The sequence below is a fragment of the Lampris incognitus genome, unplaced genomic scaffold (genome assembly GCF_029633865.1).
Source record: "Lampris incognitus isolate fLamInc1 unplaced genomic scaffold, fLamInc1.hap2 scaffold_215, whole genome shotgun sequence".
NCBI classification, from domain to species: Eukaryota; Metazoa; Chordata; class Actinopteri; order Lampriformes; family Lampridae; genus Lampris; species Lampris incognitus.
The window spans coordinates 31,232-102,173 of NW_026611173.1; positions in this window are offsets into that span (position 1 = coordinate 31,232).

Genomic DNA, 70,942 nt, shown 5'->3' on the forward strand with positions numbered 1-70,942 from the left:
TTGTAAGGGTGGGATACCTACAGTCAGTTTGTAAGGGTGGGATACCTGCAGTCCGTTTATAAGGGTGGGGTACCTACAAGTCAGTTTGTAAGGGTGGGGATACCTACAGTCAGTTTGTAAGGGTGGGAAACCTAAAGTCAGTTTGTAAGGGTGGGATACCTGTACTCAGTTTATAAGGGTGGGATACCTACAGTCAGTTTGTAAGGGTGGGATACCTGCAGTCAGTTTGTAAGGGTGGGGGTACCTACAGTCAGTTTGTAAGGGTGGGATACCTGCAGTCAGTTTGTAAGGGTGGGATAACTAAAGTAAGTTTGTAAGGGTGGGATACCTGTACTCAGTTTATAAGGGTGGGATACCTACAGTCAGTTTATAAGGGTGGGATACCTGCAGTGAGTTTATAAGGGTGGGATACCTGCAGTTAGTTTGTAAGGGTGGGGGTACCTACAGTCAGTTTGTAAGGGTGGGATACCTACAGTCAGTTTGTAAGGGTGGGGGTACCTGCAGTCAGTTTATAAGGGTGGGGTACCTGCAGTCAGTCTGTAAGGGTGGGGGTACCTGCAGTCAGTTTGTAAGGGTGGGATACCTACAGTCAGTTTGTAAGGGTGGGATACCTGCAGTCAGTTTATAAGGGTGGGGTACCTGCAGTCAGTTTGTAAGGGTGGGAGTACCTGCAGTCAGTTTGCAAGGGTGGGATACCTACAGTCAGTTTGTAAGGGTGGGATACCTGCAGTCAGTTTATAAGGGTGGGGTACCTACAGTCAGTTTGTAAGGGTGGGATACCTACAGTCAGTTTGTAAGGGTGGGATACCTAAAGTCAGTTTGTAAGGGTGGGATACCTGTACTCAGTTTATAAGGGTGGGATATCTACAGTCAGTTTATAAGGGTGGGGTACCTGCAGTCAGTTTATAAGGGTGGGATACCTGCAGTCAGTTTGTAAGGGTGGGGGTACCTACAGTCAGTTTGTAAGGGTGGGATACCTGCAGTCAGTTCGTAAGGGTGGGGATACCTACAGTCAGTTTGTAAGGGTGGGGGTACCTGCAGTCAGTTTATAAGGGTGGGGTACCTGCACTCAGTTTGTAAGGGTGGGGATACCTGAAGTCAGTTTATAAGGGTGGGGGTACCTGCAGTCAGTTTATAAGGGTGGGGATACCTGCAGTCAGTTTATAAGGGTGGGATACCTGCAGTCAGTTTGTAAGGGTGGGGCACCTACAGTCAGTTTGTAAGGGTGGGATACCTACAGTCAGTTTGTAAGGGTGGGATACCTGCAGTCAGTTTATAAGGGTGGGATACCTAAAGTCAGTTTGTAAGGGTGGGATACCTACAGTCAGTTTGTAAGGGTGGGATACCTAAAGTCAGTTTGTAAGGGTGGGATACCTGTACTCAGTTTATAAGGGTGGGATACCTACAGTCAGTTTGTAAGGGTGGGATACCCAAAGTCAGTTTGTAAGGGTGGGATACCTGTACTCAGTTTATAAGGGTGGGATACCTACAGTCAGTTTATAAGGGTGGGGATACCTGCAGTCAGTTTATAAGGGTGGGGGTACCTGCAGTCAGTTTATAAGGTTGGGGTACTTGCAGTCAGTTTGTAAGGGTGGGGATACCTGCAGTCAGTTTATAAGAGTGGGATACCTACAGTCAGTATGTAAGGGTGGGATACCTACAGTCAGTTTGTAAGGGTGGGATACCTAAAGTCAGTTTGTAAGGGTGGGATACCTACAGTCAGTTTATAAGGGTGGGATACCTGCAGTGAGTTTATAAGGGTGGGATACCTGCAGTTAGTTTGTAAGGGTGGGGGTACCTACAGTCAGTTTGTAAGGGTGGGATACCTACAGTCAGTTTGTAAGGGTGGGGGTACCTGCAGTCAGTTTATAAGGGTGGGATACCTACAGTCAGTTTGTAAGGGTGGGATACCTGCAGTCAGTTTATAAGGGTGGGGTACCTACAGTCAGTTTGTAAGGGTGGGATACCTACAGTCAGTTTATAAGGGTGGGATACCTGCAGTCAGTTTATAAGGGTGGGGGGACCTGCAGTCAGTTTATAAGGGTGGGGATACCTGCAGTCAGTTTGTAAGGGTGGGGGTACCTGCAGTCAGTTTATAAGGGTGGGGATACCTGCAGTCAGTTTATAAGGGTGGGATACCTGCAGTCAGTTTGTAAGGGTGGGGCACCTACAGTCAGTTTGTAAGGGTGGGATACCTACAGTCAGTTTGTAAGGGTGGGATACCTGCAGTCCGTTTATAAGGGTGGGGTACCTACAAGTCAGTTTGTAAGGGTGGGGATACCTACAGTCAGTTTGTAAGGGTGGGATACCTAAAGTCAGTTTGTAAGGGTGGGATACCTGTACTCAGTTTATAAGGGTGGGATACCTACAGTCAGTTTGTAAGGGTGGGATACCTGCAGTCAGTTTGTAAGGGTGGGGGTACCTACAGTCAGTTTGTAAGGGTGGGATACCTGCAGTCAGTTTGTAAGGGTGGGATAACTAAAGTAAGTTTGTAAGGGTGGGATACCTGTACTCAGTTTATAAGGGTGGGATACCTACAGTCAGTTTATAAGGGTGGGATACCTGCAGTGAGTTTATAAGGGTGGGATACCTGCAGTTAGTTTGTAAGGGTGGGGGTACCTACAGTCAGTTTGTAAGGGTGGGATACCTACAGTCAGTTTGTAAGGGTGGGGGTACCTGCAGTCAGTTTATAAGGGTGGGGTACCTGCAGTCAGTCTGTAAGGGTGGGGGTACCTGCAGTCAGTTTGTAAGGGTGGGATACCTACAGTCAGTTTGTAAGGGTGGGATACCTGCAGTCAGTTTATAAGGGTGGGGTACCTGCAGTCAGTTTGCAAGGGTGGGATACCTACAGTCAGTTTGTAAGGGTGGGATACCTGCAGTCAGTTTATAAGGGTGGGGTACCTACAGTCAGTTTGTAAGGGTGGGATACCTAAAGTCAGTTTGTAAGGGTGGGATACCTGTACTCAGTTTATAAGGGTGGGATATCTACAGTCAGTTTATAAGGGTGGGGTACCTGCAGTCAGTTTATAAGGGTGGGATACCTGCAGTCAGTTTGTAAGGGTGGGGGTACCTACAGTCAGTTTGTAAGGGTGGGATACCTGCAGTCAGTTCGTAAGGGTGGGGATACCTACAGTCAGTTTGTAAGGGTGGGGGTACCTGCAGTCAGTTTATAAGGGTGGGGTACCTGCACTCAGTTTGTAAGGGTGGGGATACCTGAAGTCAGTTTATAAGGGTGGGGGTACCTGCAGTCAGTTTATAAGGGTGGGGATACCTGCAGTCAGTTTATAAGGGTGGGATACCTGCAGTCAGTTTGTAAGGGTGGGGCACCTACAGTCAGTTTGTAAGGGTGGGATACCTACAGTCAGTTTGTAAGGGTGGGATACCTGCAGTCAGTTTATAAGGGTGGGATACCTAAAGTCAGTTTGTAAGGGTGGGATACCTACAGTCAGTTTGTAAGGGTGGGATACCTAAAGTCAGTTTGTAAGGGTGGGATACCTGTACTCAGTTTATAAGGGTGGGATACCTACAGTCAGTTTGTAAGGGTGGGATACCCAAAGTCAGTTTGTAAGGGTGGGATACCTGTACTCAGTTTATAAGGGTGGGATACCTACAGTCAGTTTATAAGGGTGGGGATACCTGCAGTCAGTTTATAAGGGTGGGGGTACCTGCAGTCAGTTTATAAGGTTGGGGTACTTGCAGTCAGTTTGTAAGGGTGGGGATACCTGCAGTCAGTTTATAAGAGTGGGATACCTACAGTCAGTATGTAAGGGTGGGATACCTACAGTCAGTTTGTAAGGGTGGGATACCTAAAGTCAGTTTGTAAGGGTGGGATACCTACAGTCAGTTTATAAGGGTGGGATACCTGCAGTGAGTTTATAAGGGTGGGATACCTGCAGTTAGTTTGTAAGGGTGGGGGTACCTACAGTCAGTTTGTAAGGGTGGGATACCTACAGTCAGTTTGTAAGGGTGGGGGTACCTGCAGTCAGTTTATAAGGGTGGGGTACCTGCAGTCAGTCTGTAAGGGTGGGGGTACCTGCAGTCAGTTTGTAAGGGTGGGATACCTACAGTCAGTTTGTAAGGGTGGGATACCTGCAGTCAGTTTATAAGGGTGGGGTACCTGCAGTCAGTTTGTAAGGGTGGGAGTACCTGCAGTCAGTTTGCAAGGGTGGGATACCTACAGTCAGTTTGTAAGGGTGGGATACCTGCAGTCAGTTTATAAGGGTGGGGTACCTACAGTCAGTTTGTAAGGGTGGGATACCTACAGTCAGTTTGTAAGGGTGGGATACCTAAAGTCAGTTTGTAAGGGTGGGATACCTGTACTCAGTTTATAAGGGTGGGATATCTACAGTCAGTTTATAAGGGTGGGGTACCTGCAGTCAGTTTATAAGGGTGGGATACCTGCAGTCAGTTTGTAAGGGTGGGGGTACCTACAGTCAGTTTGTAAGGGTGGGATACCTGCAGTCAGTTCGTAAGGGTGGGGATACCTACAGTCAGTTTGTAAGGGTGGGGGTACCTGCAGTCAGTTTATAAGGGTGGGGTACCTGCACTCAGTTTGTAAGGGTGGGGATACCTGAAGTCAGTTTATAAGGGTGGGGGTACCTGCAGTCAGTTTATAAGGGTGGGGATACCTGCAGTCAGTTTATAAGGGTGGGATACCTGCAGTCAGTTTGTAAGGGTGGGGCACCTACAGTCAGTTTGTAAGGGTGGGATACCTACAGTCAGTTTGTAAGGGTGGGATACCTGCAGTCAGTTTATAAGGGTGGGATACCTACAGTCAGTTTGTAAGGGTGGGATACCTACAGTCAGTTTGTAAGGGTGGGATACCTAAAGTCAGTTTGTAAGGGTGGGATACCTGTACTCAGTTTATAAGGGTGGGATACCTACAGTCAGTTTGTAAGGGTGGGATACCTAAAGTCAGTTTGTAAGGGTGGGATACCTGTACTCAGTTTATAAGGGTGGGATACCTACAGTCAGTTTATAAGGGTGGGGATACCTGCAGTCAGTTTATAAGGGTGGGGGTACCTGCAGTCAGTTTATAAGGTTGGGGTACTTGCAGTCAGTTTGTAAGGGTGGGGATACCTGCAGTCAGTTTATAAGAGTGGGATACCTACAGTCAGTATGTAAGGGTGGGATACCTACAGTCAGTTTGTAAGGGTGGGATACCTAAAGTCAGTTTGTAAGGGTGGGGCACCTACAGTCAGTTTGTAAGGGTGGGATACCTACAGTCAGTTTGTAAGGGTGGGGGTACCTGCAGTCAGTTTATAAGGGTGGGGTACCTGCAGTCAGTTTGTAAGGGTGGGGATACCTGCAGTCAGTTTATAAGGGTGGGGGTACCTGCAGTCAGTTTATAAGGGTGGGGTACCTGCAGTCAGTTTGTAAGGGCGGGGATACCTGCAGTCAGTTTATAAGGGTGGGGGTACCTGCAGTCAGTTTATAAGGGTGGGGATACCTGCAGTCAGTTTATAAGGGTGGGATACCTGCAGTCAGTTTGTAAGGGTGGGGTACCTACAGTCAGTTTGTAAGGGTGGGATACCTACAGTCAGTTTGTAAGGGTGGGATACCTGCAGTCAGTTTATAAGGGTGGGGTACCTACAGTCAGTTTGTAAGGGTGGGATACCTACAGTCAGTTTGTAAGGGTGGGATAACTAAAGTAAGTTTGTAAGGGTGGGATACCTGTACTCAGTTTATAAGGGTGGGATACCTACAGTCAGTTTATAAGGGTGGGATACCTGCAGTGAGTTTATAAGGGTGGGATACCTGCAGTTAGTTTGTAAGGGTGGGGGTACCTACAGTCAGTTTGTAAGGGTGGGATACCTACAGTCAGTTTGTAAGGGTGGGGGTACCTGCAGTCAGTTTATAAGGGTGGGGTACCTGCAGTCAGTTTGTAAGGGTGGGGGTACCTGCAGTCAGTTTGTAAGGGTGGGATACCTACAGTCAATTTGTAAGGGTGGGATACCTGCAGTCAGTTTATAAGGGTGGGGTACCTGCAGTCAGTTTGTAAGGGTGGGAGTACCTGCAGTCAGTTTGCAAGGGTGGGATACCTACAGTCAGTTTGTAAGGGTGGGATACCTGCAGTCAGTTTATAAGGGTGGGGTACCTACAGTCAGTTTATAAGGGTGGGGATACCTGCAGTCAGTTTATAAGGGTGGGATACCTGCAGTCAGTTTGTAAGGGTGGGGCACCTACAGTCAGTTTGTAAGGGTGGGATACCTACAGTCAGTTTGTAAGGGTGGGATACCTGCAGTCAGTTTATAAGGGTGGGGTACCTACAGTCAGTTTGTAAGGGTGGGATACCTACAGTCAGTTTATAAGGGTGGGATACCTGCAGTCAGTTTATAAGGGTGGGGGTACCTGCAGTCAGTTTATAAGGGTGGGGATACCTGCAGTCAGTTTGTAAGGGTGGGGGTACCTGCAGTCAGTTTATAAGGGTGGGGATACCTGCAGTCAGTTTATAAGGGTGGGATACCTGCAGTCAGTTTGTAAGGGTGGGGCACCTACAGTCAGTTTGTAAGGGTGGGATACCTACAGTCAGTTTGTAAGGGTGGGATACCTGCAGTCAGTTTATAAGGGTGGGGTACCTACAAGTCAGTTTGTAAGGGTGGGGATACCTACAGTCAGTTTGTAAGGGTGGGATACCTAAAGTCAGTTTGTAAGGGTGGGATACCTGTACTCAGTTTATAAGGGTGGGATACCTACAGTCAGTTTGTAAGGGTGGGATAACTAAAGTAAGTTTGTAAGGGTGGGATACCTGTACTCAGTTTATAAGGGTGGGATACCTACAGTCAGTTTATAAGGGTGGGATACCTGCAGTGAGTTTATAAGGGTGGGATACCTGCAGTTAGTTTGTAAGGGTGGGGGTACCTACAGTCAGTTTGTAAGGGTGGGATACCTACAGTCAGTTTGTAAGGGTGGGGGTACCTGCAGTCAGTTTATAAGGGTGGGGTACCTGCAGTCAGTTTGTAAGGGTGGGGGTACCTGCAGTCAGTTTGTAAGGGTGGGATACCTACAGTCAGTTTGTAAGGGTGGGATACCTGCAGTCAGTTTATAAGGGTGGGGTACCTGCAGGCAGTTTGTAAGGGTGGGAGTACCTGCAGTCAGTTTGCAAGGGTGGGATACCTACAGTCAGTTTGTAAGGGTGGGATACCTGCAGTCAGTTTATAAGGGTGGGGTACCTACAGTCAGTTTGTAAGGGTGGGATACCTACAGTCAGTTTGTAAGGGTGGGATACCTAAAGTCAGTTTGTAAGGGTGGGATACCTGTACTCAGTTTATAAGGGTGGGATATCTACAGTCAGTTTATAAGGGTGGGGTACCTGCAGTCATTTTATAAGGGTGGGATACCTGCAGTCAGTTTGTAAGGGTGGGGGTGCCTACAGTCAGTTTGTAAGGGTGGGATACCTGCAGTCAGTTCGTAAGGGTGGGGATACCTACAGTCAGTTTGTAAGGGTGGGGGTACCTGCAGTCAGTTTATAAGGGTGGGGTACCTGCACTCAGTTTGTAAGGGTGGGGATACCTGCAGTCAGTTTATAAGGGTGGGGGTACATGCAGTCAGTTTATAAGGGTGGGGATACCTGCAGTCAGTTTATAAGGGTGGGATACCTGCAGTCAGTTTGTAAGGGTGGGGCACCTACAGTCAGTTTGTAAGGGTGGGATACCTACAGTCAGTTTGTAAGGGTGGGATACCTGCAGTCAGTTTATAAGGGTGGGATACCTAAAATCAGTTTGTAAGGGTGGGATACCTAAAGTCAGTTTGTAAGGGTGGGATACCTGTACTCAGTTTATAAGGGTGGGATACCTACAGTCAGTTTGTAAGGGTGGGATACCTAAAGTCAGTTTGTAAGGGTGGGATACCTGTACTCAGTTTATAAGGGTGGGATACCTACAGTCAGTTTATAAGGGTGGGGATACCTGCAGTCAGTTTATAAGGGTGGGGGTACCTGCAGTCAGTTTATAAGGTTGGGGTACCTGCAGTCAGTTTGTAAGGGTGGGGATACCTGCAGTCAGTTTATAAGAGTGGGATACCTACAGTCAGTATGTAAGGGTGGGATACCTACAGTCAGTTTGTAAGGGTGGGATACCTAAAGTCAGTTTGTAAGGGTGGGGCACCTACAGTCAGTTTGTAAGGGTGGGATACCTACAGTCAGTTTGTAAGGGTGGGGGTACCTGCAGTCAGTTTATAAGGGTGGGGTACCTGCAGTCAGTTTGTAAGGGTGGGGATACCTGCAGTCAGTTTATAAGGGTGGGGGTACCTGCAGTCAGTTTATAAGGGTGGGGTACCTGCAGTCAGTTTGTAAGGGCGGGGATACCTGCAGTCAGTTTATAAGGGTGGGGGTACCTGCAGTCAGTTTATAAGGGTGGGGATACCTGCAGTCAGTTTATAAGGGTGGGATACCTGCAGTCAGTTTGTAAGGGTGGGGCACCTACAGTCAGTTTGTAAGGGTGGGATACCTACAGTCAGTTTGTAAGGGTGGGATACCTGCAGTCAGTTTATAAGGGTGGGGTACCTACAGTCAGTTTGTAAGGGTGGGATACCTACAGTCAGTTTGTAAGGGTGGAATACCTAAAGTCAGTTTGTAAGGGTCGGATGCCTGTACTCAGTTTGTAAGGGTGGGATACCTACAGTCAGTTTGTAAGGGTGGGATACCTAAAGTCAGTTTGTAAGGGTGGGATACCTGTACTCAGTTTATAAGGGTGGGATACCTACAGTCAGTTTGTAAGGGTGGGATACCTGCAGTCAGTTTGTAAGGGTGGGGGTACCTACAGTCAGTTTGTAAGGGTGGGATACCTGCAGTCAGTTTGTAAGGGTGGGATACCTACAGTCAGTTTATAAGGGTGGGATACCTGCAATCAGTTTATAAGGGTGGGATACCTACAGTCAGATTGTAAGGGTGGGGGTACCTACAGTCAGTTTGTAAGGGTGGGGATACCTGCAGTCCGTTTGTAAGGGTGGGATACCTACGGTCAGTTTGTAAGGGTGGGATACCTAAAGTCAGTTTATAAGGGTGGGGGTACCTGCAGTCAGTTTGTAAGGGTGGGGGTACCTGCAGTCAGTTTGTAAGGGTGGGATACCTACAGTCAGTTTGTAAGGGTGGGATACCTGCAGTCAGTTTATAAGGGTGGGGTACCTACAGTCAGTTTGTAAGGGTGGGATACCTACAGTCAGTTTGTAAGGGTGGGATACCTAAAGTCAGTTTGTAAGGGTGGGATACCTGTACTCAGTTTATAAGGGTGGGATATCTACAGTCAGTTTATAAGGGTGGGGTACCTGCAGTCAGTTTATAAGGGTGGGATACCTGCAGTCAGTTTGTAAGGGTGGGGGTACCTACAGTCAGTTTGTAAGGGTGGGATACCTGCAGTCAGTTCGTAAGGGTGGGGATACCTAAAGTCAGTTTGTAAGGGTGGGGGTACCTGCAGTCAGTTTATAAGGGTGGGGTACCTGCACTCAGTTTGTAAGGGTGGGGATACCTGCAGTCAGTTTATAAGGGTGGGGATACCCAAAGTCAGCTTGTAAGGGTGGGATACCTGTACTCAGTTTATAAGGGTGGGATACCTACAGTCAGTTTATAAGGGTGGGGATACCTGCAGTCAGTTTATAAGGGTGGGGGTACCTGCAGTCAGTTTATAAGGTTGGGGTACTTGCAGTCAGTTTGTAAGGGTGGGGATACCTGCAGTCAGTTTATAAGAGTGGGATACCTACAGTCAGTATGTAAGGGTGGGATACCTACAGTCAGTTTGTAAGGGTGGGATATCTAAAGTCAGTTTGTAAGGGTGGGATACCTACAGTCAGTTTATAAGGGTGGGATACCTGCAGTGAGTTTATAAGGGTGGGATACCTGCAGTTAGTTTGTAAGGGTGGGGGTACCTACAGTCAGTTTGTAAGGGTGGGATACCTACAGTCAGTTTGTAAGGGTGGGGGTACCTGCAGTCAGTTTATAAGGATGGGGTACCTGCAGTCAGTCTGTAAGGGTGGGGGTACCTGCAGTCAGTTTGTAAGGGTGGGATACCTACAGTCAGTTTGTAAGGGTGGGATACCTGCAGTCAGTTTATAAGGGTGGGGTACCTGCAGTCAGTTTGTAAGGGTGGGAGTACCTGCAGTCAGTTTGCAAGGGTGGGATACCTACAGTCAGTTTGTAAGGGTGGGATACCTGCAGTCAGTTTATAAGGGTGGGGTACCTACAGTCAGTTTGTAAGGGTGGGATACCTACAGTCAGTTTGTAAGGGTGGGATACCTAAAGTCAGTTTGTAAGGGTGGGATACCTGTACTCAGTTTATAAGGGTGGGATATCTACAGTCAGTTTATAAGGGTGGGGTACCTGCAGTCAGTTTATAAGGGTGGGATACCTGCAGTCAGTTTGTAAGGGTGGGATACCTGCAGTCAGTTCGTAAGGGTGGGGATACCTACAGTCAGTTTGTAAGGGTGGGATACCTGCAGTCAGTTTGTAGGGGTGGGGGTACCTACAGTCAGTTTGTAAGGGTGGGATACCTGCAGTCAGTTTGTAAGGGTGGGATACCTACAGTCAGTTTATAAGGGTGGGATACTTGCAGTCAGTTTATAAGGGTGGGATACCTACAGTCAGATTGTAAGGGTGGGGGTACCTACAGTCAGTTTGTAAGGGTGGGGATACCTGCAGTCCGTTTGTAAGGGTGGGATACCTACAGTCAGTTTGTAAGGGTGGGATACCTAAAGTCAGTTTGTAAGGGTGGGATACCTGTACTCAGTTTATAAGGGTGGGATATCTACAGTCAGTTTATAAGGGTGGGGTACCTGCAGTCAGTTTATAAGGGTGGGATACCTGCAGTCAGTTTGTAAGGGTGGGGGTACCTACAGTCAGTTTGTAAGGGTGGGATACCTGCAGTCAGTTCGTAAGGGTGGGGATACCTACAGTCAGTTTGTAAGGGTGGGGGTACCTGCAGTCAGTTTATAAGGGTGGGGTACCTGCACTCAGTTTGTAAGGGTGGGGATACCTGAAGTCAGTTTATAAGGGTGGGGGTACCTGCAGTCAGTTTATAAGGGTGGGGATACCTGCAGTCAGTTTATAAGGGTGGGATACCTGCAGTCAGTTTGTAAGGGTGGGGCACCTACAGTCAGTTTGTAAGGGTGGGATACCTACAGTCAGTTTGTAAGGGTGGGATACCTGCAGTCAGTTTATAAGGGTGGGATACCTAAAGTCAGTTTGTAAGGGTGGGATACCTACAGTCAGTTTGTAAGGGTGGGATACCTAAAGTCAGTTTGTAAGGGTGGCATACCTGTACTCAGTTTATAAGGGTGGGATACCTACAGTCAGTTTGTAAGGGTGGGATACCCAAAGTCAGTTTGTAAGGGTGGGATACCTGTACTCAGTTTATAAGGGTGGGATACCTACAGTCAGTTTATAAGGGTGGGGATACCTGCAGTCAGTTTATAAGGGTGGGGGTACCTGCAGTCAGTTTATAAGGGTGGGATACCTACAGTCAGTTTGTAAGGGTGGGGTACCTGCAGTCAGTTCGTAAGGGTGGGGATACCTACAGTCAGTTTGTAAGGGTGGGATACCTGCAGTCAGTTTGTAGGGGTGGGGGTACCTACAGTCAGTTTGTAAGGGTGGGATACCTGCAGTCAGTTTGTAAGGGTGGGATACCTACAGTCAGTTTATAAGGGTGGGATACTTGCAGTCAGTTTATAAGGGTGGGATACCTACAGTCAGATTGTAAGGGTGGGGGTACCTACAGTCAGTTTGTAAGGGTGGGGATACCTGCAGTCCGTTTGTAAGGGTGGGATACCTACAGTCAGTTTGTAAGGGTGGGATACCTAAAGTCAGTTTGTAAGGGTGGGATACCTGTACTCAGTTTATAAGGGTGGGATATCTACAGTCAGTTTATAAGGGTGGGGTACCTGCAGTCAGTTTATAAGGGTGGGATACCTGCAGTCAGTTTGTAAGGGTGGGGGTACCTACAGTCAGTTTGTAAGGGTGGGATACCTGCAGTCAGTTCGTAAGGGTGGGGATACCTACAGTCAGTTTGTAAGGGTGGGGGTACCTGCAGTCAGTTTATAAGGGTGGGGTACCTGCACTCAGTTTGTAAGGGTGGGGATACCTGAAGTCAGTTTATAAGGGTGGGGGTACCTGCAGTCAGTTTATAAGGGTGGGGATACCTGCAGTCAGTTTATAAGGGTGGGATACCTGCAGTCAGTTTGTAAGGGTGGGGCACCTACAGTCAGTTTGTAAGGGTGGGATACCTACAGTCAGTTTGTAAGGGTGGGATACCTGCAGTCAGTTTATAAGGGTGGGATACCTAAAGTCAGTTTGTAAGGGTGGGATACCTACAGTCAGTTTGTAAGGGTGGGATACCTAAAGTCAGTTTGTAAGGGTGGCATACCTGTACTCAGTTTATAAGGGTGGGATACCTACAGTCAGTTTGTAAGGGTGGGATACCCAAAGTCAGTTTGTAAGGGTGGGATACCTGTACTCAGTTTATAAGGGTGGGATACCTACAGTCAGTTTATAAGGGTGGGGATACCTGCAGTCAGTTTATAAGGGTGGGGGTACCTGCAGTCAGTTTATAAGGTTGGGGTACTTGCAGTCAGTTTGTAAGGGTGGGGATACCTGCAGTCAGTTTATAAGAGTGGGATACCTACAGTCAGTATGTAAGGGTGGGATACCTACAGTCAGTTTGTAAGGGTGGGATACCTAAAGTCAGTTTGTAAGGGTGGGATACCTACAGTCAGTTTATAAGGGTGGGATACCTGCAGTGAGTTTATAAGGGTGGGATACCTGCAGTTAGTTTGTAAGGGTGGGGGTACCTACAGTCAGTTTGTAAGGGTGGGATACCTACAGTCAGTTTGTAAGGGTGGGGGTACCTGCAGTCAGTTTATAAGGGTGGGGTACCTGCAGTCAGTCTGTAAGGGTGGGGGTACCTGCAGTCAGTTTGTAAGGGTGGGATACCTACAGTCAGTTTGTAAGGGTGGGATACCTGCAGTCAGTTTATAAGGGTGGGGTACCTGCAGTCAGTTTGTAAGGGTGGGAGTACCTGCAGTCAGTTTGCAAGGGTGGGATACCTACAGTCAGTTTGTAAGGGTGGGATACCTGCAGTCAGTTTATAAGGGTGGGGTACCTACAGTCAGTTTGTAAGGGTGGGATACCTACAGTCAGTTTGTAAGGGTGGGATACCTAAAGTCAGTTTGTAAGGGTGGGATACCTGTACTCAGTTTATAAGGGTGGGATATCTACAGTCAGTTTATAAGGGTGGGGTACCTGCAGTCAGTTTATAAGGGTGGGATACCTGCAGTCAGTTTGTAAGGGTGGGGGTACCTACAGTCAGTTTGTAAGGGTGGGATACCTGCAGTCAGTTCGTAAGGGTGGGGATACCTACAGTCAGTTTGTAAGGGTGGGGGTACCTGCAGTCAGTTTATAAGGGTGGGGTACCTGCACTCAGTTTGTAAGGGTGGGGATACCTGAAGTCAGTTTATAAGGGTGGGGGTACCTGCAGTCAGTTTATAAGGGTGGGGATACCTGCAGTCAGTTTATAAGGGTGGGATACCTGCAGTCAGTTTGTAAGGGTGGGGCACCTACAGTCAGTTTGTAAGGGTGGGATACCTACAGTCAGTTTGTAAGGGTGGGATACCTGCAGTCAGTTTATAAGGGTGGGATACCTACAGTCAGTTTGTAAGGGTGGGATACCTACAGTCAGTTTGTAAGGGTGGGATACCTAAAGTCAGTTTGTAAGGGTGGGATACCTGTACTCAGTTTATAAGGGTGGGATACCTACAGTCAGTTTGTAAGGGTGGGATACCTAAAGTCAGTTTGTAAGGGTGGGATACCTGTACTCAGTTTATAAGGGTGGGATACCTACAGTCAGTTTATAAGGGTGGGGATACCTGCAGTCAGTTTATAAGGGTGGGGTACCTGCAGTCAGTTTATAAGGTTGGGGTACTTGCAGTCAGTTTGTAAGGGTGGGGATACCTGCAGTCAGTTTATAAGAGTGGGATACCTACAGTCAGTATGTAAGGGTGGGATACCTACAGTCAGTTTGTAAGGGTGGGATACCTAAAGTCAGTTTGTAAGGGTGGGGCACCTACAGTCAGTTTGTAAGGGTGAGATACCTACAGTCAGTTTGTAAGGGTGGGGGTACCTGCAGTCAGTTTATAAGGGTGGGGTACCTGCAGTCAGTTTGTAAGGGTGGGGATACCTGCAGTCAGTTTATAAGGGTGGGGGTACCTGCAGTCAGTTTATAAGGGTGGGGTACCTGCAGTCAGTTTGTAAGGGCGGGGATACCTGCAGTCAGTTTATAAGGGTGGGGGTACCTGCAGTCAGTTTATAAGGGTGGGGATACCTGCAGTCAGTTTATAAGGGTGGGATACCTGCAGTCAGTTTGTAAGGGTGGGGCACCTACAGTCAGTTTGTAAGGGTGGGATACCTACAGTCAGTTTGTAAGGGTGGGATACCTGCAGTCAGTTTATAAGGGTGGGGTACCTACAGTCAGTTTGTAAGGGTGGGATACCTACAGTCAGTTTGTAAGGGTGGGATAACTAAAGGAAGTTTGTAAGGGTGGGATACCTGTACTCAGTTTATAAGGGTGGGATACCTACAGTCAGTTTATAAGGGTGGGATACCTGCAGTGAGTTTATAAGGGTGGGATACCTGCAGTTAGTTTGTAAGGGTGGGGGTACCTACAGTCAGTTTGTAAGGGTGGGATACCTACAGTCAGTTTGTAAGGGTGGGGGTACCTGCAGTCAGTTTATAAGGGTGGGGTACCTGCAGTCAGTTTGTAAGGGTGGGGGTACCTGCAGTCAGTTTGTAAGGGTGGGATACCTACAGTCAATTTGTAAGGGTGGGATACCTGCAGTCAGTTTATAAGGGTGGGGTACCTGCAGTCAGTTTGTAAGGGTGGGAGTACCTGCAGTCAGTTTGCAAGGGTGGGATACCTACAGTCAGTTTGTAAGGGTGGGATACCTGCAGTCAGTTTATAAGGGTGGGGTACCTACAGTCAGTTTATAAGGGTGGGGATACCTGCAGTCAGTTTATAAGGGTGGGATACCTGCAGTCAGTTTGTAAGGGTGGGGCACCTACAGTCAGTTTGTAAGGGTGGGATACCTACAGTCAGTTTGTAAGGGTCGGATACCTGCAGTCAGTTTATAAGGGTGGGGTACCAACAGTCAGTTTGTAAGGGTGGGATACCTACAGTCAGTTTATAAGGGTGGGATACCTGCAGTCAGTTTATAAGGGTGGGGGTACCTGCAGTCAGTTTATAAGGGTGGGGATACCTGCAGTCAGTTTGTAAGGGTGGGGGTACCTGCAGTCAGTTTATAAGGGTGGGGATACCTGCAGTCAGTTTATAAGGGTGGGATACCTGCAGTCAGTTTGTAAGGGTGGGGCACCTACAGTCAGTTTGTAAGGGTGGGATACCTACAGTCAGTTTGTAAGGGTGGGATACCTGCAGTCAGTTTATAAGGGTGGGGTACCTACAAGTCAGTTTGTAAGGGTGGGGATACCTACAGTCAGTTTGTAAGGGTGGGATACCTAAAGTCAGTTTGTAAGGGTGGGATACCTGTACTCAGTTTATAAGGGTGGGATACCTACAGTCAGTTTGTAAGGGTGGGATAACTAAAGTAAGTTTGTAAGGGTGGGATACCTGTACTCAGTTTATAAGGGTGGGATACCTACAGTCAGTTTATAAGGGTGGGATACCTGCAGTGAGTTTATAAGGGTGGGATACCTGCAGTTAGTTTGTAAGGGTGGGGGTACCTACAGTCAGTTTGTAAGGGTGGGATACCTACAGTCAGTTTGTAAGGGTGGGGGTACCTGCAGTCAGTTTATAATGGTGGGGTACCTGCAGTCAGTTTGTAAGGGTGGGGGTACCTGCAGTCAGTTTGTAAGGGTGGGATACCTACAGTCAGTTTGTAAGGGTGGGATACCTGCAGTCAGTTTATAAGGGTGGGGTACCTGCAGTCAGTTTGTAAGGGTGGGAGTACCTGCAGTCAGTTTGCAAGGGTGGGATACCTACAGTCAGTTTGTAAGGGTGGGATACCTGCAGTCAGTTTATAAGGGTGGGGTACCTACAGTCAGTTTGTAAGGGTGGGATACCTACAGTCAGTTTGTAAGTGTGGGATACCTAAAGTCAGTTTGTAAGGGTGGGATACCTGTACTCAGTTTATAAGGGTGGGATATCTACAGTCAGTTTATAAGGGTGGGGTACCTGCAGTCAGTTTATAAGGGTGGGGGTACCTGCAGTCAGTTTGTAAGGGTGGGGGTACCTACAGTCAGTTTGTAAGGGTGGGATACCTGCAGTCAGTTCGTAAGGGTGGGGATACCTACAGTCAGTTTGTAAGGGTGGGGGTACCTGCAGTCAGTTTATAAGGGTGGGGTACCTGCACTCAGTTTGTAAGGGTGGGGATACCTGCAGTCAGTTTATAAGGGTGGGGGTACATGCAGTCAGTTTATAAGGGTGGGGATACCTGCAGTCAGTTTATAAGGGTGGGATACCTGCAGTCAGTTTGTAAGGGTGGGGCACCTACAGTCAGTTTGTAAGGGTGGGATACCTACAGTCAGTTTGTAAGGGTGGGATACCTGCAGTCAGTTTATAAGGGTGGGATACCTAAAATCAGTTTGTAAGGGTGGGATACCTAAAGTCAGTTTGTAAGGGTGGGATACCTGTACTCAGTTTATAAGGGTGGGATACCTACAGTCAGTTTATAAGGGTGGGGGTACCTGCAGTCAGTTTATAAGGGTGGGGTACCTGCAGTCAGTTTGTAAGGGTGGGGATACTTGCAGTCAGTTTGTAAGGGTGGGGGTACCTGCAGTCAGTTTATAAGGGTGGGGATACCTGCAGTCAGTTTATAAGGGTGGGATACCTGCAGTCAGTTTGTAAGGGTGGGGCACCTACAGTCAGTTTGTAAGGGTGGGATACCTACAGTCAGTTTCTACGGGTGGGATACCTGCAGTCAGTTTATAAGGGTGGGGTACCTACAGTCAGTTTGTAAGGGTGGGATACCTACAGTCAGTTTGTAAGGGTGGAATACCTAAAGTCAGTTTGTAAGGGTCGGATGCCTGTACTCAGTTTGTAAGGGTGGGATACCTACAGTCAGTTTGTAAGGGTGGGATACCTAAAGTCAGTTTGTAAGGGTGGGATACCTGTACTCAGTTTATAAGGGTGGGATACCTACAGTCAGTTTGTAAGGGTGGGATACCTGCAGTCAGTTTGTAGGGGTGGGGGTACCTAGAGTCAGTTTGTAAGGGTGGGATACCTGCAGTCAGTTTGTAAGGGTGGGATACCTACAGTCAGTTTATAAGGGTGGGATACTTGCAGTCAGTTTATAAGGGTGGGATACCTACAGTCAGATTGTAAGGGTGGGGGTACCTACAGTCAGTTTGTAAGGGTGGGGATACCTGCAGTCCGTTTGTAAGGGTGGAATACCTACAGTCAGTTTGTAAGGGTGGGATACCTAAAGTCAGTTTATAAGGGTGGGGGTACCTGCAGTCAGTTTATAAGGGTGGGATACCTGCAGTCAGTTTGTAAGGGTGGGGCACCTTCAGTCAGTTTGTAAGGGTGGGGATACCTGCAGTCAGTTTATAAGGGTGGGGTACCTACAGTCAGTTTGTAAGGGTGGGATACCTACAGTCAGTTTGTAAGGGTGGGATACCTAAAGTCAGTTTGTAAGGGTGGGATACCTGTACTCAGTTTATAAGGGTGGGATATCTACAGTCAGTTTATAAGGGTGGGGCACCTGCAGTCAGTTTATAAGGGTGGGATACCTGCAGTCAGTTTGTAAGGGTGGGGGTACCTACAGTCAGTTTGTAAGGGTGGGATACCTAAAGTCAGTTTGTAAGGGTGGGATACCTGTACTCAGTTTATAAGGGTGGGATACCTACAGTCAGTTTATAAGGGTGGGATACCTGCAGTCAGTTTATAAGGGTGGGATACCTGCAGTCAGTTTGTAAGGGTGGGGGTACCTACAGTCAGTTTGTAAGGGTGGGATACCTGCAGTCAGTTTGTAAGGGTGGGGTACCTGCAGTCAGTTTGTAAGGGTGGGGATACCTGCAGTCAGTTTGTAAGGGTGGGATACCTACAGTCAGTTTGTAAGGGTGGGATACCTGCAGTCAGTTTATAAGGGTGGGGTACCTACAGTCAGTTTGTAAGGGTGGGATACCTACAGTGAGTTTGTAAGGGTGGAATACCTGCAGTCAGTTTATAAGGGTGGGGTACCTACAGTCAGTTTGTAAGGGTGGGATACCTACAGTCAGTTTGTAAGGGTGGGGGTACCTACAGTCAGTTTGTAAGGGTGGGATACCTACAGTCAGTTTATAAGGGTGGGATACCTGCAGTCAGTTTATAAGGGTGGGGGTACCTGCAGTCAGTTTATAAGGGTGGGGATACCTGCAGTCAGTTTGTAAGGGTGGGGGTACCTGCAGTCAGTTTATAAGGGTGGGGATACCTGCAGTCAGTTTATAAGGGTGGGATACCTGCAGTCAGTTTGTAAGGGTGGGGCACCTACAGTCAGTTTGTAAGGGTGGGATACCTACAGTCAGTTTGTAAGGGTGGGATACCTGCAGTCAGTTTATAAGGGTGGGGTACCTACAAGTCAGTTTGTAAGGGTGGGGATACCTACAGTCAGTTTGTAAGGGTGGGATACCTAAAGTCAGTTTGTAAGGGTGGGATACCTGTACTCAGTTTATAAGGGTGGGATACCTACAGTCAGTTTTTAAGGGTGGGATAACTAAAGTAAGTTTGTAAGGGTGGGATACCTGTACTCAGTTTATAAGGGTGGGATACCTACAGTCAGTTTATAAGGGTGGGATACCTGCAGTGAGTTTATAAGGGTGGGATACCTGCAGTTAGTTTGTAAGGGTGGGGGTACCTACAGTCAGTTTGTAAGGGTGGGATACCTACAGTCAGTTTGTAAGGGTGGGGGTACCTGCAGTCAGTTTATAAGGGTGGGGTACCTGCAGTCAGTTTGTAAGGGTGGGGGTACCTGCAGTCAGTTTGTAAGGGTGGGATACCTACAGTCAGTTTGTAAGGGTGGGATACCTGCAGTCAGTTTATAAGGGTGGGGTACCTGCAGTCAGTTTGTAAGGGTGGGAGTACCTGCAGTCAGTTTGCAAGGGTGGGATACCTACAGTCAGTTTGTAAGGGTGGGAATTCTGCAGTCAGTTTATAAGGGTGGGGTACCTACAGTCAGTTTGTAAGGGTGGGATACCTAAAGTCAGTTTGTAAGGGTGGGATACCTGTACTCAGTTTATAAGGGTGGGATATCTACAGTCAGTTCATAAGGGTGGGGTACCTGCAGTCAGTTTATAAGGGTGGGATACCTGCAGTCAGTTTGTAAGGGTGGGGGTACCTACAGTCAGTTTGTAAGGGTGGGATACCTACAGTCAGTTTGTAAGGGTGGGATACCTGCAGTCAGTTTATAAGGGTGGGATACCTAAAGTCAGTTTGTAAGGGTGGGATACCTAAAGTCAGTTTGTAAGGGTGGGATACCTGTACTCAGTTTATAAGGGTGGGATACCTACAGTCAGTTTGTAAGGGTGGGATACCTAAAGTCAGTTTGTAAGGGTGGGATACCTGTACTCAGTTTATAAGGGTGGGATACCTACAGTCAGTTTATAAGGGTGGGGATACCTGCAGTCAGTTTATAAGGGTGGGGGTACCTGCAGTCAGTTTATAAGGTTGGGGTACCTGCAGTCAGTTTGTAAGGGTGGGGATACCTGCAGTCAGTTTATAAGAGTGGGATACCTACAGTCAGTATGTAAGGGTGGGATACCTACAGTCAGTTTGTAAGGGTGGGATACCTAAAGTCAGTTTGTAAGGGTGGGGCACCTACAGTCAGTTTGTAAGGGTGGGATACCTACAGTCAGTTTGTAAGGGTGGGGGTACCTGCAGTCAGTTTATAAGGGTGGGGTACCTGCAGTCAGTTTGTAAGGGTGGGGATACCTGCAGTCAGTTTATAAGGGTGGGGGTACCTGCAGTCAGTTTATAAGGGTGGGGTACCTGCAGTCAGTTTATAAGGGTGGGATACCTGCAGTCAGTTTATAAGGGTGGGATACCTACAGTCAGATTGTAAGGGTGGGGGTACCTGCAGTCAGTTTGTAAGGGTGGGGGTACCTGCAGTCAGTTTGTAAGGGTGGGATACCTACAGTCAGTTTGTAAGGGTGGGATACCTGCAGTCAGTTTATAAGGGTGGGGTACCTACAGTCAGTTTGTAAGGGTGGGATACCTACAGTCAGTTTGTAAGGGTGGGATACCTAAAGTCAGTTTGTAAGGGTGGGATACCTGTACTCAGTTTATAAGGGTGGGATATCTACAGTCAGTTTATAAGGGTGGGGTACCTGCAGTCAGTTTATAAGGGTGGGATACCTGCAGTCAGTTTGTAAGGGTGGGGGTACCTACAGTCAGTTTGTAAGGGTGGGATACCTAAAGTCAGTTTATAAGGGTGGGGGTACCTGCAGTCAGTTTGTAAGGGTGGGGGGAACCTGCAGTCAGTTTGTAAGGGTGGGGCACCTGTACTCAGTTTATAAGGGTGGGATACCTACAGTCAGTTTGTAAGGGTGGGATAACTAAAGTAAGTTTGTAAGGGTGGGATACCTGTACTCAGTTTATAAGGGTGGGATACCTACAGTCAGTTTATAAGGGTGGGATACCTGCAGTGAGTTTATAAGGGTGGGATACCTGCAGTTAGTTTGTAAGGGTGGGGGTACCTACAGTCAGTTTGTAAGGGTGGGATACCTACAGTCAGTTTGTAAGGGTGGGGGTACCTGCAGTCAGTTTATAATGGTGGGGTACCTGCAGTCAGTTTGTAAGGGTGGGGGTACCTGCAGTCAGTTTGTAAGGGTGGGATACCTACAGTCAGTTTGTAAGGGTGGGATACCTGCAGTCAGTTTATAAGGGTGGGGTACCTGCAGTCAGTTTGTAAGGGTGGGAGTACCTGCAGTCAGTTTGCAAGGGTGGGATACCTACAGTCAGTTTGTAAGGGTGGGATACCTGCAGTCAGTTTATAAGGGTGGGGTACCTACAGTCAGTTTGTAAGGGTGGGATACCTACAGTCAGTTTGTAAGTGTGGGATACCTAAAGTCAGTTTGTAAGGGTGGGATACCTGTACTCAGTTTATAAGGGTGGGATATCTACAGTCAGTTTATAAGGGTGGGATACCTGCAGTCAGTTTGTAAGGGTGGGGGTACCTACAGTCAGTTTGTAAGGGTGGGATACCTGCAGTCAGTTCGTAAGGGTGGGGATACCTACAGTCAGTTTGTAAGGGTGGGGGTACCTGCAGTCAGTTTATAAGGGTGGGGTACCTGCACTCAGTTTGTAAGGGTGGGGATACCTGCAGTCAGTTTATAAGGGTGGGGGTACATGCAGTCAGTTTATAAGGGTGGGGATACCTGCAGTCAGTTTATAAGGGTGGGATACCTGCAGTCAGTTTGTAAGGGTGGGGCACCTACAGTCAGTTTATAAGGGTGGGATACCTACAGTCAGTTTGTAAGGGTGGGATACCTGCAGTCAGTTTATAAGGGTGGGATACCTAAAATCAGTTTGTAAGGGTGGGATACCTAAAGTCAGTTTGTAAGGGTGGGATACCTGTACTCAGTTTATAAGGGTGGGATACCTACAGTCAGTTTATAAGGGTGGGGGTACCTGCAGTCAGTTTATAAGGGTGGGGTACCTGCAGTCAGTTTGTAAGGGTGGGGATACTTGCAGTCAGTTTGTAAGGGTGGGGGTACCTGCAGTCAGTTTATAAGGGTGGGGATACCTGCAGTCAGTTTATAAGGGTGGGATACCTGCAGTCAGTTTGTAAGGGTGGGGCACCTACAGTCAGTTTGTAAGGGTGGGATACCTACAGTCAGTTTCTACGGGTGGGATACCTGCAGTCAGTTTATAAGGGTGGGGTACCTACAGTCAGTTTGTAAGGGTGGGATACCTACAGTCAGTTTGTAAGGGTGGAATACCTAAAGTCAGTTTGTAAGGGTCGGATGCCTGTACTCAGTTTGTAAGGGTGGGATACCTACAGTCAGTTTGTAAGGGTGGGATACCTAAAGTCAGTTTGTAAGGGTGGGATACCTGTACTCAGTTTATAAGGGTGGGATACCTACAGTCAGTTTGTAAGGGTGGGATACCTGCAGTCAGTTTGTAGGGGTGGGGGTACCTAGAGTCAGTTTGTAAGGGTGGGATACCTGCAGTCAGTTTGTAAGGGTGGGATACCTACAGTCAGTTTATAAGGGTGGGATACTTGCAGTCAGTTTATAAGGGTGGGATACCTACAGTCAGATTGTAAGGGTGGGGGTACCTACAGTCAGTTTGTAAGGGTGGGGATACCTGCAGTCCGTTTGTAAGGGTGGGATACCTACAGTCAGTTTGTAAGGGTGGGATACCTAAAGTCAGTTTATAAGGGTGGGGGTACCTGCAGTCAGTTTATAAGGGTGGGGATACCTGCAGTCAGTTTATAAGGGTGGGATACCTGCAGTCAGTTTGTAAGGGTGGGGCACCTTCAGTCAGTTTGTAAGGGTGGGGATACCTGCAGTCAGTTTATAAGGGTGGGGTACCTACAGTCAGTTTGTAAGGGTGGGATACCTACAGTCAGTTTGTAAGGGTGGGATACCTAAAGTCAGTTTGTAAGGGTGGGATACCTGTACTCAGTTTATAAGGGTGGGATATCTACAGTCAGTTTATAAGGGTGGGGCACCTGCAGTCAGTTTATAAGGGTGGGATACCTGCAGTCAGTTTGTAAGGGTGGGGGTACCTACAGTCAGTTTGTAAGGGTGGGATACCTAAAGTCAGTTTGTAAGGGTGGGATACCTGTACTCAGTTTATAAGGGTGGGATACCTACAGTCAGTTTATAAGGGTGGGATACCTGCAGTCAGTTTATAAGGGTGGGATACCTGCAGTCAGTTTATAAGGGTGGGGGTACCTACAGTCAGTTTGTAAGGGTGGGGGTACCTGCAGTCAGTTTATAAGGGTGGGGTACCTGCACTCAGTTTGTAAGGGTTGGGATACCTGCAGTCAGTTTATAAGGGTGGGGGTACATGCAGTCAGTTTATAAGGGTGGGGATACCTGCAGTCAGTTTATAAGGGTGGGATACCTGCAGTCAGTTTGTAAGGGTGGGGCACCTACAGTCAGTTTGTAAGGGTGGGATACCTACAGTCAGTTTGTAAGGGTGGGATACCTGCAGTCAGTTTATAAGGGTGGGATACCTAAAATCAGTTTGTAAGGGTGGGATACCTAAAGTCAGTTTGTAAGGGTGGGATACCTGTACTCAGTTTATAAGGGTGGGATACCTACAGTCAGTTTATAAGGGTGGGGGTACCTGCAGTCAGTTTATAAGGGTGGGGTACCTGCAGTCAGTTTGTAAGGGTGGGGATACTTGCAGTCAGTTTGTAAGGGTGGGGGTACCTGCAGTCAGTTTATAAGGGTGGGGATACCTGCAGTCAGTTTATAAGGGTGGGATACCTGCAGTCAGTTTGTAAGGGTGGGGCACCTACAGTCAGTTTGTAAGGGTGGGATACCTACAGTCAGTTTCTACGGGTGGGATACCTGCAGTCAGTTTATAAGGGTGGGGTACCTACAGTCAGTTTGTAAGGGTGGGATACCTACAGTCAGTTTGTAAGGGTGGAATACCTAAAGTCAGTTTGTAAGGGTCGGATGCCTGTACTCAGTTTGTAAGGGTGGGATACCTACAGTCAGTTTGTAAGGGTGGGATACCTAAAGTCAGTTTGTAAGGGTGGGATACCTGTACTCAGTTTATAAGGGTGGGATACCTACAGTCAGTTTGTAAGGGTGGGATATCTGCAGTCAGTTTGTAGGGGTGGGGGTACCTAGAGTCAGTTTGTAAGGGTGGGATACCTGCAGTCAGTTTGTAAGGGTGGGATACCTACAGTCAGTTTATAAGGGTGGGATACTTGCAGTCAGTTTATAAGGGTGGGATACCTACAGTCAGATTGTAAGGGTGGGGGTACCTACAGTCAGTTTGTAAGGGTGGGGATACCTGCAGTCCGTTTGTAAGGGTGGGATACCTACAGTCAGTTTGTAAGGGTGGGATACCTAAAGTCAGTTTATAAGGGTGGGGGTACCTGCAGTCAGTTTATAAGGGTGGGGATACCTGCAGTCAGTTTATAAGGGTGGGATACCTGCAGTCAGTTTGTAAGGGTGGGGCACCTTCAGTCAGTTTGTAAGGGTGGGGATACCTGCAGTCAGTTTATAAGGGTGGGGTACCTACAGTCAGTTTGTAAGGGTGGGATACCTACAGTCAGTTTGTAAGGGTGGGATACCTAAAGTCAGTTTGTAAGGGTGGGATACCTGTACTCAGTTTATAAGGGTGGGATATCTACAGTCAGTTTATAAGGGTGGGGCACCTGCAGTCAGTTTATAAGGGTGGGATACCTTCAGTCAGTTTGTAAGGGTGGGGGTACCTACAGTCAGTTTGTAAGGGTGGGATACCTAAAGTCAGTTTGTAAGGGTGGGATACCTGTACTCAGTTTATAAGGGTGGGATACCTACAGTCAGTTTATAAGGGTGGGATACCTGCAGTCAGTTTATAAGGGTGGGATACCTGCAGTCAGTTTATAAGGGTGGGGGTACCTACAGTCAGTTTGTAAGGGTGGGATACCTGCAGTCAGTTTGTAAGGGTGGGGTACCTGCAGTCAGTTTGTAAGGGTGGGGATACCTGCAGTCAGTTTGTAAGGGTGGGATACCTACAGTCAGTTTGTAAGGGTGGGATACCTGCAGTCAGTTTATAAGGGTGGGGTACCTACAGTCAGTTTGTAAGGGTGGGATACCTACAGTGAGTTTGTAAGGGTGGAATACCTGCAGTCAGTTTATAAGGGTGGGGTACCTACAGTCAGTTTGTAAGGGTGGGATACCTACAGTCAGTTTGTAAGGGTGGGGGTACCTACAGTCAGTTTGTAAGGGTGGGATACCTACAGTCAGTTTATAAGGGTGGGATACCTGCAGTCAGTTTATAAGGGTGGGGGTACCTGCAGTCAGTTTATAAGGGTGGGGATACCTGCAGTCAGTTTGTAAGGGTGGGGGTACCTGCAGTCAGTTTATAAGGGTGGGGATACCTGCAGTCAGTTTATAAGGGTGGGATACCTGCAGTCAGTTTGTAAGGGTGGGGCACCTACAGTCAGTTTGTAAGGGTGGGATACCTACAGTCAGTTTGTAAGGGTGGGATACCTGCAGTCAGTTTATAAGGGTGGGGTACCTACAAGTCAGTTTGTAAGGGTGGGGATACCTACAGTCAGTTTGTAAGGGTGGGATACCTAAAGTCAGTTTGTAAGGGTGGGATACCTGTACTCAGTTTATAAGGGTGGGATACCTACAGTCAGTTTTTAAGGGTGGGATAACTAAAGTAAGTTTGTAAGGGTGGGATACCTGTACTCAGTTTATAAGGGTGGGATACCTACAGTCAGTTTATAAGGGTGGGATACCTGCAGTGAGTTTATAAGGGTGGGATACCTGCAGTTAGTTTGTAAGGGTGGGGGTACCTACAGTCAGTTTGTAAGGGTGGGATACCTACAGTCAGTTTGTAAGGGTGGGGGTACCTGCAGTCAGTTTATAAGGGTGGGGTACCTGCAGTCAGTTTGTAAGGGTGGGGGTACCTGCAGTCAGTTTGTAAGGGTGGGATACCTACAGTCAGTTTGTAAGGGTGGGATACCTGCAGTCAGTTTATAAGGGTGGGGTACCTGCAGTCAGTTTGTAAGGGTGGGAGTACCTGCAGTCAGTTTGCAAGGGTGGGATACCTACAGTCAGTTTGTAAGGGTGGGAATTCTGCAGTCAGTTTATAAGGGTGGGGTACCTACAGTCAGTTTGTAAGGGTGGGATACCTAAAGTCAGTTTGTAAGGGTGGGATACCTGTACTCAGTTTATAAGGGTGGGATATCTACAGTCAGTTTATAAGGGTGGGGTACCTGCAGTCAGTTTATAAGGGTGGGATACCTGCAGTCCGTTTGTAAGGGTGGGGGTACCTACAGTCAGTTTGTAAGGGTGGGATACCTACAGTCAGTTTGTAAGGGTGGGATACCTGCAGTCAGTTTATAAGGGTGGGATACCTAAAGTCAGTTTGTAAGGGTGGGATACCTAAAGTCAGTTTGTAAGGGTGGGATACCTGTACTCAGTTTATAAGGGTGGGATACCTACAGTCAGTTTGTAAGGGTGGGATACCTAAAGTCAGTTTGTAAGGGTGGGATACCTGTACTCAGTTTATAAGGGTGGGATTACCTACAGTCAGTTTATAAGGGTGGGGATACCTGCAGTCAGTTTATAAGGGTGGGGGTACCTGCAGTCAGTTTATAAGGTTGGGGTACCTGCAGTCAGTTTGTAAGGGTGGGGATACCTGCAGTCAGTTTATAAGAGTGGGATACCTACAGTCAGTATGTAAGGGTGGGATACCTACAGTCAGTTTGTAAGGGTGGGATACCTAAAGTCAGTTTGTAAGGGTGGGGCACCTACAGTCAGTTTGTAAGGGTGGGATACCTACAGTCAGTTTGTAAGGGTGGGGGTACCTGCAGTCAGTTTATAAGGGTGGGGTACCTGCAGTCAGTTTGTAAGGGTGGGGATACCTGCAGTCAGTTTATAAGGGTGGGGGTACCTGCAGTCAGTTTATAAGGGTGGGGTACCTGCAGTCAGTTTATAAGGGTGGGATACCTGCAGTCAGTTTATAAGGGTGGGATACCTACAGTCAGATTGTAAGGGTGGGGGTACCTACAGTCAATTTGTAAGGGTGGGATACCTAAAGTCAGTTTATAAGGGTGGGGGTACCTGCAGTCAGTTTGTAAGGGTGGGGGTACCTGCAGTCAGTTTGTAAGGGTGGGATACCTACAGTCAGTTTGTAAGGGTGGGATACCTGCAGTCAGTTTATAAGGGTGGGGTACCTACAGTCAGTTTGTAAGGGTGGGATACCTACAGTCAGTTTGTAAGGGTGGGATACCTAAAGTCAGTTTGTAAGGGTGGGATACCTGTACTCAGTTACAAGGGTGGGATATCTACAGTCAGTTTATAAGGGTGGGGTACCTGCAGTCAGTTTATAAGGGTGGGATACCTGCAGTCAGTTTGTAAGGGTGGGGGTACCTACAGTCAGTTTGTAAGGGTGGGATACCTAAAGTCAGTTTATAAGGGTGGGGGTACCTGCAGTCAGTTTGTAAGGGTGGGGGGAACCTGCAGTCAGTTTGTAAGGGTGGGATACCTACAGTCAGTTTGTAAGGGTGGGATACCTGCAGTCAGTTTATAAGGGTGGGGTACCTACAGTCAGTTTGTAAGGGTGGGATACCTACAGTCAGTTTGTAAGGGTGGGATACCTAAAGTCAGTTTGTAAGGGTGGGATACCTGTACTCAGTTTATAAGGGTGGGATATCTACAGTCAGTTTATAAGGGTGGGGTACCTGCAGTCAGTTTATAAGGGTGGGATACCTGCAGTCAGTTTGTAAGGGTGGGGGTACCTACAGTCAGTTTGTAAGGGTGGGATACCTGCAGTCAGTTCGTAAGGGTGGGGATACCTAAAGTCAGTTTGTAAGGGTGGGGGTACCTGCAGTCAGTTTATAAGGGTGGGGTACCTGCACTCGGTTTGTAAGGGTGGGGATACCTGCAGTCAGTTTATAAGGGTGGGGGTACCTGCAGTCAGTTTATAAGGGTGGGGATACCTGCAGTCAGTTTATAAGGGTGGGATACCTGCAGTCAGTTTGTAAGGGTGGGGCACCTACAGTCAGTTTGTAAGGGTGGGATACCTACAGTCAGTTTGTAAGGGTGGGATACCTGCAGTCAGTTTGTAAGGGTGGGATACCTAAAGTCAGTTTGTAAGGGTGGGATACCTAAAGTCAGTTTGTAAAGTTGGGATACCTGTACTCAGTTTATAAGGGTGGGATACCTACAGTCAGTTTGTAAGGGTGGGATACCTAAAGTCAGTTTGTAAGGGTGGGATACCTGTACTCAGTTTATAAGGGTGGGATACCTACAGTCAGTTTATAAGGGTGGGGGTACCTGCAGTCAGTTTATAAGGGTGGGGTACCTGCAGTCAGTTTGTAAGGGTGGGGATACTTGCAGTCAGTTTGTAAGGGTGGGGGTACCTGCAGTCAGTTTATAAGGGTGGGGATACCTGCAGTCAGTTTATAAGGGTGGGATACCTGCAGTCAGTTTGTAAGGGTGGGGCACCTACAGTCAGTTTGTAAGGGTGGGACACCTACAGTCAGTTTCTACGGGTGGGATACCTGCAGTCAGTTTATAAGGGTGGGGTACCTACAGTCAGTTTGTAAGGGTGGGATACCTACAGTCAGTTTGTAAGGGTGGAATACCTAAAGTCAGTTTGTAAGGGTCGGATGCCCGTACTCAGTTTGTAAGGGTGGGATACCTAAAGTCAGTTTGTAAGGGTGGGATACCTGTACTCAGTTTATAAGGGTGGGATACCTACAGTCAGTTTGTAAGGGTGGGGGTACCTACAGTCAGTTTGTAAGGGTGGGATACCTACAGTCAGTTTGTAAGGGTGGGATACCTGCAGTCAGTTTATAAGGGTGGGATACCTAAAGTCAGTTTGTAAGGGTGGGATACCTAAAGTCAGTTTGTAAGGGTGGGATACCTGTACTCAGTTTATAAGGGTGGGATACCTACAGTCAGTTTGTAAGGGTGGGATACCTAAAGTCAGTTTGTAAGGGTGGGATACCTGTACTCAGTTTATAAGGGTGGGATACCTACAGTCAGTTTATAAGGGTGGGGATACCTGCAGTCAGTTTATAAGGGTGGGGGTACCTGCAGTCAGTTTATAAGGTTGGGGTACCTGCAGTCAGTTTGTAAGGGTGGGGATACCTGCAGTCAGTTTATAAGAGTGGGATACCTACAGTCAGTATGTAAGGGTGGGATACCTACAGTCAGTTTGTAAGGGTGGGATACCTAAAGTCAGTTTGTAAGGGTGGGGCACCTACAGTCAGTTTGTAAGGGTGGGATACCTACAGTCAGTTTGTAAGGGTGGGGGTACCTGCAGTCAGTTTATAAGGGTGGGGTACCTGCAGTCAGTTTGTAAGGGTGGGGATACCTGCAGTCAGTTTATAAGGGTGGGGGTACCTGCAGTCAGTTTATAAGGGTGGGGTACCTGCAGTCAGTTTATAAGGGTGGGATACCTGCAGTCAGTTTATAAGGGTGGGATACCTACAGTCAGATTGTAAGGGTGGGGGTACCTGCAGTCAGTTTGTAAGGGTGGGGGTACCTGCAGTCAGTTTGTAAGGGTGGGATACCTACAGTCAGTTTGTAAGGGTGGGATACCTGCAGTCAGTTTATAAGGGTGGGGTACCTACAGTCAGTTTGTAAGGGTGGGATACCTACAGTCAGTTTGTAAGGGTGGGATACCTAAAGTCAGTTTGTAAGGGTGGGATACCTGTACTCAGTTTATAAGGGTGGGATATCTACAGTCAGTTTATAAGGGTGGGGTACCTGCAGTCAGTTTATAAGGGTGGGATACCTGCAGTCAGTTTGTAAGGGTGGGGGTACCTACAGTCAGTTTGTAAGGGTGGGATACCTAAAGTCAGTTTATAAGGGTGGGGGTACCTGCAGTCAGTTTGTAAGGGTGGGGGGAACCTGCAGTCAGTTTGTAAGGGTGGGGCACCTGTACTCAGTTTATAAGGGTGGGATACCTACAGTCAGTTTGTAAGGGTGGGATAACTAAAGTAAGTTTGTAAGGGTGGGATACCTGTACTCAGTTTATAAGGGTGGGATACCTACAGTCAGTTTATAAGGGTGGGATACCTGCAGTGAGTTTATAAGGGTGGGATACCTGCAGTTAGTTTGTAAGGGTGGGGGTACCTACAGTCAGTTTGTAAGGGTGGGATACCTACAGTCAGTTTGTAAGGGTGGGGGTACCTGCAGTCAGTTTATAATGGTGGGGTACCTGCAGTCAGTTTGTAAGGGTGGGGGTACCTGCAGTCAGTTTGTAAGGGTGGGATACCTACAGTCAGTTTGTAAGGGTGGGATACCTGCAGTCAGTTTATAAGGGTGGGGTACCTGCAGTCAGTTTGTAAGGGTGGGAGTACCTGCAGTCAGTTTGCAAGGGTGGGATACCTACAGTCAGTTTGTAAGGGTGGGATACCTGCAGTCAGTTTATAAGGGTGGGGTACCTACAGTCAGTTTGTAAGGGTGGGATACCTACAGTCAGTTTGTAAGTGTGGGATACCTAAAGTCAGTTTGTAAGGGTGGGATACCTGTACTCAGTTTATAAGGGTGGGATATCTACAGTCAGTTTATAAGGGTGGGATACCTGCAGTCAGTTTGTAAGGGTGGGGGTACCTACAGTCAGTTTGTAAGGGTGGGATACCTGCAGTCAGTTCGTAAGGGTGGGGATACCTACAGTCAGTTTGTAAGGGTGGGGGTACCTGCAGTCAGTTTATAAGGGTGGGGTACCTGCACTCAGTTTGTAAGGGTGGGGATACCTGCAGTCAGTTTATAAGGGTGGGGGTACATGCAGTCAGTTTATAAGGGTGGGGATACCTGCAGTCAGTTTATAAGGGTGGGATACCTGCAGTCAGTTTGTAAGGGTGGGGCACCTACAGTCAGTTTATAAGGGTGGGATACCTACACTCAGTTTGTAAGGGTGGGATACCTGCAGTCAGTTTATAAGGGTGGGATACCTAAAATCAGTTTGTAAGGGTGGGATACCTAAAGTCAGTTTGTAAGGGTGGGATACCTGTACTCAGTTTATAAGGGTGGGATACCTACAGTCAGTTTATAAGGGTGGGGGTACCTGCAGTCAGTTTATAAGGGTGGGGTACCTGCAGTCAGTTTGTAAGGGTGGGGATACTTGCAGTCAGTTTGTAAGGGTGGGGGTACCTGCAGTCAGTTTATAAGGGTGGGGATACCTGCAGTCAGTTTATAAGGGTGGGATACTTGCAGTCAGTTTGTAAGGGTGGGGCACCTACAGTCAGTTTGTAAGGGTGGGATACCTACAGTCAGTTTCTACGGGTGGGATACCTGCAGTCAGTTTATAAGGGTGGGGTACCTACAGTCAGTTTGTAAGGGTGGGATACCTACAGTCAGTTTGTAAGGGTGGAATACCTAAAGTCAGTTTGTAAGGGTCGGATGCCTGTACTCAGTTTGTAAGGGTGGGATACCTACAGTCAGTTTGTAAGGGTGGGATACCTAAAGTCAGTTTGTAAGGGTGGGATACCTGTACTCAGTTTATAAGGGTGGGATACCTACAGTCAGTTTGTAAGGGTGGGATACCTGCAGTCAGTTTGTAGGGGTGGGGGTACCTAGAGTCAGTTTGTAAGGGTGGGATACCTGCAGTCAGTTTGTAAGGGTGGGATACCTACAGTCAGTTTATAAGGGTGGGATACTTGCAGTCAGTTTATAAGGGTGGGATACCTACAGTCAGATTGTAAGGGTGGGGGTACCTACAGTCAGTTTGTAAGGGTGGGGATACCTGCAGTCCGTTTGTAAGGGTGGGATACCTACAGTCAGTTTGTAAGGGTGGGATACCTAAAGTCAGTTTATAAGGGTGGGGGTACCTGCAGTCAGTTTATAAGGGTGGGGATACCTGCAGTCAGTTTATAAGGGTGGGATACCTGCAGTCAGTTTGTAAGGGTGGGGCACCTTCAGTCAGTTTGTAAGGGTGGGGATACCTGCAGTCAGTTTATAAGGGTGGGGTACCTACAGTCAGTTTGTAAGGGTGGGATACCTACAGTCAGTTTGTAAGGGTGGGATACCTAAAGTCAGTTTGTAAGGGTGGGATACCTGTACTCAGTTTATAAGGGTGGGATATCTACAGTCAGTTTATAAGGGTGGGGCACCTGCAGTCAGTTTATAAGGGTGGGATACCTGCAGTCAGTTTGTAAGGGTGGGGGTACCTACAGTCAGTTTGTAAGGGTGGGATACCTAAAGTCAGTTTGTAAGGGTGGGATACCTGTACTCAGTTTATAAGGGTGGGATACCTACAGTCAGTTTATAAGGGTGGGATACCTGCAGTCAGTTTATAAGGGTGGGATACCTGCAGTCAGTTTATAAGGGTGGGGGTACCTACAGTCAGTTTGTAAGGGTGGGGGTACCTGCAGTCAGTTTATAAGGGTGGGGTACCTGCACTCAGTTTGTAAGGGTGGGGATACCTGCAGTCAGTTTATAAGGGTGGGGGTACATGCAGTCAGTTTATAAGGGTGGGGATACCTGCAGTCAGTTTATAAGGGTGGGATACCTGCAGTCAGTTTGTAAGGGTGGGGCACCTACAGTCAGTTTGTAAGGGTGGGATACCTACAGTCAGTTTGTAAGGGTGGGATACCTGCAGTCAGTTTATAAGGGTGGGATACCTAAAATCAGTTTGTAAGGGTGGGATACCTAAAGTCAGTTTGTAAGGGTGGGATACCTGTACTCAGTTTATAAGGGTGGGATACCTACAGTCAGTTTATAAGGGTGGGGGTACCTGCAGTCAGTTTATAAGGGTGGGGTACCTGCAGTCAGTTTGTAAGGGTGGGGATACTTGCAGTCAGTTTGTAAGGGTGGGGGTACCTGCAGTCAGTTTATAAGGGTGGGGATACCTGCAGTCAGTTTATAAGGGTGGGATACCTGCAGTCAGTTTGTAAGGGTGGGGCACCTACAGTCAGTTTGTAAGGGTGGGATACCTACAGTCAGTTTCTACGGGTGGGATACCTGCAGTCAGTTTATAAGGGTGGGGTACCTACAGTCAGTTTGTAAGGGTGGGATACCTACAGTCAGTTTGTAAGGGTGGAATACCTAAAGTCAGTTTGTAAGGGTCGGATGCCTGTACTCAGTTTGTAAGGGTGGGATACCTACAGTCAGTTTGTAAGGGTGGGATACCTAAAGTCAGTTTGTAAGGGTGGGATACCTGTACTCAGTTTATAAGGGTGGGATACCTACAGTCAGTTTGTAAGGGTGGGATATCTGCAGTCAGTTTGTAGGGGTGGGGGTACCTAGAGTCAGTTTGTAAGGGTGGGATACCTGCAGTCAGTTTGTAAGGGTGGGATACCTACAGTCAGTTTATAAGGGTGGGATACTTGCAGTCAGTTTATAAGGGTGGGATACCTACAGTCAGATTGTAAGGGTGGGGGTACCTACAGTCAGTTTGTAAGGGTGGGGATACCTGCAGTCCGTTTGTAAGGGTGGGATACCTACAGTCAGTTTGTAAGGGTGGGATACCTAAAGTCAGTTTATAAGGGTGGGGGTACCTGCAGTCAGTTTATAAGGGTGGGGATACCTGCAGTCAGTTTATAAGGGTGGGATACCTGCAGTCAGTTTGTAAGGGTGGGGCACCTTCAGTCAGTTTGTAAGGGTGGGGATACCTGCAGTCAGTTTATAAGGGTGGGGTACCTACAGTCAGTTTGTAAGGGTGGGATACCTACAGTCAGTTTGTAAGGGTGGGATACCTAAAGTCAGTTTGTAAGGGTGGGATACCTGTACTCAGTTTATAAGGGTGGGATATCTACAGTCAGTTTATAAGGGTGGGGCACCTGCAGTCAGTTTATAAGGGTGGGATACCTTCAGTCAGTTTGTAAGGGTGGGGGTACCTACAGTCAGTTTGTAAGGGTGGGATACCTAAAGTCAGTTTGTAAGGGTGGGATACCTGTACTCAGTTTATAAGGGTGGGATACCTACAGTCAGTTTATAAGGGTGGGATACCTGCAGTCAGTTTATAAGGGTGGGATACCTGCAGTCAGTTTATAAGGGTGGGGGTACCTACAGTCAGTTTGTAAGGGTGGGATACCTGCAGTCAGTTTGTAAGGGTGGGGTACCTGCAGTCAGTTTGTAAGGGTGGGGATACCTGCAGTCAGTTTGTAAGGGTGGGATACCTACAGTCAGTTTGTAAGGGTGGGATACCTGCAGTCAGTTTATAAGGGTGGGGTACCTACAGTCAGTTTGTAAGGGTGGGATACCTACAGTGAGTTTGTAAGGGTGGAATACCTGCAGTCAGTTTATAAGGGTGGGGTACCTACAGTCAGTTTGTAAGGGTGGGATACCTACAGTCAGTTTGTAAGGGTGGGGGTACCTACAGTCAGTTTGTAAGGGTGGGATACCTACAGTCAGTTTATAAGGGTGGGATACCTGCAGTCAGTTTATAAGGGTGGGGGTACCTGCAGTCAGTTTATAAGGGTGGGGATACCTGCAGTCAGTTTGTAAGGGTGGGGGTACCTGCAGTCAGTTTATAAGGGTGGGGATACCTGCAGTCAGTTTATAAGGGTGGGATACCTGCAGTCAGTTTGTAAGGGTGGGGCACCTACAGTCAGTTTGTAAGGGTGGGATACCTACAGTCAGTTTGTAAGGGTGGGATACCTGCAGTCAGTTTATAAGGGTGGGGTACCTACAAGTCAGTTTGTAAGGGTGGGGATACCTACAGTCAGTTTGTAAGGGTGGGATACCTAAAGTCAGTTTGTAAGGGTGGGATACCTGTACTCAGTTTATAAGGGTGGGATACCTACAGTCAGTTTTTAAGGGTGGGATAACTAAAGTAAGTTTGTAAGGGTGGGATACCTGTACTCAGTTTATAAGGGTGGGATACCTACAGTCAGTTTATAAGGGTGGGATACCTGCAGTGAGTTTATAAGGGTGGGATACCTGCAGTTAGTTTGTAAGGGTGGGGGTACCTACAGTCAGTTTGTAAGGGTGGGATACCTACAGTCAGTTTGTAAGGGTGGGGGTACCTGCAGTCAGTTTATAAGGGTGGGGTACCTGCAGTCAGTTTGTAAGGGTGGGGGTACCTGCAGTCAGTTTGTAAGGGTGGGATACCTACAGTCAGTTTGTAAGGGTGGGATACCTGCAGTCAGTTTATAAGGGTGGGGTACCTGCAGTCAGTTTGTAAGGGTGGGAGTACCTGCAGTCAGTTTGCAAGGGTGGGATACCTACAGTCAGTTTGTAAGGGTGGGAATTCTGCAGTCAGTTTATAAGGGTGGGGTACCTACAGTCAGTTTGTAAGGGTGGGATACCTAAAGTCAGTTTGTAAGGGTGGGATACCTGTACTCAGTTTATAAGGGTGGGATATCTACAGTCAGTTTATAAGGGTGGGGTACCTGCAGTCAGTTTATAAGGGTGGGATACCTGCAGTCCGTTTGTAAGGGTGGGGGTACCTACAGTCAGTTTGTAAGGGTGGGATACCTACAGTCAGTTTGTAAGGGTGGGATACCTGCAGTCAGTTTATAAGGGTGGGATACCTAAAGTCAGTTTGTAAGGGTGGGATACCTAAAGTCAGTTTGTAAGGGTGGGATACCTGTACTCAGTTTATAAGGGTGGGATACCTACAGTCAGTTTGTAAGGGTGGGATACCTAAAGTCAGTTTGTAAGGGTGGGATACCTGTACTCAGTTTATAAGGGTGGGATTACCTACAGTCAGTTTATAAGGGTGGGGATACCTGCAGTCAGTTTATAAGGGTGGGGGTACCTGCAGTCAGTTTATAAGGTTGGGGTACCTGCAGTCAGTTTGTAAGGGTGGGGATACCTGCAGTCAGTTTATAAGAGTGGGATACCTACAGTCAGTATGTAAGGGTGGGATACCTACAGTCAGTTTGTAAGGGTGGGATACCTAAAGTCAGTTTGTAAGGGTGGGGCACCTACAGTCAGTTTGTAAGGGTGGGATACCTACAGTCAGTTTGTAAGGGTGGGGGTACCTGCAGTCAGTTTATAAGGGTGGGGTACCTGCAGTCAGTTTGTAAGGGTGGGGATACCTGCAGTCAGTTTATAAGGGTGGGGGTACCTGCAGTCAGTTTATAAGGGTGGGGTACCTGCAGTCAGTTTATAAGGGTGGGATACCTGCAGTCAGTTTATAAGGGTGGGATACCTACAGTCAGATTGTAAGGGTGGGGGTACCTACAGTCAATTTGTAAGGGTGGGATACCTAAAGTCAGTTTATAAGGGTGGGGGTACCTGCAGTCAGTTTGTAAGGGTGGGGGTACCTGCAGTCAGTTTGTAAGGGTGGGATACCTACAGTCAGTTTGTAAGGGTGGGATACCTGCAGTCAGTTTATAAGGGTGGGGTACCTACAGTCAGTTTGTAAGGGTGGGATACCTACAGTCAGTTTGTAAGGGTGGGATACCTAAAGTCAGTTTGTAAGGGTGGGATACCTGTACTCAGTTACAAGGGTGGGATATCTACAGTCAGTTTATAAGGGTGGGGTACCTGCAGTCAGTTTATAAGGGTGGGATACCTGCAGTCAGTTTGTAAGGGTGGGGGTACCTACAGTCAGTTTGTAAGGGTGGGATACCTAAAGTCAGTTTATAAGGGTGGGGGTACCTGCAGTCAGTTTGTAAGGGTGGGGGGAACCTGCAGTCAGTTTGTAAGGGTGGGATACCTACAGTCAGTTTGTAAGGGTGGGATACCTGCAGTCAGTTTATAAGGGTGGGGTACCTACAGTCAGTTTGTAAGGGTGGGATACCTACAGTCAGTTTGTAAGGGTGGGATACCTAAAGTCAGTTTGTAAGGGTGGGATACCTGTACTCAGTTTATAAGGGTGGGATATCTACAGTCAGTTTATAAGGGTGGGGTACCTGCAGTCAGTTTATAAGGGTGGGATACCTGCAGTCAGTTTGTAAGGGTGGGGGTACCTACAGTCAGTTTGTAAGGGTGGGATACCTGCAGTCAGTTCGTAAGGGTGGGGATACCTAAAGTCAGTTTGTAAGGGTGGGGGTACCTGCAGTCAGTTTATAAGGGTGGGGTACCTGCACTCGGTTTGTAAGGGTGGGGATACCTGCAGTCAGTTTATAAGGGTGGGGGTACCTGCAGTCAGTTTATAAGGGTGGGGATACCTGCAGTCAGTTTATAAGGGTGGGATACCTGCAGTCAGTTTGTAAGGGTGGGGCACCTACAGTCAGTTTGTAAGGGTGGGATACCTACAGTCAGTTTGTAAGGGTGGGATACCTGCAGTCAGTTTGTAAGGGTGGGATACCTAAAGTCAGTTTGTAAGGGTGGGATACCTAAAGTCAGTTTGTAAAGTTGGGATACCTGTACTCAGTTTATAAGGGTGGGATACCTAGAGTCAGTTTGTAAGGGTGGGATACCTAAAGTCAGTTTGTAAGGGTGGGATACCTGTACTCAGTTTATAAGGGTGGGATACCTACAGTCAGTTTATAAGGGTGGGGGTACCTGCAGTCAGTTTATAAGGGTGGGGTACCTGCAGTCAGTTTGTAAGGGTGGGGATACTTGCAGTCAGTTTGTAAGGGTGGGGGTACCTGCAGTCAGTTTATAAGGGTGGGGATACCTGCAGTCAGTTTATAAGGGTGGGATACCTGCAGTCAGTTTGTAAGGGTGGGGCACCTACAGTCAGTTTGTAAGGGTGGGACACCTACAGTCAGTTTCTACGGGTGGGATACCTGCAGTCAGTTTATAAGGGTGGGGTACCTACAGTCAGTTTGTAAGGGTGGGATACCTACAGTCAGTTTGTAAGGGTGGAATACCTAAAGTCAGTTTGTAAGGGTCGGATGCCCGTACTCAGTTTGTAAGGGTGGGATACCTAAAGTCAGTTTGTAAGGGTGGGATACCTGTACTCAGTTTATAAGGGTGGGATACCTACAGTCAGTTTGTAAGGGTGGGATACCTGCAGTCAGTTTGTAGGGGTGGGGGTACCTACAGTCAGTTTGTAAGGGTGGGATACCTGCAGTCAGTTTGTAAGGGTGGGATACCTACAGTCAGTTTATAAGGGTGGGATACTTGCAGTCAGTTTATAAGGGTGGGATACCTACAGTCAGATTGTAAGGGTGGGGTACCTACAGTCAGTTTGTAAGGGTGGGGATACCTGCAGTCCGTTTGTAAGGGTGGGATACCTGCAGTCAGTTTATAAGGGTGGGATACCTTCAGTCAGTTTGTAAGGGTGGGGGTACCTACAGTCAGTTTGTAAGGGTGGGATACCTAAAGTCAGTTTGTAAGGGTGGGATACCTGTACTCAGTTTATAAGGGTGGGATACCTACAGTCAGTTTATAAGGGTGGGATACCTGCAGTCAGTTTATAAGGGTGGGATACCTGCAGTCAGTTTATAAGGGTGGGGGTACCTACAGTCAGTTTGTAAGGGTGGGATACCTGCAGTCAGTTTGTAAGGGTGGGGTACCTGCAGTCAGTTTGTAAGGGTGGGGATACCTGCAGTCAGTTTGTAAGGGTGGGATACCTACAGTCAGTTTGTAAGGGTGGGATACCTGCAGTCAGTTTATAAGGGTGGGGTACCTACAGTCAGTTTGTAAGGGTGGGATACCTACAGTGAGTTTGTAAGGGTGGAATACCTGCAGTCAGTTTATAAGGGTGGGGTACCTACAGTCAGTTTGTAAGGGTGGGATACCTACAGTCAGTTTGTAAGGGTGGGGGTACCTACAGTCAGTTTGTAAGGGTGGGATACCTACAGTCAGTTTATAAGGGTGGGATACCTGCAGTCAGTTTATAAGGGTGGGGGTACCTGCAGTCAGTTTATAAGGGTGGGGATACCTGCAGTCAGTTTGTAAGGGTGGGGGTACCTGCAGTCAGTTTATAAGGGTGGGGATACCTGCAGTCAGTTTATAAGGGTGGGATACCTGCAGTCAGTTTGTAAGGGTGGGGCACCTACAGTCAGTTTGTAAGGGTGGGATACCTACAGTCAGTTTGTAAGGGTGGGATACCTGCAGTCAGTTTATAAGGGTGGGGTACCTACAAGTCAGTTTGTAAGGGTGGGGATACCTACAGTCAGTTTGTAAGGGTGGGATACCTAAAGTCAGTTTGTAAGGGTGGGATACCTGTACTCAGTTTATAAGGGTGGGATACCTACAGTCAGTTTTTAAGGGTGGGATAACTAAAGTAAGTTTGTAAGGGTGGGATACCTGTACTCAGTTTATAAGGGTGGGATACCTACAGTCAGTTTATAAGGGTGGGATACCTGCAGTGAGTTTATAAGGGTGGGATACCTGCAGTTAGTTTGTAAGGGTGGGGGTACCTACAGTCAGTTTGTAAGGGTGGGATACCTACAGTCAGTTTGTAAGGGTGGGGGTACCTGCAGTCAGTTTATAAGGGTGGGGTACCTGCAGTCAGTTTGTAAGGGTGGGGGTACCTGCAGTCAGTTTGTAAGGGTGGGATACCTACAGTCAGTTTGTAAGGGTGGGATACCTGCAGTCAGTTTATAAGGGTGGGGTACCTGCAGTCAGTTTGTAAGGGTGGGAGTACCTGCAGTCAGTTTGCAAGGGTGGGATACCTACAGTCAGTTTGTAAGGGTGGGAATTCTGCAGTCAGTTTATAAGGGTGGGGTACCTACAGTCAGTTTGTAAGGGTGGGATACCTAAAGTCAGTTTGTAAGGGTGGGATACCTGTACTCAGTTTATAAGGGTGGGATATCTACAGTCAGTTTATAAGGGTGGGGTACCTGCAGTCAGTTTATAAGGGTGGGATACCTGCAGTCCGTTTGTAAGGGTGGGGGTACCTACAGTCAGTTTGTAAGGGTGGGATACCTACAGTCAGTTTGTAAGGGTGGGATACCTGCAGTCAGTTTATAAGGGTGGGATACCTAAAGTCAGTTTGTAAGGGTGGGATACCTAAAGTCAGTTTGTAAGGGTGGGATACCTGTACTCAGTTTATAAGGGTGGGATACCTACAGTCAGTTTGTAAGGGTGGGATACCTAAAGTCAGTTTGTAAGGGTGGGATACCTGTACTCAGTTTATAAGGGTGGGATTACCTACAGTCAGTTTATAAGGGTGGGGATACCTGCAGTCAGTTTATAAGGGTGGGGGTACCTGCAGTCAGTTTATAAGGTTGGGGTACCTGCAGTCAGTTTGTAAGGGTGGGGATACCTGCAGTCAGTTTATAAGAGTGGGATACCTACAGTCAGTATGTAAGGGTGGGATACCTACAGTCAGTTTGTAAGGGTGGGATACCTAAAGTCAGTTTGTAAGGGTGGGGCACCTACAGTCAGTTTGTAAGGGTGGGATACCTACAGTCAGTTTGTAAGGGTGGGGGTACCTGCAGTCAGTTTATAAGGGTGGGGTACCTGCAGTCAGTTTGTAAGGGTGGGGATACCTGCAGTCAGTTTATAAGGGTGGGGGTACCTGCAGTCAGTTTATAAGGGTGGGGTACCTGCAGTCAGTTTATAAGGGTGGGATACCTGCAGTCAGTTTATAAGGGTGGGATACCTACAGTCAGATTGTAAGGGTGGGGGTACCTACAGTCAATTTGTAAGGGTGGGATACCTAAAGTCAGTTTATAAGGGTGGGGGTACCTGCAGTCAGTTTGTAAGGGTGGGGGTACCTGCAGTCAGTTTGTAAGGGTGGGATACCTACAGTCAGTTTGTAAGGGTGGGATACCTGCAGTCAGTTTATAAGGGTGGGGTACCTACAGTCAGTTTGTAAGGGTGGGATACCTACAGTCAGTTTGTAAGGGTGGGATACCTAAAGTCAGTTTGTAAGGGTGGGATACCTGTACTCAGTTACAAGGGTGGGATATCTACAGTCAGTTTATAAGGGTGGGGTACCTGCAGTCAGTTTATAAGGGTGGGATACCTGCAGTCAGTTTGTAAGGGTGGGGGTACCTACAGTCAGTTTGTAAGGGTGGGATACCTAAAGTCAGTTTATAAGGGTGGGGGTACCTGCAGTCAGTTTGTAAGGGTGGGGGGAACCTGCAGTCAGTTTGTAAGGGTGGGATACCTACAGTCAGTTTGTAAGGGTGGGATACCTGCAGTCAGTTTATAAGGGTGGGGTACCTACAGTCAGTTTGTAAGGGTGGGATACCTACAGTCAGTTTGTAAGGGTGGGATACCTAAAGTCAGTTTGTAAGGGTGGGATACCTGTACTCAGTTTATAAGGGTGGGATATCTACAGTCAGTTTATAAGGGTGGGGTACCTGCAGTCAGTTTATAAGGGTGGGATACCTGCAGTCAGTTTGTAAGGGTGGGGGTACCTACAGTCAGTTTGTAAGGGTGGGATACCTGCAGTCAGTTCGTAAGGGTGGGGATACCTAAAGTCAGTTTGTAAGGGTGGGGGTACCTGCAGTCAGTTTATAAGGGTGGGGTACCTGCACTCGGTTTGTAAGGGTGGGGATACCTGCAGTCAGTTTATAAGGGTGGGGGTACCTGCAGTCAGTTTATAAGGGTGGGGATACCTGCAGTCAGTTTATAAGGGTGGGATACCTGCAGTCAGTTTGTAAGGGTGGGGCACCTACAGTCAGTTTGTAAGGGTGGGATACCTACAGTCAGTTTGTAAGGGTGGGATACCTGCAGTCAGTTTGTAAGGGTGGGATACCTAAAGTCAGTTTGTAAGGGTGGGATACCTAAAGTCAGTTTGTAAAGTTGGGATACCTGTACTCAGTTTATAAGGGTGGGATACCTACAGTCAGTTTGTAAGGGTGGGATACCTAAAGTCAGTTTGTAAGGGTGGGATACCTGTACTCAGTTTATAAGGGTGGGATACCTACAGTCAGTTTATAAGGGTGGGGGTACCTGCAGTCAGTTTATAAGGGTGGGGTACCTGCAGTCAGTTTGTAAGGGTGGGGATACTTGCAGTCAGTTTGTAAGGGTGGGGGTACCTGCAGTCAGTTTATAAGGGTGGGGATACCTGCAGTCAGTTTATAAGGGTGGGATACCTGCAGTCAGTTTGTAAGGGTGGGGCACCTACAGTCAGTTTGTAAGGGTGGGACACCTACAGTCAGTTTCTACGGGTGGGATACCTGCAGTCAGTTTATAAGGGTGGGGTACCTACAGTCAGTTTGTAAGGGTGGGATACCTACAGTCAGTTTGTAAGGGTGGAATACCTAAAGTCAGTTTGTAAGGGTCGGATGCCCGTACTCAGTTTGTAAGGGTGGGATACCTAAAGTCAGTTTGTAAGGGTGGGATACCTGTACTCAGTTTATAAGGGTGGGATACCTACAGTCAGTTTGTAAGGGTGGGATACCTGCAGTCAGTTTGTAGGGGTGGGGGTACCTACAGTCAGTTTGTAAGGGTGGGATACCTGCAGTCAGTTTGTAAGGGTGGGATACCTACAGTCAGTTTATAAGGGTGGGATACTTGCAGTCAGTTTATAAGGGTGGGATACCTACAGTCAGATTGTAAGGGTGGGGGTACCTACAGTCAGTTTGTAAGGGTGGGGATACCTGCAGTCCGTTTGTAAGGGTGGGATACCTACAGTCAGTTTATAAGGGTGGGGGTACCTGCAGTCAATTTATAAGGGTGGGGATACCTGCAGTCAGTTTATAAGGGTGGGATACCTGCAGTCAGTTTGTAAGGGTGGGATACCTAAAGTCAGTTTGTAAGGGTGGGATACCTAAAGTCAGTTTGTAAAGTTGGGATACCTGTACTCAGTTTATAAGGGTGGGATACCTAGAGTCAGTTTGTAAGGGTGGGATACCTAAAGTCAGTTTGTAAGGGTGGGATACCTGTACTCAGTTTATAAGGGTGGGATACCTACAGTCAGTTTATAAGGGTGGGGGTACCTGCAGTCAGTTTATAAGGGTGGGGTACCTGCAGTCAGTTTGTAAGGGTGGGGATACTTGCAGTCAGTTTGTAAGGGTGGGGGTACCTGCAGTCAGTTTATAAGGGTGGGGATACCTGCAGTCAGTTTATAAGGGTGGGATACCTGCAGTCAGTTTGTAAGGGTGGGGCACCTACAGTCAGTTTGTAAGGGTGGGACACCTACAGTCAGTTTCTACGGGTGGGATACCTGCAGTCAGTTTATAAGGGTGGGGTACCTACAGTCAGTTTGTAAGGGTGGGATACCTACAGTCAGTTTGTAAGGGTGGAATACCTAAAGTCAGTTTGTAAGGGTCGGATGCCCGTACTCAGTTTGTAAGGGTGGGATACCTAAAGTCAGTTTGTAAGGGTGGGATACCTGTACTCAGTTTATAAGGGTGGGATACCTACAGTCAGTTTGTAAGGGTGGGATACCTGCAGTCAGTTTGTAGGGGTGGGGGTACCTACAGTCAGTTTGTAAGGGTGGGATACCTGCAGTCAGTTTGTAAGGGTGGGATACCTACAGTCAGTTTATAAGGGTGGGATACTTGCAGTCAGTTTATAAGGGTGGGATACCTACAGTCAGATTGTAAGGGTGGGGTACCTACAGTCAGTTTGTAAGGGTGGGGATACCTGCAGTCCGTTTGTAAGGGTGGGATACCTGCAGTCAGTTTATAAGGGTGGGATACCTTCAGTCAGTTTGTAAGGGTGGGGGTACCTACAGTCAGTTTGTAAGGGTGGGATACCTAAAGTCAGTTTGTAAGGGTGGGATACCTGTACTCAGTTTATAAGGGTGGGATACCTACAGTCAGTTTATAAGGGTGGGATACCTGCAGTCAGTTTATAAGGGTGGGATACCTGCAGTCAGTTTATAAGGGTGGGGGTACCTACAGTCAGTTTGTAAGGGTGGGATACCTGCAGTCAGTTTGTAAGGGTGGGGTACCTGCAGTCAGTTTGTAAGGGTGGGGATACCTGCAGTCAGTTTGTAAGGGTGGGATACCTACAGTCAGTTTGTAAGGGTGGGATACCTGCAGTCAGTTTATAAGGGTGGGGTACCTACAGTCAGTTTGTAAGGGTGGGATACCTACAGTGAGTTTGTAAGGGTGGAATACCTGCAGTCAGTTTATAAGGGTGGGGTACCTACAGTCAGTTTGTAAGGGTGGGATACCTACAGTCAGTTTGTAAGGGTGGGGGTACCTACAGTCAGTTTGTAAGGGTGGGATACCTACAGTCAGTTTATAAGGGTGGGATACCTGCAGTCAGTTTATAAGGGTGGGGGTACCTGCAGTCAGTTTATAAGGGTGGGGATACCTGCAGTCAGTTTGTAAGGGTGGGGGTACCTGCAGTCAGTTTATAAGGGTGGGGATACCTGCAGTCAGTTTATAAGGGTGGGATACCTGCAGTCAGTTTGTAAGGGTGGGGCACCTACAGTCAGTTTGTAAGGGTGGGATACCTACAGTCAGTTTGTAAGGGTGGGATACCTGCAGTCAGTTTATAAGGGTGGGGTACCTACAAGTCAGTTTGTAAGGGTGGGGATACCTACAGTCAGTTTGTAAGGGTGGGATACCTAAAGTCAGTTTGTAAGGGTGGGATACCTGTACTCAGTTTATAAGGGTGGGATACCTACAGTCAGTTTTTAAGGGTGGGATAACTAAAGTAAGTTTGTAAGGGTGGGATACCTGTACTCAGTTTATAAGGGTGGGATACCTACAGTCAGTTTATAAGGGTGGGATACCTGCAGTGAGTTTATAAGGGTGGGATACCTGCAGTTAGTTTGTAAGGGTGGGGGTACCTACAGTCAGTTTGTAAGGGTGGGATACCTACAGTCAGTTTGTAAGGGTGGGGGTACCTGCAGTCAGTTTATAAGGGTGGGGTACCTGCAGTCAGTTTGTAAGGGTGGGGGTACCTGCAGTCAGTTTGTAAGGGTGGGATACCTACAGTCAGTTTGTAAGGGTGGGATACCTGCAGTCAGTTTATAAGGGTGGGGTACCTGCAGTCAGTTTGTAAGGGTGGGAGTACCTGCAGTCAGTTTGCAAGGGTGGGATACCTACAGTCAGTTTGTAAGGGTGGGAATTCTGCAGTCAGTTTATAAGGGTGGGGTACCTACAGTCAGTTTGTAAGGGTGGGATACCTAAAGTCAGTTTGTAAGGGTGGGATACCTGTACTCAGTTTATAAGGGTGGGATATCTACAGTCAGTTTATAAGGGTGGGGTACCTGCAGTCAGTTTATAAGGGTGGGATACCTGCAGTCCGTTTGTAAGGGTGGGGGTACCTACAGTCAGTTTGTAAGGGTGGGATACCTACAGTCAGTTTGTAAGGGTGGGATACCTGCAGTCAGTTTATAAGGGTGGGATACCTAAAGTCAGTTTGTAAGGGTGGGATACCTAAAGTCAGTTTGTAAGGGTGGGATACCTGTACTCAGTTTATAAGGGTGGGATACCTACAGTCAGTTTGTAAGGGTGGGATACCTAAAGTCAGTTTGTAAGGGTGGGATACCTGTACTCAGTTTATAAGGGTGGGATTACCTACAGTCAGTTTATAAGGGTGGGGATACCTGCAGTCAGTTTATAAGGGTGGGGGTACCTGCAGTCAGTTTATAAGGTTGGGGTACCTGCAGTCAGTTTGTAAGGGTGGGGATACCTGCAGTCAGTTTATAAGAGTGGGATACCTACAGTCAGTATGTAAGGGTGGGATACCTACAGTCAGTTTGTAAGGGTGGGATACCTAAAGTCAGTTTGTAAGGGTGGGGCACCTACAGTCAGTTTGTAAGGGTGGGATACCTACAGTCAGTTTGTAAGGGTGGGGGTACCTGCAGTCAGTTTATAAGGGTGGGGTACCTGCAGTCAGTTTGTAAGGGTGGGGATACCTGCAGTCAGTTTATAAGGGTGGGGGTACCTGCAGTCAGTTTATAAGGGTGGGGTACCTGCAGTCAGTTTATAAGGGTGGGATACCTGCAGTCAGTTTATAAGGGTGGGATACCTACAGTCAGATTGTAAGGGTGGGGGTACCTACAGTCAATTTGTAAGGGTGGGATACCTAAAGTCAGTTTATAAGGGTGGGGGTACCTGCAGTCAGTTTGTAAGGGTGGGGGTACCTGCAGTCAGTTTGTAAGGGTGGGATACCTACAGTCAGTTTGTAAGGGTGGGATACCTGCAGTCAGTTTATAAGGGTGGGGTACCTACAGTCAGTTTGTAAGGGTGGGATACCTACAGTCAGTTTGTAAGGGTGGGATACCTAAAGTCAGTTTGTAAGGGTGGGATACCTGTACTCAGTTACAAGGGTGGGATATCTACAGTCAGTTTATAAGGGTGGGGTACCTGCAGTCAGTTTATAAGGGTGGGATACCTGCAGTCAGTTTGTAAGGGTGGGGGTACCTACAGTCAGTTTGTAAGGGTGGGATACCTAAAGTCAGTTTATAAGGGTGGGGGTACCTGCAGTCAGTTTGTAAGGGTGGGGGGAACCTGCAGTCAGTTTGTAAGGGTGGGATACCTACAGTCAGTTTGTAAGGGTGGGATACCTGCAGTCAGTTTATAAGGGTGGGGTACCTACAGTCAGTTTGTAAGGGTGGGATACCTACAGTCAGTTTGTAAGGGTGGGATACCTAAAGTCAGTTTGTAAGGGTGGGATACCTGTACTCAGTTTATAAGGGTGGGATATCTACAGTCAGTTTATAAGGGTGGGGTACCTGCAGTCAGTTTATAAGGGTGGGATACCTGCAGTCAGTTTGTAAGGGTGGGGGTACCTACAGTCAGTTTGTAAGGGTGGGATACCTGCAGTCAGTTCGTAAGGGTGGGGATACCTAAAGTCAGTTTGTAAGGGTGGGGGTACCTGCAGTCAGTTTATAAGGGTGGGGTACCTGCACTCGGTTTGTAAGGGTGGGGATACCTGCAGTCAGTTTATAAGGGTGGGGGTACCTGCAGTCAGTTTATAAGGGTGGGGATACCTGCAGTCAGTTTATAAGGGTGGGATACCTGCAGTCAGTTTGTAAGGGTGGGGCACCTACAGTCAGTTTGTAAGGGTGGGATACCTACAGTCAGTTTGTAAGGGTGGGATACCTGCAGTCAGTTTGTAAGGGTGGGATACCTAAAGTCAGTTTGTAAGGGTGGGATACCTAAAGTCAGTTTGTAAAGTTGGGATACCTGTACTCAGTTTATAAGGGTGGGATACCTACAGTCAGTTTGTAAGGGTGGGATACCTAAAGTCAGTTTGTAAGGGTGGGATACCTGTACTCAGTTTATAAGGGTGGGATACCTACAGTCAGTTTATAAGGGTGGGGGTACCTGCAGTCAGTTTATAAGGGTGGGGTACCTGCAGTCAGTTTGTAAGGGTGGGGATACTTGCAGTCAGTTTGTAAGGGTGGGGGTACCTGCAGTCAGTTTATAAGGGTGGGGATACCTGCAGTCAGTTTATAAGGGTGGGATACCTGCAGTCAGTTTGTAAGGGTGGGGCACCTACAGTCAGTTTGTAAGGGTGGGACACCTACAGTCAGTTTCTACGGGTGGGATACCTGCAGTCAGTTTATAAGGGTGGGGTACCTACAGTCAGTTTGTAAGGGTGGGATACCTACAGTCAGTTTGTAAGGGTGGAATACCTAAAGTCAGTTTGTAAGGGTCGGATGCCCGTACTCAGTTTGTAAGGGTGGGATACCTAAAGTCAGTTTGTAAGGGTGGGATACCTGTACTCAGTTTATAAGGGTGGGATACCTACAGTCAGTTTGTAAGGGTGGGATACCTGCAGTCAGTTTGTAGGGGTGGGGGTACCTACAGTCAGTTTGTAAGGGTGGGATACCTGCAGTCAGTTTGTAAGGGTGGGATACCTACAGTCAGTTTATAAGGGTGGGATACTTGCAGTCAGTTTATAAGGGTGGGATACCTACAGTCAGATTGTAAGGGTGGGGGTACCTACAGTCAGTTTGTAAGGGTGGGGATACCTGCAGTCCGTTTGTAAGGGTGGGATACCTACAGTCAGTTTATAAGGGTGGGGGTACCTGCAGTCAATTTATAAGGGTGGGGATACCTGCAGTCAGTTTATAATGGTGGGATACCTGCAGTCAGTTTGTAAGGGTGGGGCACCTTCAGTCAGTTTGTAAGGGTGGGATACCTGCAGTCAGTTTGTAAGGGTGGGGATACTTGCAGTCAGTTTGTAAGGGTGGGGGTACCTGCAGTCAGTTTATAAGGGTGGGGATACCTGCAGTCAGTTTATAAGGGTGGGATACATGCAGTCAGTTTGTAAGGGTGGGGCACCTACAGTCAGTTTGTAAGGGTGGGACACCTACAGTCAGTTTCTACGGGTGGGATACCTGCAGTCAGTTTGTAAGGGTGGGATACCTAAAGTCAGTTTATAAGGGTGGGGTACCTGCAGTCAGTTTGTAAGGGTGGGGATACCTGCAGTCAGTTTATAAGGGTGGGGGTACCTGCAGTCAGTTTATAAGGGTGGGGTACCTGCAGTCAGTTTGTAAGGGCGGGGATACCTGCAGTCAGTTTATAAGGGTGGGGGTACCTGCAGTCAGTTTATAAGGGTGGGGATACCTGCAGTCAGTTTATAAGGGTGGGATACCTGCAGTCAGTTTGTAAGGGTGGGGCACCTACAGTCAGTTTGTAAGGGTGGGATACCTACAGTCAGTTTGTAAGGGTGGGATACCTGCAGTCAGTTTATAAGGGTGGGGTACCTACAGTCAGTTTGTAAGGGTGGGATACCTAGAGTCAGTTTGTAAGGGTGGGATAACTAAAGTAAGTTTGTAAGGGTGGGATACCTGTACTCAGTTTATAAGGGTGGGATACCTACAGTCAGTTTATAAGGGTGGGATACCTGCAGTGAGTTTATAAGGGTGGGATACCTGCAGTTAGTTTGTAAGGGTGGGGGTACCTACAGTCAGTTTGTAAGGGTGGGATACCTACAGTCAGTTTGTAAGGGTGGGGGTACCTGCAGTCAGTTTATAAGGGTGGGGTACCTGCAGTCAGTTTGTAAGGGTGGGGGTACCTGCAGTCAGTTTGTAAGGGTGGGATACCTACAGTCAATTTGTAAGGGTGGGATACCTACAGTCAGTTTGTAAGGGTGGGGTACCTGCAGTCAGTTTGTAAGGGTGGGAGTACCTGCAGTCAGTTTGCAAGGGTGGGATACCTACAGTCAGTTTGTAAGGGTGGGATACCTGCAGTCAGTTTATAAGGGTGGGGTACCTACAGTCAGTTTATAAGGGTGGGGATACCTGCAGTCAGTTTATAAGGGTGGGATACCTGCAGTCAGTTTGTAAGGGTGGGGCACCTACAGTCAGTTTGTAAGGGTGGGATACCTACAGTCAGTTTGTAAGGGTGGGATACCTGCAGTCAGTTTATAAGGGTGGGGTACCTACAGTCAGTTTGTAAGGGTGGGATACCTACAGTCAGTTTATAAGGGTGGGATACCTGCAGTCAGTTTATAAGGGTGGGGGTACCTGCAGTCAGTTTATAAGGGTGGGGATACCTGCAGTCAGTTTGTAAGGGTGGGGGTACCTGCAGTCAGTTTATAAGGGTGGGGATACCTGCAGTCAGTTTATAAGGGTGGGATACCTGCAGTCAGTTTGTAAGGGTGGGGCACCTACAGTCAGTTTGTAAGGGTGGGATACCTACAGTCAGTTTGTAAGGGTGGGATACCTGCAGTCAGTTTATAAGGGTGGGGTACCTACAAGTCAGTTTGTAAGGGTGGGGATACCTACAGTCAGTTTGTAAGGGTGGGATACCTAAAGTCAGTTTGTAAGGATGGGATACCTGTACTCAGTTTATAAGGGTGGGATACCTACAGTCAGTTTGTAAGGGTGGGATAACTAAAGTAAGTTTGTAAGGGTGGGATACCTGTACTCAGTTTATAAGGGTGGGATACCTACAGTCAGTTTATAAGGGTGGGATACCTGCAGTGAGTTTATAAGGGTGGGATACCTGCAGTTAGTTTGTAAGGGTGGGGGTACCTACAGTCAGTTTGTAAGGGTGGGATACCTACAGTCAGTTTGTAAGGGTGGGGGTACCTGCAGTCAGTTTATAAGGGTGGGGTACCTGCAGTCAGTTTGTAAGGGTGGGGGTACCTGCAGTCAGTTTGTAAGGGTGGGATACCTACAGTCAGTTTGTAAGGGTGGGATACCTGCAGTCAGTTTATAAGGGTGGGGTACCTGCAGTCAGTTTGTAAGGGTGGGAGTACCTGCAGTCAGTTTGCAAGGGTGGGATACCTACAGTCAGTTTGTAAGGGTGGGATACCTGCAGTCAGTTTATAAGGGTGGGGTACCTACAGTCAGTTGGTAAGGGTGGGATACCTACAGTCAGTTTGTAAGGGTGGGATACCTAAAGTCAGTTTGTAAGGGTGGGGGTACCTGTACTCAGTTTATAAGGGTGGGATATCTACAGTCAGTTTATAAGGGTGGGGTACCTGCAGTCAGTTTATAAGGGTGGGATACCTGCAGTCAGTTTGTAAGGGTGGGGGTACCTACAGTCAGTTTGTAAGGGTGGGATACCTGCAGTCAGTTCGTAAGGGTGGGGATACCTACAGTCAGTTTGTAAGGGTGGGGGTACCTGCAGTCAGTTTATAAGGGTGGGGTACCTGCACTCAGTTTGTAAGGGTGGGGATACCTGCAGTCAGTTTATAAGGGTGGGGGTACATGCAGTCAGTTTATAAGGGTGGGGATACCTGCAGTCAGTTTGTAAGGGTGGGATACCTGCAGTCAGTTTGTAAGGGTGGGGCACCTACAGTCAGTTTGTAAGGGTGGGATACCTACAGTCAGTTTGTAAGGGTGGGATACCTGCAGTCAGTTTATAAGGGTGGGATACCTAAAATCAGTTTGTAAGGGTGGGATACCTAAAGTCAGTTTGTAAGGGTAGGATACCTGTACTCAGTTTATAAGGGTGGGATACCTACAGTCAGTTTGTAAGGGTGGGATACCTAAAGTCAGTTTGTAAGGGTGGGATACCTGTACTCAGTTTATAAGGGTGGGATACCTACAGTCAGTTTATAAGGGTGGGGATACCTGCAGTCAGTTTATAAGGGTGGGGGTACCTGCAGTCAGTTTATAAGGTTGGGGTACCTGCAGTCAGTTTGTAAGGGTGGGGATACCTGCAGTCAGTTTATAAGAGTGGGATACCTACAGTCAGTATGTAAGGGTGGGATACGTACAGTCAGTTTGTAAGGGTGGGATACCTAAAGTCAGTTTGTAAGGGTGGGGCACCTACAGTCAGTTTGTAAGGGTGGGATACCTAGAGTCAGTTTGTAAGGGTGGGGGTACCTGCAGTCAGTTTATAAGGGTGGGGTACCTGCAGTCAGTTTGTAAGGGTGGGGATACCTGCAGTCAGTTTATAAGGGTGGGGGTACCTGCAGTCAGTTTATAAGGGTGGGGTACCTGCAGTCAGTTTGTAAGGGCGGGGATACCTGCAGTCAGTTTATAAGGGTGGGGGTACCTGCAGTCAGTTTATAAGGGTGGGGATACCTGCAGTCAGTTTATAAGGGTGGGATACCTGCAGTCAGTTTGTAAGGGTGGGGCACCTACAGTCAGTTTGTAAGGGTGGGATACCTACAGTCAGTTTGTAAGGGTGGGATACCTGCAGTCAGTTTATAAGGGTGGGGTACCTACAGTCAGTTTGTAAGGGTGGGATACCTACAGTCAGTTTGTAAGGGTGGAATACCTAAAGTCAGTTTTTAAGGGTCGGATGCCTGTACTCAGTTTGTAAGGGTGGGATACCTACAGTCAGTTTGTAAGGGTGGGATACCTAAAGTCAGTTTGTAAGGGTGGGATACCTGTACTCAGTTTATGAGGGTGGGATACCTACAGTCAGTTTGTAAGGGTGGGATACCTGCAGTCAGTTTGTAAGGGTGGGGGTACCTACAGTCAGTTTGTAAGGGTGGGATACCTGCAGTCAGTTTGTAAGGGTGGGATACCTACAGTCAGTTTATAAGGGTGGGATACCTGCAGTCAGTTTATAAGGGTGGGATACCTACAGTCAGATTGTAAGGGTGGGGGTACCTACAGTCAGTTTGTAAGGGTGGGGATACCTGCAGTCAGTTTGTAAGGGTGGGATACCTGCAGTCAGTTCGTAAGGGTGGGGATACCTAAAGTCAGTTTGTAAGGGTGGGGGTACCTGCAGTCAGTTTATAAGGGTGGGGTACCTGCACTCAGTTTGTAAGGGTGGGGATACCTGCAGTCAGTTTATAAGGGTGGGGGTACCTGCAGTCAGTTTATAAGGGTGGGGATACCTGCAGTCAGTTTATAAGGGTGGGATACCTGCAGTCAGTTTGTAAGGGTGGGGCACCTACAGTCAGTTTGTAAGGGTGGGATACCTACAGTCAGTTTGTAAGGGTGGGATACCTGCAGTCAGTTTGTAAGGGTGGGATACCTAAAGTCAGTTTGTAAGGGTGGGATACCTAAAGTCAGTTTGTAAGGGTGGGGCACCTACAGTCAGTTTGTAAGGGTGGGATACCTAGAGTCAGTTTGTAAGGGTGGGGGTACCTGCAGTCAGTTTATAAGGGTGGGGTACCTGCAGTCAGTTTGTAAGGGTGGGGATACCTGCAGTCAGTTTATAAGGGTGGGGGTACCTGCAGTCAGTTTATAAGGGTGGGGTACCTGCAGTCAGTTTGTAAGGGCGGGGATACCTGCAGTCAGTTTATAAGGGTGGGGGTACCTGCAGTCAGTTTATAAGGGTGGGGATACCTGCAGTCAGTTTATAAGGGTGGGATACCTGCAGTCAGTTTGTAAGGGTGGGGCACCTACAGTCAGTTTGTAAGGGTGGGATACCTACAGTCAGTTTGTAAGGGTGGGATACCTGCAGTCAGTTTATAAGGGTGGGGTACCTACAGTCAGTTTGTAAGGGTGGGATACCTACAGTCAGTTTGTAAGGGTGGAATACCTAAAGTCAGTTTTTAAGGGTCGGATGCCTGTACTCAGTTTGTAAGGGTGGGATACCTACAGTCAGTTTGTAAGGGTGGGATACCTAAAGTCAGTTTGTAAGGGTGGGATACCTGTACTCAGTTTATAAGGGTGGGATACCTACAGTCAGTTTGTAAGGGTGGGATACCTGCAGTCAGTTTGTAAGGGTGGGGCACCTACAGTCAGTTTGTAAGGGTGGGACACCTACAGTCAGTTTGTAAGGGTGGGATACCTGCAGTCAGTTTGTAAGGGTGGGATACCTAAAGTCAGTTTGTAAGGGTGGGATACCTAAAGTCAGTTTGTAAGGGTGGGGCACCTACAGTCAGTTTGTAAGGGTGGGATACCTAGAGTCAGTTTGTAAGGGTGGGGGTACCTGCAGTCAGTTTATAAGGGTGGGGTACCTGCAGTCAGTTTGTAAGGGTGGGGATACCTGCAGTCAGTTTATAAGGGTGGGGGTACCTGCAGTCAGTTTATAAGGGTGGGGTACCTGCAGTCAGTTTGTAAGGGCGGGGATACCTGCAGTCAGTTTATAAGGGTGGGGGTACCTGCAGTCAGTTTATAAGGGTGGGGATACCTGCAGTCAGTTTATAAGGGTGGGATACCTGCAGTCAGTTTGTAAGGGTGGGGCACCTACAGTCAGTTTGTAAGGGTGGGATACCTACAGTCAGTTTGTAAGGGTGGGATACCTGCAGTCAGTTTATAAGGGTGGGGTACCTACAGTCAGTTTGTAAGGGTGGGATACCTACAGTCAGTTTGTAAGGGTGGAATACCTAAAGTCAGTTTTTAAGGGTCGGATGCCTGTACTCAGTTTGTAAGGGTGGGATACCTACAGTCAGTTTGTAAGGGTGGGATACCTAAAGTCAGTTTGTAAGGGTGGGATACCTGTACTCAGTTTATAAGGGTGGGATACCTACAGTCAGTTTGTAAGGGTGGGATACCTGCAGTCAGTTTGTAAGGGTGGGGGTACCTACAGTCAGTTTGTAAGGGTGGGATACCTGCAGTCAGTTTGTAAGGGTGGGATACCTACAGTCAGTTTATAAGGGTGGGATACCTGCAGTCAGTTTATAAGGGTGGGATACCTACAGTCAGATTGTAAGGGTGGGGGTACCTACAGTCAGTTTGTAAGGGTGGGGATACCTGCAGTCAGTTTGTAAGGGTGGGATACCTGCAGTCAGTTCGTAAGGGTGGGGATACCTAAAGTCAGTTTGTAAGGGTGGGGGTACCTGCAGTCAGTTTATAAGGGTGGGGTACCTGCACTCAGTTTGTAAGGGTGGGGATACCTGCAGTCAGTTTATAAGGGTGGGGGTACCTGCAGTCAGTTTATAAGGGTGGGGATACCTGCAGTCAGTTTATAAGGGTGGGATACCTGCAGTCAGTTTGTAAGGGTGGGGCACCTACAGTCAGTTTGTAAGGGTGGGATACCTACAGTCAGTTTGTAAGGGTGGGATACCTGCAGTCAGTTTGTAAGGGTGGGATACCTAAAGTCAGTTTGTAAGGGTGGGATACCTAAAGTCAGTTTGTAAGGGTGGGATACCTGTACTCAGTTTATAAGGGTGGGATACCTACAGTCAGTTTGTAAGGGTGGGATACCTAAAGTCAGTTTGTAAGGGTGGGATACCTGTACTCAGTTTATAAGGGTGGGATACCTACAGTCAGTTTATAAGGGTGGGGGTACCTGCAGTCAGTTTATAAGGGTGGGGTACCTGCAGTCAGTTTGTAAGGGTGGGGATACTTGCAGTCAGTTTGTAAGGGTGGGGGTACCTGCAGTCAGTTTATAAGGGTGGGGATACCTGCAGTCAGTTTATAAGGGTGGGATACCTACAGTCAGTTTGTAAGGGTGGGGGTACCTGCAGTCAGTTTATAAGGGTGGGGATACCTGCAGTCAGTTTATAAGGGTGGGATACCTGCAGTCAGTTTGTAAGGGTGGGGCACCTACAGTCAGTTTGTAAGGGTGGGATACCTACAGTCAGTTTGTAAGGGTGGGATACCTGCAGTCAGTTTATAAGGGTGGGATACCTAAAATCAGTTTGTAAGGGTGGGATACCTAAAGTCAATTTGTAAGGGTGGGATACCTGTACTCAGTTTATAAGGGTGGGATACCTACAGTCAGTTTGTAAGGGTGGGATACCTAAAGTCAGTTTGTAAGGGTGGGATACCTGTACTCAGTTTATAAGGGTGGGATACCTACAGTCAGTTTATAAGGGTGGGGATACCTGCAGTCAGTTTATAAGGGTGGGGGTACCTGCAGTCAGTTTATAAGGTTGGGGTACCTGCAGTCAGTTTGTAAGGGTGGGGATACCTGCAGTCAGTTTATAAGAGTGGGATACCTACAGTCAGTATGTAAGGGTGGGATACCTACAGTCAGTTTGTAAGGGTGGGATACCTAAAGTCAGTTTGTAAGGGTGGGGCACCTACAGTCAGTTTGTAAGGGTGGGATACCTAGAGTCAGTTTGTAAGGGTGGGGGTACCTGCAGTCAGTTTATAAGGGTGGGGTACCTGCAGTCAGTTTGTAAGGGTGGGGATACCTGCAGTCAGTTTATAAGGGTGGGGGTACCTGCAGTCAGTTTATAAGGGTGGGGTACCTGCAGTCAGTTTGTAAGGGCGGGGATACCTGCAGTCAGTTTATAAGGGTGGGGGTACCTGCAGTCAGTTTATAAGGGTGGGGATACCTGCAGTCAGTTTATAAGGGTGGGATACCTGCAGTCAGTTTGTAAGGGTGGGATACCTGCAGTCAGTTTGTAAGGGTGGGATACCTACAGTCAGTTTGTAAGGGTGGGATACCTGCAGTCAGTTTATAAGGGTGGGGTACCTACAGTCAGTTTGTAAGGGTGGGATACCTACAGTCAGTTTGTAAGGGTGGAATACCTAAAGTCAGTTTTTAAGGGTCGGATGCCTGTACTCAGTTTGTAAGGGTGGGATACCTACAGTCAGTTTGTAAGGGTGGGATACCTAAAGTCAGTTTGTAAGGGTGGGATACCTGTACTCAGTTTATAAGGGTGGGATACCTACAGTCAGTTTGTAAGGGTGGGATACCTGCAGTCAGTTTGTAAGGGTGGGGGTACCTACAGTCAGTTTGTAAGGGTGGGATACCTGCAGTCAGTTTGTAAGGGTGGGATACCTACAGTCAGTTTATAAGGGTGGGATACCTGCAGTCAGTTTATAAGGGTGGGATACCTACAGTCAGATTGTAAGGGTGGGGGTACCTACAGTCAGTTTGTAAGGGTGGGGATACCTGCAGTCAGTTTGTAAGGGTGGGATACCTGCAGTCAGTTCGTAAGGGTGGGGATACCTAAAGTCAGTTTGTAAGGGTGGGGGTACCTGCAGTCAGTTTATAAGGGTGGGGTACCTGCACTCAGTTTGTAAGGGTGGGGATACCTGCAGTCAGTTTATAAGGGTGGGGGTACCTGCAGTCAGTTTATAAGGGTGGGGATACCTGCAGTCAGTTTATAAGGGTGGGATACCTGCAGTCAGTTTGTAAGGGTGGGATACCTGCAGTCAGTTTGTAAGGGTGGGGCACCTACAGTCAGTTTGTAAGGGTGGGATACCTACAGTCAGTTTGTAAGGGTGGGATACCTGCAGTCAGTTTATAAGGGTGGGGCACCTACAGTCAGTTTGTAAGGGTGGGATACCTACAGTCAGTTTGTAAGGGTGGAATACCTAAAGTCAGTTTGTAAGGGTCGGATGCCTGTACTCAGTTTGTAAGGGTGGGATACCTACAGTCAGTTTGTAAGGGTGGGATACCTAAAGTCAGTTTGTAAGGGTGGGATACCTGTACTCAGTTTATAAGGGTGGGATACCTACAGTCAGTTTGTAAGGGTGGGATACCTGCAGTCAGTTTGTAAGGGTGGGGGTACCTACAGTCAGTTTGTAAGGGTGGGATACCTGCAATCAGTTTGTAAGGGTGGGATACCTACAGTCAGTTTATAAGGGTGGGATACCTGCAGTCAGTTTATAAGGGTGGGATACCTACAGTCAGATTGTAAGGGTGGGGGTACCTACAGTCAGTTTGTAAGGGTGGGGATACCTGCAGTCAGTTTGTAAGGGTGGGATACCTGCAGTCAGTTCGTAAGGGTGGGGATACCTAAAGTCAGTTTGTAAGGGTGGGGGTACCTGCAGTCAGTTTATAAGGGTGGGGTACCTGCACTCAGTTTATAAGGGTGGGGATACCTGCAGTCAGTTTATAAGGGTGGGGGTACCTGCAGTCAGTTTATAAGGGTGGGGATACCTGCAGTCAGTTTATAAGGGTGGGATACCTGCAGTCAGTTTGTAAGGGTGGGGCACCTACAGTCAGTTTGTAAGGGTGGGATACCTACAGTCAGTTTGTAAGGGTGGGATACCTGCAGTCAGTTTGTAAGGGTGGGATACCTAAAGTCAGTTTGTAAGGGTGGGATACCTAAAGTCAGTTTGTAAGGGTGGGATACCTGTACTCAGTTTATAAGGGTGGGATACCTACAGTCAGTTTGTAAGGGTGGGATACCTAAAGTCAGTTTGTAAGGGTGGGATACCTGTACTCAGTTTATAAGGGTGGGATACCTACAGTCAGTTTATAAGGGTGGGGGTACCTGCAGTCAGTTTATAAGGGTGGGGTACCTGCAGTCAGTTTGTAAGGGTGGGGATACTTGCAGTCAGTTTGTAAGGGTGGGGGTACCTGCAGTCAGTTTATAAGGGTGGGGATACCTGCAGTCAGTTTATAAGGGTGGGATACCTGCAGTCAGTTTGTAAGGGTGGGGATACCTGCAGTCAGTTTATAAGGGTGGGATACCTGCAGTCAGTTTGTAAGGGTGGGATACCTACAGTCAGTTTATAAGGGTGGGATACCTGCAGTCAGTTTATAAGGGTGGGATACCTACAGTCAGATTGTAAGGGTGGGGGTACCTACAGTCAGTTTGTAAGGGTGGGGATACCTGCAGTCAGTTTGTAAGGGTGGGATACCTGCAGTCAGTTCGTAAGGGTGGGGATACCTAAAGTCAGTTTGTAAGGGTGGGGGTACCTGCAGTCAGTTTATAAGGGTGGGGTACCTGCACTCAGTTTATAAGGGTGGGGATACCTGCAGTCAGTTTATAAGGGTGGGGGTACCTGCAGTCAGTTTATAAGGGTGGGGATACCTGCAGTCAGTTTATAAGGGTGGGATACCTGCAGTCAGTTTGTAAGGGTGGGGCACCTACAGTCAGTTTGTAAGGGTGGGATACCTACAGTCAGTTTGTAAGGGTGGGATACCTGCAGTCAGTTTGTAAGGGTGGGATACCTAAAGTCAGTTTGTAAGGGTGGGATACCTAAAGTCAGTTTGTAAGGGTGGGATACCTGTACTCAGTTTATAAGGGTGGGATACCTACAGTCAGTTTGTAAGGGTGGGATACCTAAAGTCAGTTTGTAAGGGTGGGATACCTGTACTCAGTTTATAAGGGTGGGATACCTACAGTCAGTTTATAAGGGTGGGGGTACCTGCAGTCAGTTTATAAGGGTGGGGTACCTGCAGTCAGTTTGTAAGGGTGGGGATACTTGCAGTCAGTTTGTAAGGGTGGGGGTACCTGCAGTCAGTTTATAAGGGTGGGGATACCTGCAGTCAGTTTATAAGGGTGGGATACCTGCAGTCAGTTTGTAAGGGTGGGGATACCTGCAGTCAGTTTATAAGGGTGGGATACCTGCAGTCAGTTTGTAAGGGTGGGGAACCTACAGTCAGTTTGTAAGGGTGGGATACCTACAGTCAGTTTCTACGGGTGGGATACCTGCAGTCAGTTTATAAGGGTGGGATACCTGCAGTCAGTTTGTAAGGGTGGGATACCTAAAGTCAGTTTGTAAGGGTGGGATACCTAAAGTCAGTTTGTAAGGGTGGGATACCTGTACTCAGTTTATAAGGGTGGGATACCTACAGTCAGTTTGTAAGGGTGGGATACCTAAAGTCAGTTTGTAAGGGTGGGATACCTGTACTCAGTTTATAAGGGTGGGATACCTACAGTCAGTTTATAAGGGTGGGGGTACCTGCAGTCAGTTTATAAGGGTGGGGTACCTGCAGTCAGTTTGTAAGGGTGGGGATACTTGCAGTCAGTTTGTAAGGGTGGGGGTACCTGCAGTCAGTTTATAAGGGTGGGGATACCTGCAGTCAGTTTATAAGGGTGGGATACCTGCAGTCAGTTTGTAAGGATGGGGCACCTACAGTCAGTTTGTAAGGGTGGGATACCTACAGTCAGTTTCTACGGATGGGATACCTGCAGTCAGTTTATAAGGGTGGGGTACCTACAATCAGTTTGTAAGGGTGGGATACCTACAGTCAGTTTGTAAGGGTGGAATACCTAAAGTCAGTTTGTAAGGGTCGGATGCCTGTACTCAGTTTGTAAGGGTGGGATACCTACAGTCAGTTTGTAAGGGTGGGATACCTACAGTCAGTTTGTAAGGGTGGGATACCTAGAGTCAGTTTGTAAGGGTGGGATAACTAAAGTAAGTTTGTAAGGGTGGGATACCTGTACTCAGTTTATAAGGGTGGGATACCTACAGTCAGTTTATAAGGGTGGGATACCTGCAGTGAGTTTATAAGGGTGGGATACCTGCAGTTAGTTTGTAAGGGTGGGGGTACCTACAGTCAGTTTGTAAGGGTGGGATACCTACAGTCAGTTTGTAAGGGTGGGGGTACCTGCAGTCAGTTTATAAGGGTGGGGTACCTGCAGTCAGTTTGTAAGGGTGGGGGTACCTGCAGTCAGTTTGTAAGGGTGGGATACCTACAGTCAATTTGTAAGGGTGGGATACCTGCAGTCAGTTTATAAGGGTGGGGTACCTGCAGTCAGTTTGTAAGGGTGGGAGTACCTGCAGTCAGTTTGCAAGGGTGGGATACCTACAGTCAGTTTGTAAGGGTGGGATACCTGCAGTCAGTTTATAAGGGTGGGGTACCTACAGTCAGTTTATAAGGGTGGGGATACCTGCAGTCAGTTTATAAGGGTGGGATACCTGCAGTCAGTTTGTAAGGGTGGGGCACCTACAGTCAGTTTGTAAGGGTGGGATACCTACAGTCAGTTTGTAAGGGTCGGATACCTGCAGTCAGTTTATAAGGGTGGGGTACCTACAGTCAGTTTGTAAGGGTGGGATACCTACAGTCAGTTTATAAGGGTGGGATACCTGCAGTCAGTTTATAAGGGTGGGGGTACCTGCAGTCAGTTTATAAGGGTGGGGATACCTGCAGTCAGTTTGTAAGGGTGGGGGTACCTGCAGTCAGTTTATAAGGGTGGGGATACCTGCAGTCAGTTTATAAGGGTGGGATACCTGCAGTCAGTTTGTAAGGGTGGGGCACCTACAGTCAGTTTGTAAGGGTGGGATACCTACAGTCAGTTTGTAAGGGTGGGATACCTGCAGTCAGTTTATAAGGGTGGGGTACCTACAAGTCAGTTTGTAAGGGTGGGGATACCTACAGTCAGTTTGTAAGGGTGGGATACCTAAAGTCAGTTTGTAAGGATGGGATACCTGTACTCAGTTTATAAGGGTGGGATACCTACAGTCAGTTTGTAAGGGTGGGATAACTAAAGTAAGTTTGTAAGGGTGGGATACCTGTACTCAGTTTATAAGGGTGGGATACCTACAGTCAGTTTATAAGGGTGGGATACCTGCAGTGAGTTTATAAGGGTGGGATACCTGCAGTTAGTTTGTAAGGGTGGGGGTACCTACAGTCAGTTTGTAAGGGTGGGATACCTACAGTCAGTTTGTAAGGGTGGGGGTACCTGCAGTCAGTTTATAAGGGTGGGGTACCTGCAGTCAGTTTGTAAGGGTGGGGGTACCTGCAGTAAGTTTGTAAGGGTGGGATACCTACAGTCAGTTTGTAAGGGTGGGATACCTGCAGTCAGTTTATAAGGGTGGGGTACCTGCAGTCAGTTTGTAAGGGTGGGAGTACCTGCAGTCAGTTTGCAAGGGTGGGATACCTACAGTCAGTTTGTAAGGGTGGGATACCTGCAGTCAGTTTATAAGGGTGGGGTACCTACAGTCAGTTGGTAAGGGTGGGATACCTACAGTCAGTTTGTAAGGGTGGGATACCTAAAGTCAGTTTGTAAGGGTGGGATACCTGTACTCAGTTTATAAGGGTGGGATATCTACAGTCAGTTTATAAGGGTGGGGTACCTGCAGTCAGTTTATAAGGGTGGGATACCTGCAGTCAGTTTGTAAGGGTGGGGGTACCTACAGTCAGTTTGTAAGGGTGGGATACCTGCAGTCAGTTCGTAAGGGTGGGGATACCTACAGTCAGTTTGTAAGGGTGGGGGTACCTGCAGTCAGTTTATAAGGGTGGGGTACCTGCACTCAGTTTGTAAGGGTGGGGATACCTGCAGTCAGTTTATAAGGGTGGGGGTACATGCAGTCAGTTTATAAGGGTGGGGATACCTGCAGTCAGTTTATAAGGGTGGGATACCTGCAGTCAGTTTGTAAGGGTGGGGCACCTACAGTCAGTTTGTAAGGGTGGGATACCTACAGTCAGTTTGTAAGGGTGGGATACCTGCAGTCAGTTTATAAGGGTGGGATACCTAAAATCAGTTTGTAAGGGTGGGATACCTAAAGTCAGTTTGTAAGGGTGGGATACCTGTACTCAGTTTATAAGGGTGGGATACCTACAGTCAGTTTGTAAGGGTGGGATACCTAAAGTCAGTTTGTAAGGGTGGGATACCTGTACTCAGTTTATAAGGGTGGGATACCTACAGTCAGTTTATAAGGGTGGGGATACCTGCAGTCAGTTTATAAGGGTGGGATACCTGCAGTCAGTTTGTAAGGGTGGGGCACCTACAGTCAGTTTGTAAGGGTGGGATACCTACAGTCAGTTTGTAAGGGTGGGATACCTGCAGTCAGTTTATAAGGGTGGGATACCTAAAATCAGTTTGTAAGGGTGGGATACCTAAAGTCAGTTTGTAAAGGTGGGATACCTGTACTCAGTTTATAAGGGTGGGATACCTACAGTCAGTTTGTAAGGCCGGGGCACCTACAGTCAGTTTGTAAGGGTGGGATACCTACAGTCAGTTTCTACGGATGGGATACCTGCAGTCAGTTTATAAGGGTGGGGTACCTACAATCAGTTTGTAAGGGTGGGATACCTACAGTCAGTTTGTAAGGGTGGAATACCTAAAGTCAGTTTGTAAGGGTCGGATGCCTGTACTCAGTTTGTAAGGGTGGGATACCTACAGTCAGTTTGTAAGGGTGGGATACCTACAGTCAGTTTGTAAGGGTGGGATACCTAGAGTCAGTTTGTAAGGGTGGGATAACTAAAGTAAGTTTGTAAGGGTGGGATACCTGTACTCAGTTTATAAGGGTGGGATACCTGCAGTCAGTTTGTAAGGGTGGGATACCTACAGTCAGTTTATAAGGGTGGGATACCTGCAGTCAGTTTATAAGGGTGGGATACCTACAGTCAGATTGTAAGGGTGGGGGTACCTACAGTCAGTTTGTAAGGGTGGGGATACCTGCAGTCAGTTTGTAAGGGTGGGATACCTGCAGTCAGTTCGTAAGGGTGGGGATACCTAAAGTCAGTTTGTAAGGGTGGGGGTACCTGCAGTCAGTTTATAAGGGTGGGGTACCTGCACTCAGTTTATAAGGGTGGGGATACCTGCAGTCAGTTTATAAGGGTGGGGGTACCTGCAGTCAGTTTATAAGGGTGGGGATACCTGCAGTCAGTTTATAAGGGTGGGATACCTGCAGTCAGTTTGTAAGGGTGGGGCACCTACAGTCAGTTTGTAAGGGTGGGATACCTACAGTCAGTTTGTAAGGGTGGGATACCTGCAGTCAGTTTGTAAGGGTGGGATACCTAAAGTCAGTTTGTAAGGGTGGGATACCTAAAGTCAGTTTGTAAGGGTGGGATACCTGTACTCAGTTTATAAGGGTGGGATACCTACAGTCAGTTTGTAAGGGTGGGATACCTAAAGTCAGTTTGTAAGGGTGGGATACCTGTACTCAGTTTATAAGGGTGGGATACCTACAGTCAGTTTATAAGGGTGGGGGTACCTGCAGTCAGTTTATAAGGGTGGGGTACCTGCAGTCAGTTTGTAAGGGTGGGGATACTTGCAGTCAGTTTGTAAGGGTGGGGGTACCTGCAGTCAGTTTATAAGGGTGGGGATACCTGCAGTCAGTTTATAAGGGTGGGATACCTGCAGTCAGTTTGTAAGGGTGGGGATACCTGCAGTCAGTTTATAAGGGTGGGATACCTGCAGTCAGTTTGTAAGGGTGGGGAACCTACAGTCAGTTTGTAAGGGTGGGATACCTACAGTCAGTTTCTACGGGTGGGATACCTGCAGTCAGTTTATAAGGGTGGGATACCTGCAGTCAGTTTGTAAGGGTGGGATACCTAAAGTCAGTTTGTAAGGGTGGGATACCTAAAGTCAGTTTGTAAGGGTGGGATACCTGTACTCAGTTTATAAGGGTGGGATACCTACAGTCAGTTTGTAAGGGTGGGATACCTAAAGTCAGTTTGTAAGGGTGGGATACCTGTACTCAGTTTATAAGGGTGGGATACCTACAGTCAGTTTATAAGGGTGGGGGTACCTGCAGTCAGTTTATAAGGGTGGGGTACCTGCAGTCAGTTTGTAAGGGTGGGGATACTTGCAGTCAGTTTGTAAGGGTGGGGGTACCTGCAGTCAGTTTATAAGGGTGGGGATACCTGCAGTCAGTTTATAAGGGTGGGATACCTGCAGTCAGTTTGTAAGGATGGGGCACCTACAGTCAGTTTGTAAGGGTGGGATACCTACAGTCAGTTTCTACGGATGGGATACCTGCAGTCAGTTTATAAGGGTGGGGTACCTACAATCAGTTTGTAAGGGTGGGATACCTACAGTCAGTTTGTAAGGGTGGAATACCTAAAGTCAGTTTGTAAGGGTCGGATGCCTGTACTCAGTTTGTAAGGGTGGGATACCTACAGTCAGTTTGTAAGGGTGGGATACCTACAGTCAGTTTGTAAGGGTGGGATACCTAGAGTCAGTTTGTAAGGGTGGGATAACTAAAGTAAGTTTGTAAGGGTGGGATACCTGTACTCAGTTTATAAGGGTGGGATACCTACAGTCAGTTTATAAGGGTGGGATACCTGCAGTGAGTTTATAAGGGTGGGATACCTGCAGTTAGTTTGTAAGGGTGGGGGTACCTACAGTCAGTTTGTAAGGGTGGGATACCTACAGTCAGTTTGTAAGGGTGGGGGTACCTGCAGTCAGTTTATAAGGGTGGGGTACCTGCAGTCAGTTTGTAAGGGTGGGATACCTACAGTCAGTTTGTAAGGGTGGGATACCTAAAGTCAGTTTGTAAGGGTGGGATACCTGTACTCAGTTTATAAGGGTGGGATACCTACAGTCAGTTTGTAAGGGTGGGATACCTGCAGTCAGTTTGTAAGGGTGGGGGTACCTACAGTCAGTTTGTAAGGGTGGGATACCTGCAATCAGTTTGTAAGGGTGGGATACCTACAGTCAGTTTATAAGGGTGGGATACCTGCAGTCAGTTTATAAGGGTGGGATACCTACAGTCAGATTGTAAGGGTGGGGGTACCTACAGTCAGTTTGTAAGGGTGGGGATACCTGCAGTCAGTTTGTAAGGGTGGGATACCTGCAGTCAGTTCGTAAGGGTGGGGATACCTAAAGTCAGTTTGTAAGGGTGGGGGTACCTGCAGTCAGTTTATAAGGGTGGGGTACCTGCACTCAGTTTATAAGGGTGGGGATACCTGCAGTCAGTTTATAAGGGTGGGGGTACCTGCAGTCAGTTTATAAGGGTGGGGATACCTGCAGTCAGTTTATAAGGGTGGGATACCTGCAGTCAGTTTGTAAGGGTGGGGCACCTACAGTCAGTTTGTAAGGGTGGGATACCTACAGTCAGTTTGTAAGGGTGGGATACCTGCAGTCAGTTTGTAAGGGTGGGATACCTAAAGTCAGTTTGTAAGGGTGGGATACCTAAAGTCAGTTTGTAAGGGTGGGATACCTGTACTCAGTTTATAAGGGTGGGATACCTACAGTCAGTTTGTAAGGGTGGGATACCTAAAGTCAGTTTGTAAGGGTGGGATACCTGTACTCAGTTTATAAGGGTGGGATACCTACAGTCAGTTTATAAGGGTGGGGGTACCTGCAGTCAGTTTATAAGGGTGGGGTACCTGCAGTCAGTTTGTAAGGGTGGGGATACTTGCAGTCAGTTTGTAAGGGTGGGGGTACCTGCAGTCAGTTTATAAGGGTGGGGATACCTGCAGTCAGTTTATAAGGGTGGGATACCTGCAGTCAGTTTGTAAGGGTGGGGATACCTGCAGTCAGTTTATAAGGGTGGGATACCTGCAGTCAGTTTGTAAGGGTGGGATACCTACAGTCAGTTTATAAGGGTGGGATACCTGCAGTCAGTTTATAAGGGTGGGATACCTACAGTCAGATTGTAAGGGTGGGGGTACCTACAGTCAGTTTGTAAGGGTGGGGATACCTGCAGTCAGTTTGTAAGGGTGGGATACCTGCAGTCAGTTCGTAAGGGTGGGGATACCTAAAGTCAGTTTGTAAGGGTGGGGGTACCTGCAGTCAGTTTATAAGGGTGGGGTACCTGCACTCAGTTTATAAGGGTGGGGATACCTGCAGTCAGTTTATAAGGGTGGGGGTACCTGCAGTCAGTTTATAAGGGTGGGGATACCTGCAGTCAGTTTATAAGGGTGGGATACCTGCAGTCAGTTTGTAAGGGTGGGGCACCTACAGTCAGTTTGTAAGGGTGGGATACCTACAGTCAGTTTGTAAGGGTGGGATACCTGCAGTCAGTTTGTAAGGGTGGGATACCTAAAGTCAGTTTGTAAGGGTGGGATACCTAAAGTCAGTTTGTAAGGGTGGGATACCTGTACTCAGTTTATAAGGGTGGGATACCTACAGTCAGTTTGTAAGGGTGGGATACCTAAAGTCAGTTTGTAAGGGTGGGATACCTGTACTCAGTTTATAAGGGTGGGATACCTACAGTCAGTTTATAAGGGTGGGGGTACCTGCAGTCAGTTTATAAGGGTGGGGTACCTGCAGTCAGTTTGTAAGGGTGGGGATACTTGCAGTCAGTTTGTAAGGGTGGGGGTACCTGCAGTCAGTTTATAAGGGTGGGGATACCTGCAGTCAGTTTATAAGGGTGGGATACCTGCAGTCAGTTTGTAAGGGTGGGGATACCTGCAGTCAGTTTATAAGGGTGGGATACCTGCAGTCAGTTTGTAAGGGTGGGGAACCTACAGTCAGTTTGTAAGGGTGGGATACCTACAGTCAGTTTCTACGGGTGGGATACCTGCAGTCAGTTTATAAGGGTGGGATACCTGCAGTCAGTTTGTAAGGGTGGGATACCTAAAGTCAGTTTGTAAGGGTGGGATACCTAAAGTCAGTTTGTAAGGGTGGGATACCTGTACTCAGTTTATAAGGGTGGGATACCTACAGTCAGTTTGTAAGGGTGGGATACCTAAAGTCAGTTTGTAAGGGTGGGATACCTGTACTCAGTTTATAAGGGTGGGATACCTACAGTCAGTTTATAAGGGTGGGGGTACCTGCAGTCAGTTTATAAGGGTGGGGTACCTGCAGTCAGTTTGTAAGGGTGGGGATACTTGCAGTCAGTTTGTAAGGGTGGGGGTACCTGCAGTCAGTTTATAAGGGTGGGGATACCTGCAGTCAGTTTATAAGGGTGGGATACCTGCAGTCAGTTTGTAAGGATGGGGCACCTACAGTCAGTTTGTAAGGGTGGGATACCTACAGTCAGTTTCTACGGATGGGATACCTGCAGTCAGTTTATAAGGGTGGGGTACCTACAATCAGTTTGTAAGGGTGGGATACCTACAGTCAGTTTGTAAGGGTGGAATACCTAAAGTCAGTTTGTAAGGGTCGGATGCCTGTACTCAGTTTGTAAGGGTGGGATACCTACAGTCAGTTTGTAAGGGTGGGATACCTACAGTCAGTTTGTAAGGGTGGGATACCTAGAGTCAGTTTGTAAGGGTGGGATAACTAAAGTAAGTTTGTAAGGGTGGGATACCTGTACTCAGTTTATAAGGGTGGGATACCTACAGTCAGTTTATAAGGGTGGGATACCTGCAGTGAGTTTATAAGGGTGGGATACCTGCAGTTAGTTTGTAAGGGTGGGGGTACCTACAGTCAGTTTGTAAGGGTGGGATACCTACAGTCAGTTTGTAAGGGTGGGGGTACCTGCAGTCAGTTTATAAGGGTGGGGTACCTGCAGTCAGTTTGTAAGGGTGGGGGTACCTGCAGTCAGTTTGTAAGGGTGGGATACCTACAGTCAATTTGTAAGGGTGGGATACCTGCAGTCAGTTTATAAGGGTGGGGTACCTGCAGTCAGTTTGTAAGGGTGGGAGTACCTGCAGTCAGTTTGCAAGGGTGGGATACCTACAGTCAGTTTGTAAGGGTGGGATACCTGCAGTCAGTTTATAAGGGTGGGGTACCTACAGTCAGTTTATAAGGGTGGGGATACCTGCAGTCAGTTTATAAGGGTGGGATACCTGCAGTCAGTTTGTAAGGGTGGGGCACCTACAGTCAGTTTGTAAGGGTGGGATACCTACAGTCAGTTTGTAAGGGTCGGATACCTGCAGTCAGTTTATAAGGGTGGGGTACCTACAGTCAGTTTGTAAGGGTGGGATACCTACAGTCAGTTTATAAGGGTGGGATACCTGCAGTCAGTTTATAAGGGTGGGGGTACCTGCAGTCAGTTTATAAGGGTGGGGATACCTGCAGTCAGTTTGTAAGGGTGGGGGTACCTGCAGTCAGTTTATAAGGGTGGGGATACCTGCAGTCAGTTTATAAGGGTGGGATACCTGCAGTCAGTTTGTAAGGGTGGGGCACCTACAGTCAGTTTGTAAGGGTGGGATACCTACAGTCAGTTTGTAAGGGTGGGATACCTGCAGTCAGTTTATAAGGGTGGGGTACCTACAAGTCAGTTTGTAAGGGTGGGGATACCTACAGTCAGTTTGTAAGGGTGGGATACCTAAAGTCAGTTTGTAAGGATGGGATACCTGTACTCAGTTTATAAGGGTGGGATACCTACAGTCAGTTTGTAAGGGTGGGATAACTAAAGTAAGTTTGTAAGGGTGGGATACCTGTACTCAGTTTATAAGGGTGGGATACCTACAGTCAGTTTATAAGGGTGGGATACCTGCAGTGAGTTTATAAGGGTGGGATACCTGCAGTTAGTTTGTAAGGGTGGGGGTACCTACAGTCAGTTTGTAAGGGTGGGATACCTACAGTCAGTTTGTAAGGGTGGGGGTACCTGCAGTCAGTTTATAAGGGTGGGGTACCTGCAGTCAGTTTGTAAGGGTGGGGGTACCTGCAGTAAGTTTGTAAGGGTGGGATACCTACAGTCAGTTTGTAAGGGTGGGATACCTGCAGTCAGTTTATAAGGGTGGGGTACCTGCAGTCAGTTTGTAAGGGTGGGAGTACCTGCAGTCAGTTTGCAAGGGTGGGATACCTACAGTCAGTTTGTAAGGGTGGGATACCTGCAGTCAGTTTATAAGGGTGGGGTACCTACAGTCAGTTGGTAAGGGTGGGATACCTACAGTCAGTTTGTAAGGGTGGGATACCTAAAGTCAGTTTGTAAGGGTGGGATACCTGTACTCAGTTTATAAGGGTGGGATATCTACAGTCAGTTTATAAGGGTGGGGTACCTGCAGTCAGTTTATAAGGGTGGGATACCTGCAGTCAGTTTGTAAGGGTGGGGGTACCTACAGTCAGTTTGTAAGGGTGGGATACCTGCAGTCAGTTCGTAAGGGTGGGGATACCTACAGTCAGTTTGTAAGGGTGGGGGTACCTGCAGTCAGTTTATAAGGGTGGGGTACCTGCACTCAGTTTGTAAGGGTGGGGATACCTGCAGTCAGTTTATAAGGGTGGGGGTACATGCAGTCAGTTTATAAGGGTGGGGATACCTGCAGTCAGTTTATAAGGGTGGGATACCTGCAGTCAGTTTGTAAGGGTGGGGCACCTACAGTCAGTTTGTAAGGGTGGGATACCTACAGTCAGTTTGTAAGGGTGGGATACCTGCAGTCAGTTTATAAGGGTGGGATACCTAAAATCAGTTTGTAAGGGTGGGATACCTAAAGTCAGTTTGTAAGGGTGGGATACCTGTACTCAGTTTATAAGGGTGGGATACCTACAGTCAGTTTGTAAGGGTGGGATACCTAAAGTCAGTTTGTAAGGGTGGGATACCTGTACTCAGTTTATAAGGGTGGGATACCTACAGTCAGTTTATAAGGGTGGGGATACCTGCAGTCAGTTTATAAGGGTGGGATACCTGCAGTCAGTTTGTAAGGGTGGGGCACCTACAGTCAGTTTGTAAGGGTGGGATACCTACAGTCAGTTTGTAAGGGTGGGATACCTGCAGTCAGTTTATAAGGGTGGGATACCTAAAATCAGTTTGTAAGGGTGGGATACCTAAAGTCAGTTTGTAAAGGTGGGATACCTGTACTCAGTTTATAAGGGTGGGATACCTACAGTCAGTTTGTAAGGCCGGGGCACCTACAGTCAGTTTGTAAGGGTGGGATACCTACAGTCAGTTTCTACGGATGGGATACCTGCAGTCAGTTTATAAGGGTGGGGTACCTACAATCAGTTTGTAAGGGTGGGATACCTACAGTCAGTTTGTAAGGGTGGAATACCTAAAGTCAGTTTGTAAGGGTCGGATGCCTGTACTCAGTTTGTAAGGGTGGGATACCTACAGTCAGTTTGTAAGGGTGGGATACCTACAGTCAGTTTGTAAGGGTGGGATACCTAGAGTCAGTTTGTAAGGGTGGGATAACTAAAGTAAGTTTGTAAGGGTGGGATACCTGTACTCAGTTTATAAGGGTGGGATACCTGCAGTCAGTTTGTAAGGGTGGGATACCTACAGTCAGTTTATAAGGGTGGGATACCTGCAGTCAGTTTATAAGGGTGGGATACCTACAGTCAGATTGTAAGGGTGGGGGTACCTACAGTCAGTTTGTAAGGGTGGGGATACCTGCAGTCAGTTTGTAAGGGTGGGATACCTGCAGTCAGTTCGTAAGGGTGGGGATACCTAAAGTCAGTTTGTAAGGGTGGGGGTACCTGCAGTCAGTTTATAAGGGTGGGGTACCTGCACTCAGTTTATAAGGGTGGGGATACCTGCAGTCAGTTTATAAGGGTGGGGGTACCTGCAGTCAGTTTATAAGGGTGGGGATACCTGCAGTCAGTTTATAAGGGTGGGATACCTGCAGTCAGTTTGTAAGGGTGGGGCACCTACAGTCAGTTTGTAAGGGTGGGATACCTACAGTCAGTTTGTAAGGGTGGGATACCTGCAGTCAGTTTGTAAGGGTGGGATACCTAAAGTCAGTTTGTAAGGGTGGGATACCTAAAGTCAGTTTGTAAGGGTGGGATACCTGTACTCAGTTTATAAGGGTGGGATACCTACAGTCAGTTTGTAAGGGTGGGATACCTAAAGTCAGTTTGTAAGGGTGGGATACCTGTACTCAGTTTATAAGGGTGGGATACCTACAGTCAGTTTATAAGGGTGGGGGTACCTGCAGTCAGTTTATAAGGGTGGGGTACCTGCAGTCAGTTTGTAAGGGTGGGGATACTTGCAGTCAGTTTGTAAGGGTGGGGGTACCTGCAGTCAGTTTATAAGGGTGGGGATACCTGCAGTCAGTTTATAAGGGTGGGATACCTGCAGTCAGTTTGTAAGGGTGGGGATACCTGCAGTCAGTTTATAAGGGTGGGATACCTGCAGTCAGTTTGTAAGGGTGGGGAACCTACAGTCAGTTTGTAAGGGTGGGATACCTACAGTCAGTTTCTACGGGTGGGATACCTGCAGTCAGTTTATAAGGGTGGGATACCTGCAGTCAGTTTGTAAGGGTGGGATACCTAAAGTCAGTTTGTAAGGGTGGGATACCTAAAGTCAGTTTGTAAGGGTGGGATACCTGTACTCAGTTTATAAGGGTGGGATACCTACAGTCAGTTTGTAAGGGTGGGATACCTAAAGTCAGTTTGTAAGGGTGGGATACCTGTACTCAGTTTATAAGGGTGGGATACCTACAGTCAGTTTATAAGGGTGGGGGTACCTGCAGTCAGTTTATAAGGGTGGGGTACCTGCAGTCAGTTTGTAAGGGTGGGGATACTTGCAGTCAGTTTGTAAGGGTGGGGGTACCTGCAGTCAGTTTATAAGGGTGGGGATACCTGCAGTCAGTTTATAAGGGTGGGATACCTGCAGTCAGTTTGTAAGGATGGGGCACCTACAGTCAGTTTGTAAGGGTGGGATACCTACAGTCAGTTTCTACGGATGGGATACCTGCAGTCAGTTTATAAGGGTGGGGTACCTACAATCAGTTTGTAAGGGTGGGATACCTACAGTCAGTTTGTAAGGGTGGAATACCTAAAGTCAGTTTGTAAGGGTCGGATGCCTGTACTCAGTTTGTAAGGGTGGGATACCTACAGTCAGTTTGTAAGGGTGGGATACCTACAGTCAGTTTGTAAGGGTGGGATACCTAGAGTCAGTTTGTAAGGGTGGGATAACTAAAGTAAGTTTGTAAGGGTGGGATACCTGTACTCAGTTTATAAGGGTGGGATACCTACAGTCAGTTTATAAGGGTGGGATACCTGCAGTGAGTTTATAAGGGTGGGATACCTGCAGTTAGTTTGTAAGGGTGGGGGTACCTACAGTCAGTTTGTAAGGGTGGGATACCTACAGTCAGTTTGTAAGGGTGGGGGTACCTGCAGTCAGTTTATAAGGGTGGGGTACCTGCAGTCAGTTTGTAAGGGTGGGGGTACCTGCAGTCAGTTTGTAAGGGTGGGATACCTACAGTCAATTTGTAAGGGTGGGATACCTGCAGTCAGTTT